Below are 67,929 nucleotides of genomic sequence, written 5' to 3'. Positions count from 1 at the left end.
CATGCTCCCAATTTACTCAGGAGATCTTATCTTTTTCTATTTTCCATCTAGATTAGATCCACGTATGTCTCTCTTAGGGTCCACTTTGTTGTCCTTTGTTGTCTATGTTCTCTGGGATTGTGAAATTTTAGGAATTTTTTGACTTTATGTCCAAAAACCACTTATGAGTTTGTACATATCATATTTGTCTTTCTGGGTCTGGGTGGCCTCACGCAATATGATTTTTTCTAGATCCACCCATTTGCCGCAAATTTTAAGATATCATTAATTTTTTTCCTCTGTGTAGTAATTCATTGTGAAATTGTACCACATTTTCCTTATCCATTTTTTGGTTAAAGGGCATTTAGGTTCTTTCCAGGTTCTGGCTATTTCAAATAGTACTGCTATGAACAAGTCCTTGTGGTACAATTGAGCATCCTTTAGGTATATATCCAAAAGTGGTATTGCTGGGTCTTGAGGTAGGTTGTTTCCTAATTTTGTCCTTTCTGTTCACCAAGTTCCTGTTCTGTACCTCTCTTAAGAGAGTACCCCACAAACAGGTCCTGAGGAAATCCTGACGACATGTGTGCAATCTAGAAAGACTCCTGGGACTTTTCAATGATTGCCAAGGGAGGTATTATGGGTGAAGGGAGAGACTTGGTGTGACTGAGGGAGATGCAGCAAGCCCAGAGAAACAGCCTTGGAGCTGAAACTGTGTATTTCACTCACCCAGGTAATTTATGCCGCTACACTGGACCCAGACCCACTGTGGAGAAGGTGAAAAGTTTCAGCCCTGGGAGTGTGAAATGGCTGATGGCTGCTGAGCCTCCCCCCACCCCCAGGCTCCTTCCTAATGGCCCCACACGCGCCAGATGAGTTTCAAGGAAAGTAAAATACTTTGTGTTAAAGAAAAATGATTTTCTGTTTTCCCCATCTCAGTGAGCATAACTGGGTATTTGTTTTCAGAACCACAGACAGGTAGCACCATAATAACTCCTGTTTTGAAGGTGAGGTTTGGAAAAGGCATACTCTTAGTGAAAATGGATTGGGCCGCTCTAATATCTTGCTTCATGATAAAGAAAACCTGACAAGATTCTGTTTCTCAGACTGTGGAGTCCACAGCACTTGTAGTTGAGACATAGCCCGTGTGAAACATTTCCATCAGGCCAATGTCCCTCTTTCCTTATATGTGACGACATCTGAGATTAATATGATGGATACGGGAAGAGAGGGGAGACCGTCACCATCATTCATGTTAGGTGGAATCAATTGAAAGTGAGCTCTGCAACATCCACAGAGCATCCGTCTGGGACTCCCTCTGCCCTCACCATCTACAGATCCCTCTGGAGCAGACACCAGATTCTCCCTCACAACTTCATGAGACAATCCTGATGGCAGACGTGCAGGGTTTTCCACACCAAGCAGTGTAGACACGCTAGACATTCCCAGGGCTTTCTGTGGTTTAACTAGTTAGTTCTGACGCTAACTACTCAGAGTGAGTGTCACAATCTACAAGTTAAGGGCTCACAAGATGGACTTTATCTTACCAAATGCCATTCTGGACCTTTGGTATTTCTGATTCAGTACCTAACATCAGGAGTTCCTAGACCCTCACCTCTCCAGCTTCAATAACTTGCCAGGATAGTCAACACAACTCAGGAAACACTGCTTATTCTTGCTGGGTTTCTCTAAAATCTGTCATAAAGGGAATGGGTGAAGAGCTAGGGAACTGGTACAGCAGGGAATATCCAGAAGGACTCCTCTGAGTGGACTTGAGGTCTATCACACTCCAACACAGTGGCATTTCACCAACTGGAAAACTCATCATGTCTCTGGTCCAAAGGGATTTTTGTGTGTTTTAAATTTATACAGGGTCTGAGTACTTGTATATGACATGCGTGTGGACACACATGTATGTAGAGGTCAGAGAGCAACTTGTTAACTTGTTGGTTCTATCTTTCCCGCTTTCCCTGAGTTTCAGGGACTGAACTCAGAAAGCACTCGAAGCTCCGAGTCACCTCCCAGCCCCCAGGCGTTCTTAGAACCGGAATGGCTGCACACATCTTCAATCCCAGCACCCAGGAGACGGGCTACGGCAGAGTAACTGCACATTCCAGAACAGTCTGGGCTACACAGTGAGTTCAGGCATGGTGTAAGCCGCAAAGTAGGACCTTGTCTCATCTCAAAAATTAAATATGACGTTTTTACAGGACTCAATCTCCAGCCCCTACTCCCAGGTTTGTCCACCCACTGAGCCCGGTTGGAGGGCTGCATGTGTAAACCCAATGGTCACAGGATCTCTCTGCCACTTAACCCCATTCTAAGGCCACCCAGAAGTGGCCATAGGTTCAGTAATGGGAAGGAATTGTCAGTGGAACCAATTCCTGAATGTTGGTGACAACCCAGAGGGCGTTACCCTGATTTCAGAAGCTCCAGGTCCTCCAGGAATCTCACTTCTCCCTTGGACAACCTGCCCCCCTTTTCTCTGGAGAGGTTCATTGAAAACTAAAGGCTTAATACATGGGAAGCAATGACCACAACCCTAGACTAGGGGAGACAATCAGGAAGTTGCAGTTACTAACAATAATTAGAATATAAAGGTATGCTGAACAAGCATAAGCTAACTTCACATCAGAATGCACAGCCTCAAATTCTGATTCCACAATATCAGAATAGCCTTAAATTATGATTCCACAATTCTCTAGCTATAATTTGTCATATTATATAACTTTACTAAGCCCCCGTTTTCTTGTCCGAGAAGTGGAATCATGATTAAAAGAATTGAAACGCAGCATGTCGACAACACACAAGCACCATGTTGAGCACACGCTGTGGGCTCAACCAAACCTAGACCATGACCTTCAGAGTTTACACTTCCACCACTACTGTGTTAGTCCATTCTATGCTACTGTAACAGAAAACCACACACCGGATCAATTCTAATGCACAGAAATCTGTTGGTCACAGATCTGGGGGCTGTCACATTCAAGAGCAGGGTGTTCCCTCTAGCAAGGACTCTCTTGCTGTGATATAGCTTGGCAGACGGCACTGCAATAGTGGAGGAGATCTGAGGGTAAAAGAGAGGCGAAGGGGTCCTAGATTGTCCTTTAAATAGGAATCTTCTCCCCCACTGTAGCCATTAGTCCATTCTTGGTGGAGACTCCTTCTAATACAGTCACAATGGCTATTAAGTTTCAGTATGAGCTCTGGAGGAGCACACGTTGAAAGCATACCGGACCATCACCATAGCCAGCCTCACCCCCTCTGGATTCTTACACTTCTGTGACTTCCCGATTTAACCACACCGTTGTCTCCTGTAGAGGTCATCTTGCTGCTTGATGAACGGGAATGGGCAATGCTGTTTGGATGAAGAAATAAATGAGCCGGAGAAGCGAACCAGTGTGAGTTTCCCTTTTTGTCCCCTCACTTCCTTGCACTGTGGCAAGCAATGGGATTTGTGTGACAAGGGCATTAGATTTTACTTCCATGTTGTCTGGCTGAGCAATTTCACAGCCAGAAATCCACTCCAGGAGAATAACCAGAAGTAGGTCAATATTTGTTATGAGAAAAACATATGAAGCACAGTGTTCTGTGTAACAAGGGATGGAGCTAGCCTGAATGCCTAGCAAGAGGGGATCACTCAGACGACCCTGATATCACTGCTTCCTGGGAACTTACTTACACTAACGTGGAATCTTTTTCTGTAACTTTTGAAAAATTTAAAAATAAAATTGACTTGTTTAATGTGAAGTAATTTGAAATTTGAGTCATTGGCCCCATTAAATATCATCAGCATATGCAATGTAAAAACATATATACAAAGTGAAATTAGGGCTGGAAAAAACATACGTGCCCATAAGTTTGCACCAAGTATTATGAAGCTGTCTTATTTCTGTGGAGTTTTCAGCACGTCAACATGATTTTATTAAAATTGCATTCACGCACACACAAAATGTTTGGACAAAAAGAAATTCCCATGGATTTTATAGTAATTACATTAAAAATACAGTTTCCTCTGAAAGTCAAGTTCACTTGATTTCTAGTCTAGAGAGAAGGGAAAGGAAGGAATTTGAAAGAATGATGTGGGCTTTTTAGTCCACAGCCACCAAATACCCCTGTGTGCAGGGACAGTGGTCAGGCCTGCCACTGATGTCCACAGGCCCAAAACAGAAACATAAGAAGAGCCCAGGTCTCAACTCTCTGTGCCCAGCTCTGTCCCACACCTCTGGCATCATAGACTGAACACCCGGCTCATGTGCCCAGATTTTACCCATCCCAGTCATTTGCCCTTGGCATCTCTCAGGCATCTCTCAAAGAGAAAGAATGGAGCAGAGAAGCCTACTGGGTCCTGGGAGTGGTTTGGGGCTTCTGGGGAGAGGAATCCTGATGTCACAGTGCCAAAAGCCTGTGGCTACCAGGCATCAGGCTGCTGGCTGTGGGTGGAATGATCCCCCACTCTGGGATCCTTTTGTCCCCCATGGAAGGGACCTGGTGAGAGAGGGACAGATTAGTGACAATAGCGGGGGGGGACAGGTGGAAACCACTTATATCACAAACGTTGATGCCTTTAATAAGCTTGACACTCTAGGTTTTCAATGGTTTGTTGTTGTTTGGGGAAGTTGCTTTTTGTTGATCAGCAGAACAGAGTCACCCCATATTTCAGGTACTCCTGAGAGCCAAATGCCATTCATACATCCACCTTGATTTTCACACACATCAAGAGAGGATCCAGATTTTTCCTCAAACCATCTGGGTTCTTAGTAGCCAGGCTGGGATTAGAACCTTGGTCTTCTGTCTCCTGATGCCTTTAGCTTGTGTCTCTGCCTGGTAATTTCTCCTAGCCCTCAGCCCACCTGTGCTTAATGCTCTGGTGATAGTCTATCATCATTGATAGTTGGTCTACAGTCATTTCTTTGGATGGGAAGTTGACATAAGATTCTGTATGTAAGAGTCTTGCTGTTTATGATGAGACTTTATTAAAATCCACTTCCCTTTTTGAGAGATGAGAAAATATTCAAAGGAATTAATTTAAGCATGAGTTAAGACTCAAATTACTTGCCTCTGTTTCGTTACCCATGGTTCCTGCCTGTTCAGTGGCAGGCTGTGATGTCATCTATGTGTTTCTCACTTTTTGTGGGGAGAGGACTACCTGGATTGCCCCAGGAACCCTAAGAGACCTCCTGGGACTGAAAACAAAGTATCCCAGGGCCCCCCGCTCATGACAGGCAACACCTCTCTCTGTGGGTAGCTGAGTACCAGGTCCTCCTTCCTGTGTTGAGACCGCAGTTATACTGACGGGAGGAGAAAGCCGTGGCATAGATCACAAAATAGGTCTTACCTGGTACCAGGGCGGCTGTCTTCGGCCCAGGGGACAGCCGGCTTGTTAGGCAGCTACCTTCTCGATTCACACAGCACTTTGTTTGGCCTTTCACTCCAACGACAGAGAGGGATTAGATTTGGGGGGAAAGTTAAGATTTTTTTTTTCTTGGCACCCACAAATAGTAAAACAGATCTTTCTCTTACTGAGTTCAGAAGGATGAGACCCACAGGTGTTCTCAGCCCAAGTAAAGAGAAACCACTGGGAAGGGAAGCAGTTTCCTTCGCCATGATTTGATTTCATTTAGCTCTAGGCCATAGCTTTACTTGCAAGGTGAAATTAAAGGAAATCTAGCTGGTGTGTTCCTAGCTCACTCTGCTACTTCTAAGGTCCCGCTCCCCAAAGAGAGCCTTCCCCGTTATCTCCTCTCAGGCAGCTGAGGAAATAGTTGCCTGGTCCCTCTTAGGTAATACACAGCGTTTTCCCAGGCAGGTGCCCTCCGTTGTCCTTTCTCCATCGCAGCAGAGCTGACTCCAGTGAACGCCTCGCATCTGTCCGACAAGGAGAGGCTCGGGGTTTCTCTCCCACAGAACAGGACTCAGTTCTGCAGGGAGTTCAAGCAGAGTAAAACCATCTCTACACGCTCATATTCCAGTTACTTGTCTAGTTACTGGGTTTCCCCTGGCGCCAGGCAGAGAGCTGGGGGCTGGCAAATCTCCCGAGAGAAGACGTGGTTTCTGCCCTGGGCGTTGATGGCATGAGCAGCGGCTGTGTCGGACGTTTCCGAGGACGGTGTACTGACTGCGCCTGCGCAGTTCCTCATTCATAGCTGCTTCTCCCCCAGCTAAGAGACGCTTTCACAATCCTGCTTGCTGGTTTACAGTCATCACAGTTTGGGTGCTTTCTAAACTTTAATTATAGAGAATCTAGGATTTGTTTTAAGTAAGAATAAATGCAAAAGTAAGGACTCAAGTGCTACCACGCTTTGGATGTAAGGCTGAAAGCTCTGGATTAAGAACTATCTCTTCTCAACACCATGTGTTTTTTCTGTTAACAAATGTGTTCAAGGAGGGAAAGGACTTTTTTAACGCACTTTTTGAGCCCAGCAGCTCCCATCTGTAATCTCACCATCTGAGAGACTGAAGAGAGAGTATTTCCTCGGATTTGAGGCCAGCCTGGGTTATATGGTGAATTCTATGACAGCCTGGGTTGCAGAGTAGACCATGCCCCTCATGCACGCATGAACGTGTGTGCATGTGTGCGCGCAAACACACAACACACACACACACACACACACACACACGCACGCACGCACGCACGCACTCACGCACGCACATGCATGCATGCTGCTTTTCTTCTTGTAGAAGCAGCTAGCGCCAAAGAGCCTGTGTGGCACTGGGAACTCCTATCTAACACATGTGTTCCTAGCAGGCCTTGTCCTTGGAGTAATTGGAAACTGTGTACAACAGAGGCGCACACACCAGTCCATCAGTGTTGCCGTGGACAACAGAGGCTCACACCAGTCCATCAATGTTGCCGTGGACAACAGAGGTGCACACACCAGTCCTTCAGTGTTGCCGTGGACAACAGAGGCACACATACCAGTCCTTCAGTGTTGCCGTGGACAACAGAGGCACACACACCAGTCCATCAGTGTTGCCGTGGACAACAGAGGCTCACACACCAGTCCATCAATGTTGCCGTGGACAACAGAGGGCACACACCAGTCCTTCAGTGTTGCCGTGGACAACAGAGGCACACATACCAGTCCTTCAGTGTTGCCGTGGACAACAGAGGCACACACACGAGTCCATCAGTGTTGCTGTGGACAACAGAGGCTCACACACAAGTCCATCAGTGTTGCCGTGGACAACAGAGGCACACACACCAGTCCATCAGTGTTGCTGTGGACAACAGAGGCACACACCAGTCCATCAGTGTTGCTGTGGACAACAGAGGCGCACACACCAGTCCATCAGTGTTGCCGTGGACAACAGAGGCACACACACCAGTCCATCAGTGTTGCTGTGGGCAACAGAGGCACACACCAGTCCATCAGTGTTGCCGTGGACAACAGAGGCTCACACACCAGTCCATCAGTGTTGCCGTGGACAACAGAGGCGCACACACAAGTCCTTCAGTGTTGCTGTGGACAACAGAGGCACACACATGTGTCCATCAGTGTTGCCGTGGACAACAGAGGCACACACCAGTCCATCAGTGTTGCCGTGGACAACAGAGGCGCACACACCAGTCCATCAGTGTTGCTGTGGACAACAGCAGGGCCAACACACCAGTCCATCAGTGTTGCTGTGGACAACAGAGGCGCACACACCAGTCCATCAGTGTTGCCGTGGACAACAGAGGCACACACACCAGTCCTTCAGTGTTGCCGTGGACAACAGAGGCACACACAAGTCCTTCAGTGTTGCCGTGGACAACAGAGGCGCACACACCAGTCCTTCAGTGTTGCCGTGGACAACAGAGGCGCACACACCAGTCCTTCAGTGTTGCCGTGGACAACAGAGGCACCCACCAGTCCATCAGTGTTGCCGTGGACAACAGAGGCACACACACCAGTCCTTCAGTGTTGCCGTCTTCTCCTAGGTCTCAATGTTGCTGAGTCACATAGCACAGCCCTGACGCTGGGGTTTCATTATTCCTCTCCGTCTCCATCTTGCCAATGAACCGATCCTCACGGCGTCAGCGCTCTTTCGACATTCACTGGGCTGTAAATAATCCACGCTGTGTGAGCTCCAGCGGCAGGGCTCTCTGTTTAGTCAGTGATGATTCACGGTCCAGAGAAGACAGCTCAAGATAGTTGACATCCCGTGGAGAGTAGAGAGGTGGACAGGGAACAGGGATCGTCTTTCTAGATGAATCTTTGGGCCCTTGAGCTGGGTTGTTTGTTCTAAGTTCTATTGAGCCAACCAAACAAAACTTTACTGAAGGGAATTCTGTCACAGGCACTCACACCATGAGTCAGGGGAGCCTTCCTTTCTCAGATGAGGCAGAGAAGTCTTCCTTTCTCAGATGAGTCAGGGGAGCCTTCCTTTCTCAGATGAGGCAGGCGAGCCTTCCTTTCTCAGATGAGGCAGGTGAGCCTCCTTAGGCCAGAGCCTGCTTCCTGCAGATTCCTCTGGCCACAGCCCTTTTGTTCAGCTTTGCCAAAACTAAGCCACGAGCTCCCTCTGCTGGGTGTGTGCTGATACAACCGACTCTAAACATTTGCATTCTTAGACAGGTAAGAAGTTACAATTGATAATTTTTCTACAGAAAGTCTGTGGAACAGGATGAAATGTACAAAGCAGAGACGTATTAGCTGTACGTTTCTGGTTTCCTGACGAGATTTTCTAAGCATGGCTGCTCATAGGTGACACTTTCACAGGACCAGAAACATCACCGGGAGATGCTTGCAAACGCCTCTCTCCACACCTCCTACAGCGTTTTTTCGTAGCTGAAGTCACAGTGTTTGCTATCTGCCTGGTTATCTCTTTCTCTATTGAACATCAACTGGAGAGGAGACCTCATCTGTAGTCTTCCCCGGGATGTTGCTCACGGCAGGTGCTCAGAAACCGTTGCTCAGCGAAAGAAGCAGGTCAGAGGTTATTCAGTGTCTTTTAAGACAGTGGTTCAACTAGAGATTGACAGAACACTGGTCACATAAAAACAATACAGGTTTAGTAGTAAGTAATAGAAATGAGAAAAGCAGGGCTGGAGATGGCTTGGCTGTTAAAACTCTTGCACACAAGCCCGAGGACCAGAGTTTGGATTCCCAGAAGCATAAATGTTGAGTGGATGGGATGTCTGCCATCCCAGCTCTGGGAGGCAGAGACACTATTAGGAGGCGTGGCCTTGTTAAGAGTAGGTGTGGCCTGTTGGAGGAAGTGTGTCACCATGGGGGCGGGCTCTGAGGTTTCTTTTGCTCAAGTTTCCCTCAGTGTGACAGACAGTTCACTTTCTGTTGCCTTCTGATCAAGATGTAGCCAGCACAAAGCAAATATCAATAGATACAAAAACACTGGAATAACCCCCTCTATCTTATTGGATCATCATGCCTTAAAATTACAATTCAAAAACAACACAAAATACAGAAAGCCTACAATCTCGTGGAAACAGAACAACACTCAACTGAATCACCACTGGGTAAAGGAAGAAATAAGAAAGAAATCAAAGATTTCCTATGATTCAATGAAAATGAAAATACGACCTATCCAAACTCGTGGGACACTACGAAAGCAGTGTTAAGAGAAAAGTTCATAACACTAAGTGCCTGCATAAAGAATTTGAAGAAACCTCACACTAGCGACTTAGTAGCACACACAAAAGCTCTAGATCAAAAAATAAAGTAAACTTATTCAGGAGGAGTAGGCAACAGGAAATAAACAAACTAAGGGCTGAAATCAATAAAACAGAAACAAAGAGAACAATATAAATAATTAATAAAACAAGGAGCTGGTTCATTGAGAAAATCAACAAGATAGACCAATGCTTATCCAAACTAACCAAAAGGCAAAGAGAGAATATCCAAAATCAGAAATTAAAAGGGGGACATAACAACAGACACTGAGGAAATTCAGAGAATCATTAGGTAATACTTCAAAAACCTGTACCCCACAAAATTGGAAAACCCAAAAGAAATGGACAATTTTCTGGATAGGTACAACTTACCAAAATTTATCAAGACGAGATAAATAAATAGACCTTTATGTAACCCCTAAGTAAATAGAAGCAGTCATTAAAAGTCTTTTAATCAAAAAAAGTCTAGTACCAGATGGTTTCAGTGCAGAAATCTACCAGAATTTCGAAGCAGAACTAATACCAATACTTCTCAAATTGTTCCACACAAGAGAAACAGAAGAAATATTACCAGACTCTTTCTATGAGGCTACAATCACACTGATACCCAAACCACACCCAGATGCAACAAAGAAAGAGAATTACAGACCAGTCTTCCTCATGAAAATTGATGCAAAAATACTCAATAAAATACTGGCAAACCAAATCCAAGAACACATCAAAAAAAAAAAAATCATGCACCATGGTCAAATATACTTCATCCCAGAGACACAGGAATGGTTCAACATACAAAAATCTGTCCATGTAATCCACCATATGAACAAACTGAAAGAAAAAAAAAACACATGGTCATCTCATTAGATTATGAAAAAGCATTCAACAAAATCCAATACCTTTTCATGATAAGGGTCTTGGAGAGATCAGGGATACAAGGAACATACCTAAACATGATAAAGGCAAAGTACAGCAAGCCAACGGCCAACATCAAACTAACTGAAGAGAAACTCAAAGCGGTTCCACTAAAATCAGGAACAAGACAAGGCTGTCCACTCTCTCCATATCTTTTTAATGTAGTACTCCAAGTTCTAGTTAGAGCAATAAGACAACAAAAGGAGATCAAGGGGATGCAAATAGGAAAGGAGGAAGTCAAACTTTTGCTATTTGCAGATGATATGATACATAAGTGACCCCAAAAGTTCTACCAGGGAACTCCTACAGCTGATAAATACCTTCAGTAATGTGGCAGGATACAAGATCAACTAAAAAAAATGAGCAGCTCTCCTATACACAAACGTCAAACAGGCTGAAAAAGAAATCAAGGAAACATACCCTTTACAATAGCCACAAATAACATAAGAATGAAACTGAAGAAGATATCAGAAAATGAAAAGATCTCCCATGCCCTTGGATAAGTAGGATCAACATAGTAAAAATGGCAATCTTACCAAAAGCAATCTACAGATTCAATGCAATGCCCATCAAAATCCCAGGAAAATTCTTCACAGACCTCAAAAATGGTACTCAACCTCATATAGAAAAACAAACAAACAAACAAACAAACAAACACCCAGGATAGCCAAAACAATTCTGTACAACAAAGGAACTTCTGGAGGCATCACCATCCCTGACTTCAAACCCTTGTCCCTAGTGCAGGACTTGGCTTTCTGGAGCCCCTTCGCTATGGAGGGATACCTTGCTCAGCCTAGGTTCGGCGGGGAGGGGCTTGGACTTGCCTCTTCTCAATCTGCCAAACTTTGTTGACTCCCCATGGGGAAGCTTTACCATTTCTGAGGAATGGCTGGAGAGTTGGGTCAGGGGGAAGGTATAAGGGAGAGAGAGGAGGGCAGGGAAGGGGAACTATGTTTGGTATGTAAAATGAAAAAAATTTTCTAAATAAAAATAATTTAAAAAGAAAGCATAACATAGGATTATTGTTTCTTGTGTTGAGGGACATGGCTACCATCATCTGTATCCCACCCAGTGATGTTGCTGTCCTCACAAGCAGCATCCCCCTGCTTCGCGTCCACCTCAGACACTTGGGGTTCTCACCCTCTCATTCGCGTCTACTCTTCCCACCCCACACACGTCGACCGGCCCTGTGTCCACATGTACACACTGATTCCGTTGTTCTGCCCCGGAAGTCACACGCTGTAAGCGTGGCAGTGTTTCCCACACACTGGGTGGCGCTGTTACTCCAGGAAAACGATACGTTCCCAGGTGAGACTCCGATCATGGGTTAGCATGATGTTGTAGGTATCGATTTTTTCCATTTAATTTCCATTTTGAAACTTTTTGTTTTGCTTTTTGAGATGTGGTTTTTCTCTGCTGCCTTAGCTGTCTTGGAATTCACTCTGTAGAAGATCAGACTGGCCTTGAACTCCCCAGAGATCTGCCTGCCTCTGCCTCCCGAGTTCCCGAGTGCTTGGATTAAAGATGTGTACCACCATTGCCTGACTTGGAACTTGTTTTTAGAATAAGAACACCACTGGATATTATCAATAAAAGATACAGTGGTATAGTTCTTTGATAAAATGCTTTTCCTTTGGCAGAAGAAACAGCAGATTCCTCTGGAAGATGGCTTCCTTGGCGGACTACAAGACGCAAGCCTGCAGTCAGACCAAGGGGACGCAAGCCTGTAGTCAGACCAAGCGCTCATCTTGGTATTCCTGCCACTCTGGGAAGGTATGAGGATACATAGTTTACAATAGTCACTGGCATCAGAATACAGTGGCAGAGAGCCATAGTCCATGTCCTTAAAGGTAGAACCTTCACTAACCTTAGACTCTACAGGGTCCCTCTTCACCTCCCGTGGAGGCCACTTGTCTCCTAGAAGAGCAGTCAAGCTAGCTAGTATCAAAGAGAACATTTCATTTCATTGTTTTTTGATAAAGAAAGGTAATTGCCTGAACTCTGATTGGAGTCAGGTGTTCTGGATAATTATCTAATTTTCTACAGAAAATAAGAACTGTGCTCTCTCTCTCTCTCCCTCCCTCCCTCCCTCCCTCCCTCCCTCCCTTCCTCCCTCTCTCTCCCCTCCCCCTCCCCCTCCCCCTCCTTCTCTTCCTGTGCTGGAAATGAGCACATTAGACAAGCACTCCATCACCAACTATATCCTTACCCCTTGTTTTGTTGGGACAGGGTTTTGCTATGTAGCCCAGGCTAGCCTTGGAATCTAGACCCTCCTTCCTAATCCTCCTGAGTGGTGGGAATGCTGTTGCCACCTTTGAAGTTTTGATGAAGTTCATTTATCTCTCTCCTCCTGACCCCCATGGTCCCAGAGACTCTTTAGATACGGGGCTCGTATCTGTCCTGATTAGGAAAGTGGGGTGATTGCTCTCAGGGAGAAATGAAAAAATAAATTTCCAGATCACAATAGGAAAGAAATCATTTATAAAATCGTCATTCACTAGATAGTATAATTTTGTTGGTATATACAAACCAAAAGTGAGCACAGCCTAGCTGTTGTATTTAACTATACAGATCTGAGGGGCAGAATAATGTATGAATGAATGAAGAAATGAATGAATGAAACCGCTTCAGAGGAAACAATTTAATATCTGTGCGATTTACAAGAAGATTAATAAGTGCTTAGAGCATTTATAATTGCTGGAGCATCCTGAAGTGAAACTTCCAAATCAGCTTCATGAAAAGCAAAGCTGTGGATGATTCCGGGCTGTGAAAATCTGGCTTTAATCGTTACCATCTTCCAGCAGAGAGACCGGGAGGTGCATCCTGCAGACGGGTGGACCCAGTCCCTGCAGTTCGCATCTGACTCACACAGGGATGCTCCAGGGAACAAAGGAACCAGGTTCATCCCTTGGAATCTGGATGGGAAGAGCAAGTTTGGATGCATATGAGTTAGAAACAGGCTCATGACAAAGGTTTAAAAAAACAGCAGAAGACGGTGAAGGCGAAACCAGCTCAGGCAGCAGGGCCAATGAGAGGTCAGAGAACAACATCACGTGGTGTACAGAGGCGTCCTGGGCAGGACCTAGCAGAGGGGTGGAGAGCTTTCCACCCCACGTGGAGAGGGATAAGAAAACGTGGAGTCAGTGTCTGTTTGTCCACAGTGAGGCCCAGGATCCTATGCAGAGCCGGCACGGAAGGTGGGCGGGAAGGACACCCCCACAAGAGAGGGAAACTTGTCTGGTAGCTGGAGAGGGAACTGAGTGGAGCTGCTTCCTTTACTATGAAAAATCACGAATCGTGCTGCTGTACAGACGGCGGAGAACCCTAGTGTGTGCTCAGCGTGGATGCTGCACTGGAGGGGTCTTTCCCTCACGCTGCCAGGGCCTGCGTGGGTGACAGTGGACTGTGGCTCAGTGACCTTGACTCCTGGCTGTGTGTCCCAGGTTCGAGCAGCAGCCCCCGAACTCCTAGGCCTGACTCAGGGGAAACATAAAACCCAGAGATGAACCTTCTGGTCCCCTCAAGTGATAAGGGCCTGAGCACACGGGAGACCAACCGAGGCCAGGCTGATGGAAAGACACAGCCAAGGGGCACAAGTTCAAGAGCCACTCCATCCCGCTCGCGTGCCCTAAGGGGTTCCTGTCATCTCTTCTTCCACAGGAAAACCACAGCAGTGGGTTAAAGAAACGTGGCCATGGAGACAGGGGACAGAAAAGAAGAATTTTACGTCTTTTCTCTGGAGCACAACATACCATTTTTGTGAAGGTATCTTCACAGGCCATGCGGATCTTCTCTGGAGTCAGTGGACTTTTGAACCTCAGTGGTCCAGAGATGCCTCTCTCCTGTCTTGCTGCGCTCACTGCATCATGGATGGCAAAAAACACCGAACAACCCAGGAACACCCCAGACTCTCCTAGACCCTTGAGAGAAATGAGCCAGGTAGGTTAGGACACAAAATGCTCCTCCCTCTCTGAATATAGTTTCATATGCATATATGTACACACATGTACATATACACACACACATATAACCTTTAGACTGATATATATATTATTTTTTTTAAAAAGTAATTTACCCACTGACCTTAGTATTTTTATACTCAGAATTCTAGCTTAAGAAAATGATTTCAAGCTGGGCAGTGGTGGCGCATGCCTTTAATCCCAGTACTCGGGAGGCAGAGGCAGGCGGATCTCTGTGAGTTCGAGACCAGCCTGGTCTATAAGAGCAAGTTCCAGGACAGGCTCCAAAGCCACAGAGAAACCCTGTCTCGAAAAACCAAAAAAAAAAAAAAAAGAAAAAGAAAATGATTTCAAATGGAGTAAGCACATATAGAAATGAAGTTGAGTTTTGCAATGTAAAAAGTAAAGTGGGATCTGATAGTCCATGTTAGGCATATTGGGAATATTGCACCATGTCGTTAAGTTACTTCATAATTTAAATGTTTAATAAAGTCTCCTTTTATAATCTCAGTAAAGAATGTTTACTATGGACTCCTTCTGTAGTGCCCTAAAGATCTCAAACAACAAGTAGACCAATGTCTCTCCGCCCTACAGACAGCAAGAAGCACAGACTCTGTCAGCAAGTACAGCTTACCTTAAGAGGAATACAGGGTGTTCGAGTGCTCAGACGGGGGCAGGAAAGAGACGTGCATCTCTGTGGGGATGTCGCAGATGGTGGGGATTTTGTACTGGTTTGGGCCACGGCTGTACAGAGCGCCCTGAGGGGAGTAACTCAGCTCCTCTATGGTGTAAAGTCCCATTCCTTGAACAAATGCACCTTCCACCTGGGAGGAGAGAAGGAATGTTTCCCACGAGGCGACTTCCCAGGAGCATGTCCACTGCCTGTGGCTTGCCTGATCTTGAGAACTGCAGTTCAAGGTGCCTTCCAGGGCGTCTCAGAGAGTGTCCCCAGAACCCCATCTACAGCCATGTCTGTATGTCCCATTCAGTGCTAGACTCCAAGTCAGGGGCCTTGGGTTTTAGTCTTAGCCATTGGAATGGTAACTCTGGGTGAGTCCGCACAGGTCTGTGCACACACGGTCATGTCTTCCTCCAATGAGGCAGACGGAACCCTTCATGGACCCCGTCTACCAGGGTAGGGTCCCCAGGGGACCGGCAGGGGATGTTTCCTCTTCAGACCTCACTACACTTTCTGCCCCCCAAACAGGAAACAAGAACAAACAGTTACACGTACCTGGCCTATGTCCAGGGCTGGGTTTATGCTGTGGCCAACATCCATCACAATGTCTGTTCTGATGGTCTACAAAAATAAATATTTAATGCAGGTAACACAGAGAGAAGAAGCTGAGAAATGCCTTCCTTCTTCCAGGTATGGGGTCAAGTCTTGCTTTGGACTGATCATGTTATTTTCATGATAAAGAAGCAACCAAATTTTCATTATGTGACCACGTTTGTTACCTAAAACCTTTGTTTTTAAGATAGGGTCTCATGTACCCCATGCTGGCTTTAAATGTAGCCCAGGATGTTCTGATTCTCCTGTGTCCACCTCCCCATTGATTAAAGCTATGCACCACCATTCGTGGCTTATGTGGTATTGAGGATTGAACCCAAGGTCTCTGACATCCTAGGCAAGTGCTCCACCTGCTAAGCTCCATTCCCACCCTCCATTCTGCATGGCTTAAAAAAAAAACAGATTTATCTATTTTTATTTTTTGTGGATGAGTGTTTGCCTCCATGCCTGTGAAGGGAATCTAGCCAGCTCCATCTTGGCGGGCATGGCTCCCACAGGCCTTGCCCTTCTCTCCCTCTCTCTCTGCCTTGCTAAAAACCATCAGATTACATTCCCAAAGATAGCCACCAAGGTCTAGTCCCTAATATGGCAGCTTCCTCCTCCTGAGGTTATCAATGTCCAGCTATCAAACTATTGAAGTCAAGCAATCAAAATTCCCCTTTGCTCACCTAATTTACACCTCATCCTTACACAGGGTTTCCCCTTCTCCCTTTATAAACCACCATTTTCCTCTGTGACATGTCCGTGTCCCTCTTTCCAGAGGCAGAATTTTGTCGTCCAAGACAAATACCTTTGCCTGGTCTCCCTTGTCCTCTGTCTCCTGTCTTTGTCTCTTATTCCCTGCCCTCTGTCCCTCTGGGGCAGATAAATCTCCACTGTGCTGAGAACTTGACCTTGGGGGTCCTGAGCCGATACTTTTCCTTTCATATTGCAGTATGTATGGCCAGTCTGTGCGGGCTTGGAGACCACTGAGGTCAGAGAGTGTCATATCACCAGAAACTGGAGTTCCAGATGGTTGTAGGCCATCAGGTGGGGACTAGGGACTGAACCTGGATCCTCTACAGGAGCATTGAGTGCTCTTAGGCACTGAACCATCTCTCCAGCCCCCACACAAATACTATTAGCCCCAAATTCAGCCCTATTTGTTTTCCAAGGAAATAAAAAGAATTCATTTGCTTTGGATTAGTTTCAAGATGGCTGATGCAAGAGACTAAATTTAATCTATCACAACAAACAGTGAAACATCAAACGCCAATATCTCTGTCCTTCAAAGGCCTCGTCGCAAAGCTCCGTGGCTACTCTCCAAGGTAATCTATGGAGCCTACCCAGCTCAGTAACATCACCGAGCCATGGCTCAGGACTGGTCAGCAGAAAAATGTTCAAACTGCTTTCCATTGCTTTAGAGCTTCCATTCTGTGGGTGGGGGAAAAGAGCAAATCTGCCCTTAGGACTTGCTTTCTGCTAAAAGTGCAGAAAAGAGCGGGCCCTGCCTGTGTGCTGGCAACAGCTCCGTCCCCTACAAGTCTGTAGATTCTTGGTGTGAATGATGGTTTCCACCTTGCTAACACACTCTGTTGATCAATGAGGAGCAAAGAAAATGCACAGTGGTGGCAGCGCATGCCTTTAATCTCAGCACTTGGGAGGCAGAGGCTCGTGAATCTCTCTGTGAGTTCAAGGCCAGCTTGGTCTATAAAGTGAGTTCTAGGATAGCGAGGCGTGCACAGAGAAACCTTGTCTTGGAAAAAAAGGGGGGGGGAGGGGAGGAAGAAAAAGAAAGAAAGAGAACACACAGGTTTTCAGGCTTTCTCATTTGGTCTGAGACTTCCAATTAACAATTTTCTGCAGAAAATTAGATAATGATCCAGAACACCTGACTCCAATCAAAGTTCAGGCAATTATTTTTCTTTATCAAAAACAATAAAATGAAAAATACTCTTTGATAATAGCTTGAATTTTCTTCTAGGAGACAAGTGGCCTCCATGGGAGATGAAGAGGGACCCTGTAGAGTCTAAGGTTAGTGAAGGTTCTACCTTTAAAGACATGGGCTATGGCTCTCTGCCACTGTGTTCTGACGGGACCGGGCTATGGTGGCCTGCTTCCAAGAGGTTGCTTAATGAATTCCTCCTTTTTGGTATTAACAACTTCTGTGTACCCCTCCCAGCAGTCTCCTGCTCAGCCAGCATTGTGACCACTAGGCTACAGCAGAGATAATGGCACAGCACTCTGAAACAAGATTAATCAGGGGGTGGTGGCACAAGCCTTTAGTCTCAGCACTCAGGAGGCAGAAGCAGGCGGATCTCTGAGTTTGAGGCCAGCCTGGTCTACAGAGTGAGTTCCAGGAAAGCAAGGACTAAACAGAGAAACTTTGTCTTGAAAATAAAAAGACAATAAAGGAAATAAGGAAGAAAGGAAGGAAGAAAAAGAAAGAGAAAGGACAGACGGACAAACTGTGGCTTCTGTTTCAGGTGCCCTCCACATGTTTGTATTTTCAACTTGCTTTGGGGTCAGTACATCTCGAGGAAATCAGCTGCTATGTCCTTGGGACACTAAGTGGACAAAGAGATCATTTAAGGAAAGGAGGCAGTTGGCTGACAGACACGGAGAACCACACCTCCCATCAACCACAGTGTGGTGGAGCTAAGAAGCAGAACCAGTGACTGTAGCCCTCACCAAAAGCCTGACCATAGCCTCATGAGCAATCCTAGCTGGTGTTACCTGGGTAAAACACATGGACCCAGATGCTTCGCCCCCGGTGGTGGTGTGAGCCAGTAGACATTTATTATTTTCAGTTTCTAATTGGGAGTAATTTGTTATATGGTAATAGGTAGCTAACATATAGATGTAGGTTCAAAATATGGGATATTTTTCTGGAAGGCAGTTTTACCAACATGAGAATGGCTGAGAAACAGGCCTCCAGGGAGGTCTTCTTATGGTGGAATATTAGTTTAAGATGTGATAAATTCATTTATTCATTTGTCCTGTAGAGTATTTGGTTAATGATACAAAGATGTGTTGCGTTTAGTGTGGGGTTTCACTGTAGCTTTGAAGCCTGTCCTGAAACTAGCTCTTGTAGACCAGCCTGGCCTGGAACTCACAGAGAACCTCCTGCCTCTGCTTCCCAATGCTGGGATTGAAGGTTTATGCTACCACCTCCTGGTGTGTTACATTCTTTTATGTAGCATTTATTTAAGTCTGAAAAGCTGTGTTGCTTTACCTGCCTAAAACACCTGATCGGTCTAATAAAGAGCTGATTGGCCAATAGCTAGTTAGGAGAAAGAAAGGTGGGGCTTGTGGGCAGAGAGAATAAGCAGGAGGATAACTCTAGGGAAGAGAGAGGAGTGAGAAGAAGAAGAGAGGAGGCTCCAGGGGACAGACAACCAGTCACATGGCCACACAGCCAGCCATGGAGTAAGAAAGAAAAACAAATATAAATACAGAATAAAGAGGTAAAATTTTGTTAAAGAGAAACAGGATAAATTTAAAAATTTTTAAATTTAAAAAGCTGATTAGAAGCAAGCTGAGCTAAGGCCAAGCATTCTTAGAAAGAGTAAGTCTCCATGTGTATTTGGGAGTTAGGTGGTGGGCCCAAAATGAAATTAAAAAAAAACCCCACAACTTCTGGTAGGCTATCACACACTGGCCTTTTGACAATCGGTGGTGCCTACCCTGAGCTACCAATGCTGCACATCTCTGAAGATTGTTCAAACACATGCCAGGACATATCTTGGGAGTTCATACTGATGCAAAAGCTATCTCTGTAGGAAGCAAGGGAAAGGACCCGTTTTGCTGCTTGAGAACACGCTGGGGTTAAAAGGATGATGAAGGATGAAAACCAGCAATGTCTGCAGCCCCAAATAAGACAGCTTCTATCTGGGGATGAGATAAACAAGAGGAACAGACAGAGGAGGGGCAGGACCCAGGGCTGGGGACGGCAGGTTCTGCCTGCTCTCCAGCCCTGTGCCCAAAGCCTTCGAGGAACACAGGTAAGGCACCTCTACCCTTCCGCACGTCCTATGCCTAATGCTGCTGATTGTAACAGATGGATTTGTAAGGATGGCTTCCCACAAGAAACCTCCAACAGGAGACCATGCAGGCCCCTCCACAGTAGGGAGCTAAATGATAGGTAAGGAAGGACTGCAGTCTACCTGGCAGGAAGAGACTTAAGTCTCTGCTGTGGGAGAGCTGCAAGCTGGTCATGGAGAGACCAGTAAAGGCAACATGGTCTAGTTAACCCCAAGCAAAGCACTTGTGATGCTGACCATAGTAATGCCGATCAATGCTAGCAGGAAACCAAGGCCCCTAGAAAGCATGTCTCAGAGATGGACAGAGGTGGGTGGGGCCTTCAACCACCCTAACTGAGTGGGTAGCACATGACTATCTGCCTGGCTGGGCTAGAGGGACATTTACAGTATGTGGGCCTTCCATTGGCTCAGTCTATGATGCTCCCAGAGAGCCATCTCATAGAATTACCCAGACTCCCTCCAGTCTGTACCATGACCTGATCAAAACCCCTGACAAGGAATCATCGGGGCTTTTTCCCTCCTGAAAACCCCTCCACTCTGAAGAGTCTCACTTTACTGTAACTCCCCACTGGGCTGTAATTTTATTTGCAAAGCTTGCTTCTGCTATGTCTTTAATTTCAGCTAGAGTGAGACAACAACCTCAAAGACACTGCCCCAGGTCTGTCTGTGGTAACCGGGAGTGTCTAGCAGTTCAAAGCTTCAGAAGCATGAGTGGGTCAATAAAGGTCCAATTACACTAAAATAAGCAAAGAACAAAACCCTGAACCAACACCAGGTTAATTATTACTGTTCTGATCTCCTAACAAGGCCAAGACATAAGAAAAACCTAAACAGGTACGTTCCCACCGACTTTTTATTTGATGGCAAAGGGATTCAGAAATTAGCATGAGAGAACATTCAGCGTAGTATGGGACAGCCACCCTAACCCAAGATTCAGGCTTGAAGTGATAGTCCTTTGCTTCTGTCCTAAGTTTCCCAAAGAGATACAGTCTGCATTACAATCCAGACAAATCTGATATTCTAGCAGGGAGGCTCAATGAGGCTATACATAATTTCAAAGATAAGGCTGACTATACTTTCAAAATATATGCTAAGAAGATATTAAATGAAAAATTATGCATAACAATCTAAGAACATAGACACAAAATTTTGGAAATATCAAAGCTGGAGATTGCTTCTTGGTAGGTTTGGAGCAGATTATCACTAACCTAGTAGCTTAGTGACATGACTACCCCAGTGCCATTTGATGTATCTCTGCTCATTTATTGTATAATGGCCAATGGATGCTTTCTTTACCATGAAAGGCTGAGTACAAGAAAGGAAGCCAAGTCCTTGAAGCTGGTGTGTGTGTCCAGGAGTGTGCATCTACACTCCACCCGTCCCCTAAAAGTATAAGATGACACTTAAGATATACAAGAAGAGGACCGGATTGACCACTGCCTCTCCTGAGCCGACCCTTGGTCCTTTTTAAAAAGCTGTGGACACCTGCGGTGCCCTTCAAGAACATCACCCTAAGACACTTCTCATACAAAGTCGGGGTTGCTAGTTGAGGAAAGGGTCTACATGGAAGCTGTCGTCGGGATGTTTTGAAGTTATTTCTTTCCTATTTCCAGTTGAAACTGAAAGAAAGAAACACCTAAGAAGAAGGATTATTGTTTTCCACAGAAGGTATTATAACGCTAAGGCAACAGATGAATTTTTGCATTTTTTTCTAGCAATACAGAGAGATCACCCTTAGGGCTAATGCATGGTGCTGCCACACACCCAGTTTCCTTCCAGTAGGCAGCATGTGTGGAATTTTTAGCATCTCACAAGTACAGTCAGTGCACATTCCCTGGTGGAACTGACCTTGTGGTTCCCAGTCAGGCAATCTATTTCCACCTCTGAACAGGCAGCTCCAAACACAAAATACTCAAAGAGATGGCCTTCCCCTGTCTCCCAGTTCATTTCCGCCTCATAGCCCCTGAAAGAAACAGAATTGTTGAGGAGCATTGTTAGGTGATCAACTCCTGCAATCTCAGACAATGATGATTAAGCCAGCAAAAACGGAGCGGTGCCCTCAGAGGAGGACCTGCGTCTAGGGACATGCCGGCACATAACACATGCCTAACACATGTGTCCAAGAAACACGTCTTCTATGGTTCTCAGATTGAGGGTTTAGCCTTCATCTTAAGGCAAACATGGTTTCAAAGGACCTTCTCTGCCTGCTTTCTCTCCCTCTGGCTCCAGGATTCAGTGTTGCCTGTGAGGAATCAGGTCCCCTGGCTCCCATGAGCTGGCTCTATGCTTGCTCCATCCCCCTCTCATCAGTAAGAACAGGTGAATGTCAAAGAGAAAGGAAGTCCAGGCCAGCAGCCTGCTGAGTCCTCCACTGTCTCCCCTCTGTCTCCAGCCTGGAGCTGGCCATGAGAAATGCTCCCAGTGTCTGTTCCTGATGGGCAGCTGGAGTCCCAGGCAGAGTGAGAACAGGAGCTAAGACCCTGCCCTGCCTCAGCGGTCACTCCCCGTGGAAACATTCAGCCACCAACTGTTTCCTAGAGGGTGGGATGCTCAGGGCTCCACAGCAACTCGGATCTCTGTTTGCTCACACAGGAGGCACTTATCCTATTTTTGGCTTTGCTTTCACCCACACTCTTGGGTCTTAACTCCAGGGATAAACTGCACTCTCAGCAAAAGCCACGGCTGTGGATTTCAAGCACAAGTTCACAGATAGCCACATCGCGGCTATCGTAGAATCCGAATCAGCACCAAGTTCATGCGTGTGAACTATTTTCCCCAGAGAGGGTTGTCTGGGAACTTGGATTAACAGCAGGCTAACTGAACGCAGTGAGTCAGGTTGGGGGCCAAAATCGCAAACAGAACTGAAATTCTTCCTCAAGCTCATACCGGAATTCTTCATGACATTGGACTGAGGGGAGAGTCTTACCTGAAATATCTGATAGCCGAGAGGCTGATGCTTTGGTCAAAAGCCGTCTGTGCCTGGGAGGGACCAGCAGAGCAAGATATAAGAAGGATTCCCGAGAGAATTGCTCAGGAGTTTGGTTTATCTTAATCATGTCTAAGTATGACAGTCACAAGGTTGGCCCGAGATGAACCGTTCCTGTCACCAGTCTCTGTCTACAGAAGCAATCATGGCTCACGGGGTGTAGTAGCAGCCCATGCACAATGCACATGGTTGTGATAAATGTCTGCCCTGATTTGTTATGTTCATCAACTGAACTATAATGTTCATCCACGTGCTGCTTATGAAGAGATCGTTCGTCACCTGGAAAGACTTAGGCTATCAACATGGCCAATTTTGGGACACAAAGATTGGATGTTTAATTTTATATCATGTGTGTATAACAGTTTCAGTCGAGCAGAGTGGTTTTCCTAAACTGTGCCATGACATCAACAGGTCTCCTGATTCTGCAAGGACATATGGTTGGCTACTCAACAGAAAACCAAAGGTCAGGTCAACAGACTCAAGAGAGATGGTGGCAGGTGCAGTGTAATGGAAGAAGGCGGGATCCATGACAGCATCCTTCACTGGATGGCAAAGGAGGATGTTCCTGAATTACATCTGGGGGCAACATTCTCCAGTCAGCCATGTTCAGCCTTTCTGGGGTCAGGCGACACTAGGCAGGGGGGAAACAATGACGCCCAGAACAGATGCAGAAGTTTCATAATCCATAATAATAATAGTTATTATTATTATAATTAGTAGTTTGTTTTTCACAGCAGGTTTATTCTGAGTAGCCCTGGCTGTCCTGGAACTCATTATGTAGACCTGGATGTCCTCAAACTCAGAGATCCGCCTGCCTTTGTCTCCCTACTGCTGGGATTAACGGTGTGTACCGCCACCACCCAGCTTACTCCATAATTATGAATTATGAAATCAGCCGTTATGAAATAGCAGGAGCTTTTGGGTGAGAGAAAGGTGACTGAACTGAGCCACCAGCGTTTAAGGCACACTGCTCATACTGGGCGAGCTCAGCCCTGGGGTCTTTCCAAGCAGAACCGTATGCAAACCTTTGCCAAACCTGTCCTTTGATACTGCAGAGCTGATCACATAGAGCAGTCAGCATGACAGCTGCACCAAGGGTTTCTAATGTATGCTCCACGTCATCTAACGCTTAACAATCCGCCATTGTGAAAACTTAGCTGGTCTATGAGAGGGTGTGTGTCTTCTCCTCCAACAAGACTGCCAGTGAGTGCACCAGGAAGCAGGCGACCATTTCCAGTGCACTGGTCCAGTCTGTGACTTGTATAGAATACGCCCTACGTGTTTTCACATTCTTCTGTGTACGGGTGTTTTCCCTGAAGGCGTGACTGTGTGTGCACTGCCTGCAGAGGCTGGAAAAGGGCATCAGATCCCTCGGAACTGGAGTTACAGACAGTGTGAGCTGACATGTAGGTGATGAGAACTGAACCCAAGTCCATCAGGACAGCAACATGTCCTCTTAACCTGTGAGCCTCTGGTTTGCTATCTCTGAATGAGGGTCTATCTGAGCTTTGCAGAATCATTCCAGCATTGCTTTTCTATGTAGGAACAGGGAATCCGAAGGAGGAGAACACACAGCAGTTATCCAGGGAGCACCCAGGTTCCACGGGACGAATCATGCATGAGTGCAGCTTAGGGCATGAGCTTTAGCATGGACACCATCTTTCTGTATAATAGAAACACACCTGGGCGCACCCCTCCTCCCACCGCATGGGATCTCCATGTGCCACACTCAGTGGGTCCTTTGCTCGTCATTATGCAAGGACAAAGCCTTTGAATTACCCTCTCCATGAACATAATGCACACTTGTTTCTCCCCCCCTCTCCTCTCGCCTGTTAGTGTCCATGATAAACACAGAGAACCGGTGAGTCTCACCCAATCCTTCCACGTTCCCTGAGGATTCTTGCTGATGATGGGTTCAAGGCGTTTTAGAAGAGTCTGGCAGGCATCCTGTAAGTGATTTTAAGTTACAGTTCTAGTAATTTCGTGAAGACGTCAATGTCAAAACAACATGGTATGTCATCCTACAGAGTCACCTCAACGGTACAGAGGAACAAGGAGACATAGGGTATCCGTGCAGTAGAGGGTGGCATGAAAGCCTTCATGCGGGGATGTTTGCAGGTGTGAGCGGATCAGACATGTGCTGGTATAAAAGACAGTCTCCTCACATCCTACACTAGGTCCACACTTAACAGAAGGACCACTGAATGCAGAACATTAATCTTCTGGGCAGGTTTGTTCAGGGTTCAAGAAGCCAGAGCAAAAGGCGGTGAGCTGGGATGGAGAGGGCATCGCCCAAAGGCCTGGCAAGAGGTAGGAATATCTGAACACGGATGGGGGAAGACACTGGGGGTCTGGGGCGGGATTAAGAGGACTGGCGACCCGTGGAGCAGCAGGCACAGAACTGCTGGGTGCTGCGTCCCTGCTGGGTCTGTGTGCCTGCCCTGCCCTGCACTGAGCAGACTTGGGAGAAGAGCGTCTTTTCTGATCTCCAGCCATGGATCTGACCCTGAAGGGCTCGTGAATGATGCTACTTTAGGAGGCTTTACCTTAACTGCCAACCCATTGAGATCGGCCACCACAGACCCTCCAGAGGCATTGGTGTTGGGGACGGTTTCTGTGCTTGTCCCACGCAGGTGGACACTGGACATCGGCATCCTTAGTTCATGGCTGACCACCTAGTTTTTGAAGAAAGTTTCTTTTCAGATGCATTGATTAGTTATAGCCCTGTGTTCATATGTCGTTTACACAGAATGTATCTTGCGCCCTGTGAAGAAGCAGAACCATGAGCTTCTTCAAGTATGAAAACCTCTGTCTTTAAAATCCTGGTGGCTAGCTCGTCTGGACTCCAGGTTCTAAACACATTTTCTTTTCTGCTGATTTTCTCATGTGAAACAATGTCAGGAAAACACTCCGGGCTAGTGCAGGGGAGAAGCTTCATCCCCGTCTCTGTGTTAATAAAAATCAGCGCTGTCAAGCTGATCTCATCACCACCCAGCAAAATCCTAGCTGAGAGGATATCCCTTTAGCAGGAGCTGTCTGGTTCTCTATGCAGGTCTGAACACACTGCAGGAGAAATGCAGAAATGAACACTCTTCAGGAGGGACACGGGCCTCAGGATTATAGGCAGGCACAGGCCTGGTAATTGTAAATAATTCGCAATGATGGGAAACAGTAAACAGTGGTCCTCCTGTGTAAGGCTGGGTGCAAAAAAATCTGACAACAAACAACATTCCACCAGCAAGATCTTAGCAATTTTTATAGTAGGAAAATCAGCTGGGCCGTGGTGGCACAAGCCATTAATCCCAGCACATGGATGTCAGAGTTAGGAAGATCTCAGTGAGTTCAAGGCCAGGCAGGTCTACAAAGTGAGTTCTAGGATAGTCAGGACTGATACACAAGAAACCCAATCTTGGGGGGAAAAAATCTGACAAAATAGAAGGACCCTAACAGAGAATTGCTAATAATGCTGGCTAGAGATATCAAGTCTGATTTATATTATTGATTGCTCAGTTCCCTTAATATAAAAAGGTCAAGAGGCATTACAATCCCTCTAAATTTACACATATTTTCACCACCCAGCAAAAACTCAGAAAAGGACAGTTCAGTTGTCAATCATCAGAATGGAAGCAGAAAGCAAGCACACAGCCATCTTCAGCAATAAAACGAATCCATCTTTTGACACACACTTTTTATGGCATTCAGTAATGATGTGTATTACTCTGTATGCTATGAGTAAAATTGGTGAATTAAAAAAAGACTGCCTTGGCCTGTTGCTAGGGCAGAACTTAGATAGATGGGGAAAACTAAACTGAATGCTGGGAGAAAGAAGGACGAGTTAGGAAGAAGCCATGTAGCCCTGCCGGACACAGATGCCTAGAACTTTACCAGATAAGCCACAGCCTTGTGGCAATACACAGATTAATGGAGATGGGTTAAATTAAGGTGTAAGAGATAGCCAATAAGAAGTTATAGCTAATAGACCAAGCAGTGATTTAAATAATATATTTTCTATGTGATTATTTCTGGGCTGGGCAGCTGGGAGCCAACAAGCGGCCTCCTTACAACACAGTAATAAAACTGACTTATTTACCTCATTTCTGCTAACAGCTTCATGCTTAAACTGTCAAAGCTACAGTGTCCTACCCTTTTATTTGGGGACAGAGATGTATGCTCACAGTCTTTCATGAACACATCTGTACGGACATACTCAAGAGAATCCAGTGTTTGTACTCTTACCTGAATCATTTTAGTGTGGACGCCCTGCCCCATCTCAATGCCACCATGAGTGACGAGTACTGAGCCATCGAGGTAAATATGAACCAGGGCAGCGGCCTGGGGAGGGACGAAAAGGACGAATCAGAAGAGGCGCTGACCCCTGTCAGGACTTGTAGCTGTAACTAAAACACTGTCCACCCCTCTCCCCAGTCCCTGCCCCCCAAATATATATCCCAACAGAACCAGGGCAACGGCAGGGCCAATGCTGCCTGGTGATCCCCCCAAAATGCTAATCCAAATGAGATCCACAGAGAAACGTTTATTGTTTGCAAAGTGACCCAGAACCACCCTACACCAGTGGTTCTCAACCTTCCTAGTGCTGCAACACTTTAACATAGGTTTTTATGTTGTAGTGACCCCACACCACAAAATTTTCTCATTGCTACTTCATAACTGCAATTTTGCTGTTGCTAGGAATCATAATGTAAATATCTGATATGCAGGACATCTGATTTGTGACCCTCAGAGGCGTCGCGACCCACAGGCTGAGAACCACTGACCTGAGCCATCTTGGCACAGAGCTGCAGACCTCTGGAGTGATCACCTGGCTGCACAGCTCCTCCAATGGTGCAGAAGCAACCGCGCAGCCCACAGAATATAAAGCTCGTCTACTCAGAAGCAGCTAGACTAAGTGACCTCGTTTACAACTGACGAGCATGCGGCTTCTGCCAAGTCTTATTGGGCTTGAATTGTCCACTGTGGATTCTAATTCACTGTGTGACGGTGATTGTTTATCTAGAAGCTAACAGGATAAAGATGGGGAGAGGAAGGGATCCTCTTACTCTCTGCTCATGGTCTTCTGGCTCCCACCACACACAACACAAGGGCCAATGAGAGCCCATTGCACAGCTCCACCCATTCCTGGTTCTCCCTCTGTGGGACCCATACAAACAGAGGAGGAACAACCAGTGACGTATGGGCTCGGCTGCATCTCTGTGTGCATGAACAACATACACACATGCATGTAATAAATTAGATAAGGAGTCCCCATCACTGCTATACAGCCAGCTAGAACACAGTGGTCCTTCCCCAGTGAGCACACACAAGTCCTATTCAAAACCAGAGGCAGAAACAGTAAGTGGGGTTTAGTAGCTCAGCAAAGACTGATTTAGTGAGCTAAAGGAACCTGAACAGCAATTCAAAGGCTTTCCTCTTTAAAGGTATAAGGAGAGCGGGGGTGGGGGGTGAGGGGTGGTGCTTGTCTTTAACCCTAGCACTCAGGAGGTAGAGACAGTGGATGTCTGTGAGTTCAAGACCAGCCTGGTCTACAAAAGCTAGTTCCAGGACAGGCTCCAAAGCTACAGAGAATCTCTGTCTTGGAAACCCAAAGAAGAAAGAAAGACAGAAAGAAAGAAAGAAAGGAAGAGAGAAAGAAAGAAAGAAAGAAAGAAAGAAAAGAAAGAAAGGAAAGAAAAGAAAAGAAAGTTACTAGGAGAAGCAACTCCCAAAATTGTATTTAAAGAGTTAAATAATTGACTTTTCCTGGTATAGCTGACCCTTACCAAGCAAGAAGTAAGGACCCAGTGCCCCACAATGTCCCATTTCTGTTTCATGTCTAGAAACACCAAGTCACAGTGGGAGAGGAGAAGTCTCTTACTGGACACATGAACAGGACCCTGAGCAGGTATCTCAGCTGCTTAGCATCAGCCTGCAGTAAATCATGGGTGCTCCATTTCCCTCCAAGAATGTTCCTACCCACGGTGGGGGCATAAGCAGAAGAGCCATTGTGTCCCAGAGTAATGCAGCCTAGGCTACACACAGCCTGGGTGGGGCTTGACATCTGGTCCCTGCCGTCACATGGTTGATCCAGTGTGGAGGACATTTCCTCAGCTCCTCTGTTTCCCCAGGTCTCTGCCAGGTGACATTCCCACCTGGGTTCCAAGAACTGACCTGTCCCATAGCCACTGTGAAAAGACCCACAGGAAACTTCAGGGGAATCATGGCCAGCCCCCTCTTCTTCCAGGAATTATCGGCATTGAATTTCTCTACAGCTGTTTTCCTAATCGCGTAGGAAGACTTGGCCATGCATTCTCTCCAGCACTCCAGGAGGGGCTTGGCATTGATCTCTTGCTTGTAGGGGGTACAGTCGATTGGCTTGTACATGTTTATGGTTCGAACCTGTAACAGGAAGAGATGGAAAAGTGAGGGGAAGCTCAGAAGACATAGTTTGTTCACCCCCTGTCCCCTTCCTCCACTTCTGCCCGTCCTGAAAGGGCCAACTCATGTGCTACCCAGTTGACACTAAAGCCCTTCTCAGGCACAACATCCTCCTTATTCCCCACTCAGAACCACACCAACTATGCTAGACTCTCTTGTCTCTATGCCATTCTTGTCCAAGTTTATAGGATGAAGCCCCTGGTCTCTATTCCCATGTATCTCTGTATGGTCCAGGTACATCCCTGACTCTCAGTGCTTGTATTTGTGGGTATCTGTTAAAAGGTGCCCAGGATATGCAACCTGGGTTAGGTAGATGCTATGGTGAGATAAGACCACTTATTCCCAAAGCCAATCCACAGGGATATTTGTCTAAATTGAACTGACGGCTAGGAGGAAGGACAGATGAGATTACTCTGTAAATTCTTGGAGAGTTCCATGCATGCGCACTGCACATTTTAGCTGTTTCCATTCCCGATGTCCTCTCTAGCCCTCACCCATCCCACTGAAACCTTTCTCCTTCCCAGCCTCCCCTGCCTGTGCATGCATTGTATGAACAACTCTACACAATGTCTCGTGCAGACATAGGTGGGAGGTCATTTTCTACAGTATGGGCAACCTACTAGTGGTTACACCACTGAAGAAAGCGACATGCCCTGTCGAGAGCGACCACTAACAGCGACTATTCCCTCAAGGCAGGTGGAAGCTGCATGATCTGCTTCCACTACCCATGATGAAAATGCGGACTGGCTCAGTCTTGGATAGGTTTTACACAGGAAACCACAAACGAACATATTCTGATATCCCCAGAAGTCTAACACCCTGAGTGATGGTGACTGTCTTCCCAGAACCAGCAACTAAGACCCTCACCTGAGAGCAAAAGAAACCAAGTGCCTTCTATTCCTAGTTGAGAAACCCTCCCAGTTATGGTCAGCTCCCTCCACAGCAGATAGAGGCCATTATAAGCACACACTCCCCAGAAACCCATCTAGAAACTGCCCAGATCCCTGTAAGAGGAAAAGTGGAACTTAATGTAATATGCCATTGACCCTAGCTGCAGACATTTTCATATAGAAATACACAATGATAATACAAATCCAACTAATGGAAACTTATCACTAACCAGGTGAAGATCCAATTTACACTCTTAAAATTAGTGTTTGCAAGTTTTTATAAGGTGGAGCATGGATAAGACAAGATCACTAAATTGGTTACTGGCCGTATTAACTAGTTGACTGGGCAATCTCGGGCCAATAATTTACTTCATAGATCACCTATCGAATTCTTCAACGTGATCAACCCCAAACCTTCCCAGCTCAGATAGTCAGCATCTTTTATACACCAGACTAGAGTGGGGTTACCTGCTCGGGGGGCAGGCTACATTTGACTGCCACTTCCGTGATACAGACTTCAGTGATCAGCCCTGCCTGAGGAAAGCCGAACCCACGCAAACCCATGTTGGATGGAAGGTTAGTTTTGCAGACTCTGCCCCGGCAGCGTAGGTTGGGGAACTTGTAAGCATTTTCCATCTTCAGAAGTCCCATTTCTATCACCTGAAGAAACCAAGAATGGACGTGAGAAGACATTGGCCTTCTATATATGTCCTATCATGCAGACACAGCCCAATGAAACCAGGCTGGCAACAGCTCCCTCTTCACGTCTCAGCAAAAACACCGAAGGACATGACACCCCAGATCAATACAATTTGCTGTAATATAATTTTTAAAGGATTTCAATTCTTCTTAATTAATACCTTTGATTTTCACACTTTAGAGCAAATGCATTTTTTTTTCAAGTTCCAGCTATTTCCAGAAGCCTGGGATATGTCTGCATCCCCTAAGCACTGGGCCTATAGACTGAGACAGTCTAGAAATTTTAAAAGGAGTTCTGGTATCTGTTTTAATGCACAGATACTCAACCAGAGGAAATCCTTCCTTCTACCAAATGTGGATACTTAGCAATGTCTGAACATAGATTTGGCTGCTCAGATTGGGAGTTGGCATGACAGGGACATCTACAGGTCAAGGATGCTGGTGACATCTCATAGTGCACAGAGTTACACAGTTGGAAATATCCACAGAGCCAAAGCTGAGAAAGCTCAGTCCAGTGCTCACAGCTAAGAGTGGGCAGCATGGAGAGGAAGCAGAGACACAAATTACAGTAACTCAATGCTACTGTGTAGCGAGAGTCTCCATTCTCTCATAAAGTGTTACTTAAAGAGTAAATGGTTCCTGAGTTGAGTCATTTTCTGTGACAAACTTTGGAGATTGAAAACTACTTTTAATATGCTTACTCATAATGACTCATCCAGAGAGCTCCCTCCATTGCAATAATGCTCTATGTCCAGGGCCACGATTCGGCCATCCTTCATGAATCCCACCTATGGGCAGGGGACAGAGAAATGCCTGTTGATACTGGCTCAGGAGATTGAGTCTACAGAAAGTTTGCTTAGTCATGCTTTGGAAAGCTTCACAAATTCAGATTGGACATCTGTTTCTTTGATGTGGAGCAGGGCTAGTGACCCAGGGGAAACACCGTGTGGCAGTTAATCATCAGCTCAACAGATCTAGAATCACCTCTGAGATGAGTTTCTGGACATCTCTGGAGGGATCATCTTGACTGGGTTAACTGAAGTGGGAAGACCAACCCTGACAATGGGTGGCGCCATCCCCTTGGCTTAGGTCCTAGACAGCTACAGAGGAGACCAGGAGCTGAGCACAACTCTCAGAATTCCCTTTCTCCTGACTGTACTGCAGTGTGAACACCCTTCATGCTCTGCTTCTGCCCTCTCCACACCCTCTCAATGACGGGCAGTTCCCTCCAACTAGAAATCGAAATAAATCCTTACTCCTTTAAGATGTTTGAATGGTGTTTTGTCATGGCCATGGGAAATGCAGAGAGTATACAGGGGAACCTCTCTGCCTAGCTTTGAAATGGAAATAAATCAGGGGATGTGCAGAGGTGGGGCAGATGATCAACACAGCACAAGAGCTCTTGAGATAGAGCATCCTTGTTACCACGTAAATATCACCTCATTCCCGGTCCTCACACCGCTCTCTACCACTGACCATCACTGCCATGGTCATGGCCTCTGTAACAACAGCCCAGTCCTTTTAATGAAGGTGCATTTAGGTGAAGGGTATTTCTGTTTCCACGTCCTGTTTTCCTTTCTCCCCCAAACTTACACAAACCAGATCACCAGCTTCCTGCCAGAATGCTCACAGCTTTTTGATTTTTTTTCTTTTAGAGATCTCTAGCCTGTGTTCTGTGGCCTTCTTTGTCACGTGGTGCTAAGGTTTTCAACAAGCACTGTTTTATTGTATACAGTATACTCGGGAGCTCATCTGGTCCATATCCTACAACCACTTCTCGACTCTACCGCTTCCTGCCTGCATTCATCCTGCCTCCTGAGCCACATCCTGCTCCATCCTCTCACTCTCAGACCATCCTGCCTGCAGCATCACGAGCCTCCTGTGAGGACTCAAACCAGTTACGGCTGCAACTCATCAACCATCAACTCAGTCTCACTGTTCGGTGTGAGGTCAAGTTTAAAGTGGTTATTCTGAGGCTCTGAGTCTCCCCCAGGCTGGCATCTGGGCACACATGACTCCATTTCCTAGCCAGGGAGGTGGCAAAGTCAGTCTCAAAGACAGAATCGAAGTCCCACACTTACAGGGCTGGCTCCTGGTGTATCAGCCCCATGAGTGTGGCTTTGCCCACTGCCTTGTGTAATGGCTCCATGGAGGACTCAGAGACCCTGTACAGGGATCCAATAGAGCCCTTGGGGACGATGGCAACATTGTGACTACATGTGTACCTTGGCAGTCAGAAACTACAGGTGGCCACTGCACTTGAAATATTGTTAATGTCACTATAGAACATAATCTTAGTTTAATTGTATTTTCTTAACTTAAGTGTGAAGTTAAATAGTTGAATGCACCTGGTGGTTACAGCATTAAAGAGTGCAGTCTAAAGGGATAAAGTTGCCATTAGAGAAACAGGTCCCTGAATGACTAGAGCAGGTCCTCCCACCCCAAATCTATGCAGGCTACAAGGCTGTTACTCTAAATTAGAAATGACATAATAAAGGCTTAAGATGCTGACAGATTTTGGTTATTTGTTAAAGCTATCAAACAACTTTAAAATGTAAAAGAGTCTTTTAAAAGGCAATAGATAATTAATTTCTATGATAAAATCTTTTCTAGGAATTTCTGGGTAATGGTTTTTCAAGATACGCTTGATATATTAAAAAATGAGGAACAATTTGCAAATAATTGCAATTTCACGTAGCACTATTGTTATAGGAATTATTCTATTTTTGCCTTTTCTATGTGAAAAGAATGGTTATCAGATCTCCATTCACAGACATACACAGTCAGAGGTTTTCCAATTATTCACTCTGCAGTGCACAGTTCTAGCCGGTTCTCTCTCTCTCTCTCTCTCTCTCTCTCTCTCTCTCTCTCTCTCTCTCTCTCTCTCTCTCTCTCCCTCTCTCTCTCTCTCTCTCTCTCTCTCTCTCTCTCACACACACACACACACACACACACACACATCTCTGAGGAAATCTCATTGAACTGGATGGTAATTCAGCTGGAGCACAAGAAGTAGTGAAACAGATGATCGTTCTGTCCTGGCTGGTTTTTATGTCACCTTGACACAAGCTAGAGTCACCTGAGAGGAGGGAACAGCAATTGAGAAAATGTCTCTATAAGATTGGGCTGTAGTCAAGGATGTAGGGCACTTTCTTAATTAGTGGTTTATGGGGGATCAATCAAGCCCATTGGGGTGATGCCAGCCTGGGCTGGTGGTCCTGGGTGCTATAAGAAAACAGGTAGAACAAGCCACAGGGAACAAACCGTTCCTTCATGGCCTCTGCATCAGCTCCTGCCTCCAGGATCCTGCCCTGACTGAGTTTCTGCCCTAAGTGCTTTCAATGGTGGACTGTAACATGGAACTGCGGGTAAATTAACCCTTTCCTCCCTGAGGTGCTGGGTCATGGCGTTTCATCACGGCAGTAGACACCCTGACGAGGGGACATCTGTTGATACGTGTTTTCTCCCCAGCAGAGCAGACACACACTGCCATCTGCATTTACAGAATACTTTATCTGCAGCACAACTCCTTCCCTGCTCCTCCTCCTGCTCACTTTATACTTTCCAAGGTAAGGGTGGTGGCCTCCAGTTATTAACATGTCTTCTCCTCTTTCCAGAATGCAGCGGACTGCGCGACCATGTCTGCCACAGAAAATAAAGAAGCGTGAAACAAGCGAGCAAGAGAGCTAGCAATTATTCCTCAATGATAGTACGCCTTCCAGGTGTGTTGACTTCAAAGGCAATTTTCTGCTCTGGGAAATCCTACACCACTTTGGGCGTGGTCTCGTGTGCTATCCATGCAGATGTAGGGGCATGCACGCCTCTTGGCTGCTGGATTCAGTTCCAGTTCCTAGAGTACACAGAGAACTACAGATCGCTACTCTTTCTGTGAGTTTATTCCCACATAAATAAATCTCCATTTGGGGCTATTGTGGAACTCTTTTGTATGCTAATAATTTCCTATGGTGAGGTTTTGAGGGATACAAATAAATGTAAACTTAACCCAGAATATGTCTATTTAATCAAGGGAGAGGAGAGAGAGAGAGAGAGAGAGAGAGAGAGAGAGAGAGAGAGAGAGAGAGAGAGAGAGAGAGAGAGAGAGAGAGAGAGAGAGAGACCGAGGGGAGGGGAGGAAAGAGGGAGGTTGATTGACCTGGGGAGACTAAGCAGTTATATAGCTGATCAATAAGCATACAGCTCAGACTCTTTATGCTCAAGACAAGTAACCCCATCCACTCAGGGCCTGTTCCTGTTGACTTTCCAAGTACTGTAATACTTCATTTATTTGCTCGTTTATTATTTATTTTGGTTCTTTGAGACAAGATTTCTCCGTGTATCCTTGGTTGTCCTGGAACTCATTCTGTGGACCAGGCTGGCCTTGAACTCAGAGATCCTCCTTCCTCTGCCTCCCAAGTGCTGGGACTAAAGGTGTGCACCACCACCAGCCAGCCCAAGTATTGTAATATTTTTACAATGGCTTTCATCGTATTTTTCAGTAATCGATATACTTGTTTTGGTTCTTAAATAAGGCAAAGACGTTTCCTAAGCTGGCATCTGGTAACGGGTTTCCCCACTTACTTGCTGGCGGCAAAGGCGGTGATGGCAGCCATGATGCTGGTTTTGCCGACCTTTCCTCCAAACGCCCCACCAACACGCCTTACATGACACATGACCTTGTTGGCTGACAGCTTCAAGGTAGAAGCGACTACATCCTGGGGACAGTAATGGTTTTCTTTAATCCCATCTTCAGCAAGGCATACATGGCCATCACTGTCATACCCACAAGCTTAACAGGAAGTCTGTCCCCAAGTGCCTGGACCATTACACAGATGGATTTCATAATATTGAACACGATACACAAGCCATGATGTTTATGTAGTTATCATCAATAACAGAAGGAAAACGTCCAATAGCCGCACCATCATCCACACCCATGCTCACAGTTAGCTCATTTGGCTAGAACGACATTGCCCAAACCACTGTTACTATTAACTAGTTCTTTCTACAGCAGTGAAATACTTCTGTGCCTACTAGACCTCCGACCAGCGTATCTGTCCCACCCTCATCCCTCAGGGAGGTTTTCTGAATCAGTAAGCTGCTGTGGTCTTCTAAGCCTCTCTATTCGCCCGTCTCTACGTTTCCTGTCCTTACTGGGAAACTGAGAATACCGCCCAGCTGGACTTCCCAGGAAGTCTTGATCATCCTAATACTTATAGAGCATTTTGTCTAAACTACGGGATTTTACTTGAGGGGGATCCCAAGATAAATGGCCCAGTGTCACTCAGGAAATGGAGCAGGAGAGCTGTGGACAGCAGCCATCCGGCACCTCTTGGTGTTCTACCTGCCCAGTGCCCTGTACACCCCCACACTCCTCCTCCCCTGGCTCCTTGGTGCCTCCACTGCTTCCAGGTCCCTTCACTTTGCCTCCTTTTACCTCGACGCTTAGACCAGTGCAGCCTGACATCATCTCCTCCCCTGCACGAGAGCTGCCTGGGACATGGGACAAAAGCACCCAGTGTTTTCAGAAGAGACTGTGGTTGAATGGCTGAGTGGTGTTTGAACCGCGGAACTGCCAGGGATAGCCTCACTTCCGCCATCTAACAAGACTCACTCCCATTACAGAGGCAAATTAAGGCTTCTTCTTTGTGGGATTTCTGGGTGATTCTGACCCCGGCCCACTCTCCTTTCTCTCATTTCTTCCACTCAGGTTATTTTTGATTTATTGTGTTTAGTGCCTTGCCCCATCTTTTCCAATACTGTCTCCTAACTGCTTCTTCTAAATCAGGTCTCATCACTTGACAGGACAGGCCTTTCTCATTTCCCCTCTGTTTCTCAACAGCCAAGAGGACATCAAAAGATGCTTGCTGTTGCTGATTTTAAAGCTATGGATCCACAGACAAAGTCTTCTCTCTTCTCTCCATTTTAATAAAGCCCCTTTTATATGTTAGGAAGCTATATGGCTGTTTATATCCAATTTAATATGGCTATTAGTACTCAATATGTTGTCCTGCCTGTAATTGTTCCCGGTCCATATTGCTGGGAGAACTCATTTAGCCGCGCCCCCTCCTTAGGACCCCGTGTTACCTGTATGTATTTGGGATACTGTGTGGACATATAGACGTCAATCTCTCCATCCTCTCCCTTGGGAACAACAAGCATGCTCTGGGTTTCCATATAGAAATGCTCCTGGCCTCCTATATGTATTTCACCTGTCACAGGAAATACTAAGACGTCAGAAGCTGGCAGAAAAGCAGGCAATCTCTCCCACCCACTCCCATGATGTCCGGACAGAAACTCCACTGAGTGAGCTCTAGACAGAGAAGCCTCACCATGAAGGTGACGAATCCCAGTGTTCAGCTTCCAAGGCGAAAGCAGAGCTATAGAGGGAATCTTGGGCCTCTCTGTGTGTAGCCAGAGCCCTAAGGAAAGACCTCTGAGTGTCTAGAGCCAAAATTCTGTGACAGGAGACTTCTAGGTCCCAGACGAGAGGACTATTGTGCTCCTCCCCATTCCTCCCCCTAAATGTATCTAGTCCCCTGAACCCTACGTGTAAGCTGATCTAAGAAGTATGACAGTTAATTGTCCAAAATCGAGTCACCGTGTCATACACAACAGAAATGGCAGCCAGGGGCCATTGGAGAGAACACGGCCTGTGTGTCTGCATTCCAAAACTGTCTCCCAAGCTCAACCCAAAGTGAAGAGGACCTAATGTAATATTACACATAATTGTTATCTACCAAATATTGACACACGCCAGTCAGAGTGTGCCCATGTTCTGCCGGCGATGCTGCCAACGTCACTGGGCTTCTGTAAACGGAACTTGGATACTCTTTTCTCCACCAACAAACCTGACCTTTCCCTTTGTTCTCTAGATAATAGGGTAACCCTTCTCGGCATCAATCTCCAATATCGAAACCTCTATTTTTTTGTATATTATCCCCAAATAAATCCATTCATCTCTCTCTCTCTCTCTCTCTCTCTCTCTCTCTCTCTCTCTCTCTCTCTCTCTCTCTCTCATTACAAACTGACAGAAGTCCCTAAAGCTAGAGGGCAAAGCAGCATGAGTAGGAACTTCAGGTTACAATAAAGGACCCCCAATAGCAGTGGCTCTCAGAGTTACTGCTGTCTTGCACCTCATGTGAGCCAGTACTGGCTCTAGAGAAGCCAGAAATCCCCAAACACCCAGAGGCGAAGTACGAACCCCACTCCCACTCCCACTACAGAGGCAAATGAAACATCTTTGCAGGGTTTCTGGGTGATTCTGACCCTCGGCCCACTCTCTTTTCTCTCAGTTCTTCCACTCAGGTTATTTTTTGACTTAGCGGGTTTCGTGCCTTGCCCGGTCTTTTCCAATGCTGTCTCCTAACTGTTTTTTGTATAGTGGGTCCTATCACTTCACTGGACAGGCCTTTCTCGTTTTCCCTCTGTTTCCCACAGTTAGAGGGCATCAAAAGATGTCTGCTGGTTACATAACTAATTTTGGAGCTATGGAAAAACAAACAGCCTCATGAACACAAAAGGACCCTAAGGAGAGGAGACTAGGAAGACAGAATCCCTTTACCCAGGAAGCAACAGATGCCAAGAAGAACCTGGAGCCCCAGCTCTCCCTGCAGAGGTCAAGAGGGGAGCCCAGGGTGTTATGAGTACTCCCCAGCTCCTTGCTGGGCCATGTCAATGATTCCAACAAGATATGGTGGTAACCCCTTTAATACCAGCACTTGGGAGACAGAGGCAGACAGATCTCTATGAGTTCAAGTCCAGCCTCGTCTGCATAGTGAGGTCCATGACAGACAGGAAAAAACATGTCTCCAAAAACTCAAATAATAATAATAATAATAATAATAATAATAATAATAATAATAATAATAAAAATGGCAACAACAATAATAAAATATGCCAATCTGAAAATATAATTAATAGACTACAAAAAATGGAGTAAACCATGTGGCCAAGAACAGGGGTCTGGGGCTTGTGTCACTGAAACCAAGTATTTGAGAGGTAATGGTTGAGCATTTTCTAAACTTGGCAGATAATAGAAACCCACCGAATTAAGATGCTGAGTGACCCCCAAACTGGATAAATCCAAAGCAATCGTCAGCATGACACAGCAGGGTTCAATTTCAGAAAAACTAAACTAATCCAGGGAAAGGTCGGTGCCTGCTCTGCGAGAAGAAAGCACTTCTAAGAACACTCTGTTATTTCTCCTTTGTAACCATGGTGACATTGGAGCTGGGACAAAACTTTCGACTGTAGTCAACCCAGAATTCTGTATTTGATGAACTATCTTCCAACAAGGAGGGGAAGTCACAGTAACAGAGCAGACTGGCGATGGGCGAGAAGATGCCCTGCTTCTGGGTCCCTCATGTGACTTGTGGGTCCCACCAGAGACACAGGGAAAGGTCTCTGAATGGGGACTGGCTCTCTGGGAGCAGCACCCCTGAGGCTGTGGGATGGTTTCTAGAAGCCAAGGGAAGCCCTAAACTAGACATGACCAGAAAGTTTCCCCGTGGCTCACTGCTAAAGCAAGCTTTACCTTCAAGAATTTGGTCAGCCATTTTGAAGGCTTCATCCACATCCCCACACTGCAGCTTCCTTTCCGGCCCAAAGAAGGACTTGTGCCGCACGGCTTCCTGCAACAGGAATGGGGAGAAAAGCGAGGCTTCCTGCGTTAGAAAGCCTGGGAGTCCAAGCCCTGTGGAGAATGGTCGGGTCTGGGTCGCATTCCTCTTGTGGAAGGAATCCTGGCATTCCCCCACTGGCCCTGGGACGCTAAGCTGAAAGCCAAGCTTCAGAGATTCTCCGAGAAGCAAATGCAAATGTGCCCAGTGAGTCCGAGGATGCAGCCTGCTCAGAAAACACCTAATCCTAGGGGATCCAGTATAGAACGATTGTGTTCCAGGCTGACACAGACTGAGACAGAGCTATCCATCCCTGGTCATTGCCCCCACTTCCTAGTGTTTGACTCAGGGCCACTCTGAGCATCATCCGTGGCAGGCACACACACAGCCCTCGGTGACATGAGACATAGAAAGGGCTCCATGGCGTAACTACCTATAAATGCTGGCTAAACCACCAATGACTGGAGTCACTGGCTCTGTCTGGTAAATTCATGCTCCTCCTGGAGGGTCATGAGCTTTTCCTTTGCACAGGACAGTGGGGCACCTGGGGCCACCAGCCCCGGACTGACAGCTCACATAAGGCTTGCCAGGGTACAAGTCCATTTATGCACTGGTTTCCCTGGTACCCAGTTGAGAAGTTTGGTGCAGATATCATCACCAGTGTTGGGTTCTTTGTTTAGCTTGGGAGTCCATACTGCTGCAGTACAGGATGACTGACATATCATCTCCTGTGACCATGATGTATTATAGGTTACTGCTCATCTATGAAATGCCAGGCTGCCAGCAGATGGGGGCTGTGCAAATTCCGGATCCCTCTGGCCTCCAGAAACTGTATAGACCCCAGCCCACCCCTTACACATGCTCTGCTATGACTGGGCCATTTCCTGTACTGCAAACACAGGAGGGTTTGTTTACAGCACCGTAGGGCTACGGATTTTGGAGATGTGTTTGCTCCGTGTCCCTGGGTGGACCCAGCATTTCTTCATCTGGAGGCGATAATAGTTGTTTGACCTCAAAGGATTGTTGTAAGCGCTTAGCAAGGTAACAATGAGTCCAACTTCGCACCACGCCAAACACTCGTGATCGATTGCTGATGGCGGTTACAGAAAGAGTCTGGGAAGTGCACGTTTTCTTTTCTACACTTCTTCAGGGACTTTCAGTAGAGACTCTCTCTTCAGAGAACGAGAAAGCGTAAGCGGCGTGAAACCTGAGTTCCTGGCTCAGAAGCAACTGTTTGCAGACACTTCTGCTAGAAAGATTTTTTATGCTGAGAACAACTCCTATGCTTTTTAAAACACTTTATTGAAATTCCGGATATGCCAGTATTTTTTAAAGGCGACTTTTCCAAATCCTATTTTTAAAAGTTAATATTTTTCAATACCACTTGCTGCTGACTTTTTGTGTAACTTGGAGAGAGTTTCCCAAATACTCCTTATCAGGAAGTGGCCATAGGACAACCGTGTGCTCATAGTTGGGCAGATCACCTTCACGTGGACTGGCAGCTGAGTGACCCAAGGAAGCTTGACCTCTGATCCAAATGACAGCTGATTCTCCTGCAATGTCAATGTTTGGTGTTCTCTGCGAGCCCCCAGGGATCTGTGCGGGGGGTGGGGTGGGTGGGGGGGATGGGGCGGGGGTGAGATAGGAAGGGGAAGGTGTTGGGTGGCACTTTTATTTTGCTGTGAAGCCAAAAGGGCAAGAGTGGATATTTAGCCGCCAGTAAAGATTCCAAACAAAACTTTGATGAATCATTCATTTCTCAAATACTTTTTAAAAAAATTATTATAGCTCAAAAGCAAAGTTTTCAGGGAGAGAATATCCATCCAAAGTAAGCAAGGACAGCACGCAACAAGAGAAGGAAAGAACCTGAACCCCAGAAGGGGGAAAATGAGGTGTTCACTTGAAACTGGACAGGAAAACAATATCATTTATTTAATTTTGTCCTCTTGACATGGCTTTATTTTAATTTGAAAACACCAAGGAAACACACTCAAGGCCGAGTGGAAACCCTGATCTTGGCCAATACTCTCCTCGTTTTCAGGTAAGATGAGTCATACAATACACCCGTGACACAGAAAGGCCTCTGCTGTCAGGGAAGTCACCCCAACAGATCTGTTCCCTGACGTTTACGGTGGCTCTCTCTCCCATTCTGAGAGTCGCAAAGCCTGGCTGGTGTGGGTCCACACTTCACAACGCAGGTAACCATGTGCATGTTGCTTGCGTAGCTAACATGTATGCAACGGCCATGTTTGAGAACTAAGGACATGAATACAGGTGAACACTATCATTTTAGGGGGCGAGTCTTACAACCTCTATGGCTTTTCAACTTCTGTATGAAAATTAGAATATCAGTACAACACCCCAGTCTTTTTTAGTTGCTAAAATCCTGTATGCATCATGGGATCCATGTCTCGTGGATCCTTAAGATTTAAATTAAAGAATATTGAAGTAGTGTCTACAGTGTGCTGCAGGAAAATCTTTTCAGTTCCCACTGTGTGCCTGCCGAGCATTAGAGACTCTAAATTGGAATTATAGGACTGCTTGTTCTGCCCCAGCCGCCCCAGACACCCACTGGGTGTTCTCCCCCTCCTCCTCCCCCTCCCCAAGATATCTTTATATAGGTCTCTACACCCTAGACAGCTCATTCACTTTTTAAAAAAATCTGCCCTACCCCATCTCCATTGTGACCACAACTCTTCCATTCATCTGGCCAGGCATTAATCCAGAGACAGACATGGGACCTAAGTGGCCAAATGACTGGATCTCAGGATGCTGGGGCAATAGCGTATGCACCTCTCATCATAAACATGAACCGAGAGCCCAAGAGTCCTCGCTGCCCTCTCTGAGCACATGAAGAAGGCTCTGCTGGGAGTGGCAGAGAGGAGGCTAAAGAACCAGGTTGCTGGGGGAATTGCTAACACTCACACTTTGAGTCAGTGGAATCCCTGAGCTCTGGACGCCTAGTGCATGGGATTTCCCGATCCCTACACTGAAGCCCTGGAACGGACCGACCGCTCACACCCATGCTCTGGCCCCTGATCTGCCTCCACCAGCTTGATCTCATACCTCAATCGTCAGGATCAGTGGCTCCAGGTCTTGGTAGACGACATTAACTCTCTCCGCTGCTCGTTTGGCCTGGGTCTCAGACTCAGCGATCACGGCACAGACCAGATGGCCCACGCAATGCACCTGAGGCACAGAAAGGAGGCACACGCAGTTGGGCTCCTCCCATTGGCTGTGGTCCTCGCTCCCACTCTTAGAGAGGCAAAACTCTGCTTGGGTGGGGCAGACTGTGGGGCCGACTCTGAGGACAGCTACCATGTGCAGCCTTGTTAACATGTAAAGGCCATGATTCACATGGCCTCTAATGGGGTGCACAGGCCTGCTTTGGGGAGCTTCACACTCAATTTCACACTCGTGAGGGCCTAGCTGTCTTTAAGGGAGAGCCAGAGGTGGGGCTGTTTGAAATTAGGAAGTTCTTTTGGGTAGACAGAGGACTGAGATGTCTCAGCTATACGAAGAATCTCCGTCCCGTCTTTGCTGCGTTGCAGTAGCCTGAGATCCAGTCATCAGAGTTAATCATTTGACGCCTTCACCTGGCCTGTGTTGGAACAGCTCCCCTCGGCTTCACCCCATCTGGGAAGCAGTACATGAAAAAGACACATAAATGGAGCATGAGCTCTCACTCCAGGAATTATGGTAGGCAGGGGGTTATCTACAACATGTAAATGAACTTATCACAAGGAAAGGGGGCTGAGCCCATTAGGCCTTCCCTGGAGGGGAAGTGATGTAAGGGCAGGGTCTGCACGTCTTTGCTGAGCTCATTATAAAACGCCATGGGAGATGAACAGAAGGATGAATGAACTGTGGATTCCTTCCTCTAGAATCTTACTTCAGAGAGGGAGAGAGAACTTTCAGATCAAGAAACAAGGAATGACTTCACACAGGGGACACTAACTTAATGCAAAACTCACACCCTGGACGCATTGTGACCAGGAGGTGTGCAAATCACGTGAACGGTGCTGTGCTCACCTGTTCTTTCTCTGCAACAGAAAGCTACGACTTTATAATAGAAAATACCAATGTGTCTATTTCTTTTTTTTTTTTTAAGACAGGCTCTCATGTCCCAGGCTAACGTAGCTGAGGATGGCCCTGAACTTCTGATCCTCTGCCTCAGCCACCATCCAAGCGATTGGATGGACAGGCTTAGACAAACAACCCAGTTTTTATGGTGCTGGGGAGGGATCCCAGGGCCCCTGTACACTAGGTAAGCATTCCAACAGCTGAGTTATGTACACCCGCAGGCCTGAAAGTTGTTCACATAACCAATTGGCTTCACTCAAGTAGGAAATGAATACACTGGAATTCATAGCTATTAGAATATTTTTGGTTCACAACTACTGTTCAAAGAATACTAAACTCTTTAAAGTATGGAAAATTATACACTATCTCTATGAAAGTATGAGGTGCCACTAACTGGGAAAATTGTTCAAACAGAAAGCAAAAAGGCGATACCTCATCTGTGGCCAGGATTGTCTCTGTGTCAAAGGTATTCGCATCCTGAAGATGATCTGCAGTAATGATGTCCACCACGCCCGGCAGGCTGAGTGCCTCTGACAGGTCCATGGACCTTGGGAAACAGAGCAGACAGCTCCTCAGAGCAGACACGTGGGCCAGAGACACGGAGATTGTGGAGGTTGGGAAATGAGGACCATTGGAGAGGTAACTACTCTGACAGTTCTCTGCCAGACACAGGACGAAGTTGGGACACAGTCAAGTGACTCTGTGCAGGACATTGTGAGGAATCCGACATCTCAAGCCCATGTCCTCTCTACTTTGGGGGTCACCAAGCCTCCGTTCACCCCCTCCATTCCACTACATTCCATTAACAGAGCAGAGTCAGACATGGAGGAGAATCTCCCCAGCTGTGGGGTGAGGACACTTACACGATCTTAGCATGTGCTCTGGAACTGGTTACGAAGGTCAGGAAAAGCTCCCGGTCTACTGCAGGCATGTCGTCACAGTAGATGGCCTCACCGGTGGCATGCTTAATCCCGGAGAGGTGCATGATGGGACGCCCAATCGGGTCTTGAGGAATCTGCTTTGGGTCCACCCTCTGTTGAATAGAGGACCGACATCTAGCTTTATGTTTCCATAGAGACTGCAGGGATGATCACAGAGTGTGTCTCCCATGAGAGAGTAGCGGTGTACATGTATGCTGAAGTCAGAATACTCCCGAGTGTGAAAACTGCCACTCTCTTCACTATTCCAAACAGCCTATTAGAACAATTTAATAGTCAGATTGGAATGTGCAAATGTGACACATTTTTATTTTCTTAGCTTTTGAAATTGAGATCCCAGATATCTCTAACGGAAACTCTACTGGTCTAAGCACATGGGTTTCAATCCCTTCTTTATATGACACCAAATCGGCATACTGTGATTCAGGCTGGAGCGGGGATCTGAAGTGGCCCCAATATCCACCGGCTCCACCCATCCAACTCACTGCCCTGCTTCCTGACAGCGCCCCCTCCCTCTCCTCAGAGACCTGAGCTGGGGCAGAAAGACAAACAGATGATACAGCATCATCAGGTATGTCTGCTCAAGTGCTGCAGAGGGAGAAATCAGTTTCTCTGAAAAAATCTCCCCTAAAGTACAGAAAAATCACATTATATTAGGCTCTCAGCTTCTACACTATTTGAGTGAAAAATTACCCACATCTCTTTTTTGTTTTTATAATGTTCTTTTAGAAATTTTCTGTTTCCATCCTGCGGAGCAGAATTCTAGGTAATTTATAGGCTCGGACACTGAGAGAATGTGTTCCCAGGGATCTAAAAGGCTCCTGGACTTTTCTATTATTAATGTTAACACCTTTTACTGTAAATAATGGAACATTTCACAACCGTGAAGAAAATCTTCTGAAATTTTATGGCGTTCAGGTGCCAAAAGACTGAGGAAATGTTCAAGCCCATGACAGCCAGATGTGAACGCTGATTTATCAAAGTAGAAGCCAGCTGGAGTGGACAGCGGGCGAGCGAGCTTGGCTACCTCCTTCTGATTGTTACGTGGCTAGACACAGTGGGTGAAGGTGGATAGCCCCCCAGTCAGGTGATCTCCTGAGGTCACCAGGGACAGTCTGGATGCAGAATGTCTCCCAAAGGCTTGGTTCTACCGGGGCGGGCTGGGGTGGAGGTGTTAGGCCATTAGGGGAGCACGTCCCATTTCTTTCTTACTTGCCAGTATGAAGGTCACAGTTGGCTCTGCCATGCATCCCTCCCCTGTCATCTACTCCTCAGGGCAGAGCTTAAAAGAGGGGTCCACTCGTCAAGGACCCTGATGCCCAACAACCCTCCTCTGTCAATGATGACCTGTGTCTGTGAGGGTCTGAAAGCGAACTTTCATAGCAAGAACGTGATTGGGAGAAGTGTTTCTTGTGAGAGCTGAAATAGCTCTAGAAACTCGGATGCTCATGTGTGCGTGAGTGTGTGTGTGTGTGTGAGAAAGAGAGAGAGAGAGAGAGAGAGAGAGAGAGAGAGAGAGAGAGAGAGAGAGAGAGAGAGAGAGAGAGAGAGAGAGAGAGAGAGAGACTGAGACCAGCCGGGAAAAGGAAACAAAATTTATCCGATTTATCTGTATGGGAGACACACTGCACCCCAAACTTTGATTCAGAACACAGCTGTACAAATGCATTCAGTATCAACCGCTCAGGAGACTCAGTTTTCTTGGATCACCTGAACAACCATCATTGACTTTGGTTCCTCCCTGAAAAGCAATCCGTGACCAAAGTGCTCTAAGGGTCTCTCCATAAGTCACAGACTGTGAGTGTGTTCTTCACAGAACACTAGGGAAAAGGCAGCTGTTCTTAACTTTCACAATGTTCTCTCCCCAACCAGTTTGGCATCTTTAAATTTTTGAACATATTGAACTGCAATCCTCCAGGGATCCTCAGCAACTTCAGAGTTCACTGTGGTGTGATTTGAATTTTTATAACAAAATCTGTCAACAGGTTGGGTGTACTGATGTTTTAAAATCTCTTCTCATTCCTTGCTTAACAAACTCTAGGTCCAGGTTCCTGACAATTATTTCAAGAAAGCACACATTAATCTTATCCAGTTTACCAGCAGAATAGCTCCATGTTATATTTTTATGGTGTTATGACAGGACCTTCCATTTGAAAGCTATGGGAAAGCCAGCCATGGCACACAGCTTTAATACCAGTGCTCATGAGGCAGAGGCAGGTGAATCTCTGAGTTCCAGGCCAGCCTGGTCTACAGAGTGAGTTCCAGGACAGCCAGGGCTACCCAGGGAAACCGCGTCTGGAAAAACAAGCAAGCAAACAAACAAACAACAAACAACCCAAGCTACGGGGGTCCTACACTTTCAGGAAACCATGTCTGGAAAAACAAACCAAACCCACCAAAGCTGCAGGTCGCACACTCTCATAGTGCAGCCTGCAGCAGGAAACCTGGGAAATGCTCGCTGTGCTCTGCTTGATTTCACAATAAGATGAACCTGCGGAAACCCACGTGGACAGGAAGGACTCAGGAAGAAGGTTCCCAGTACAGGGAAAACACAAACTAGCATCTGTTGCAATATCTTGTGGTGTGGTTCCATGGCCCCTGGGGGCGGGGGTGTGTTCTTGTCCTCTGATCTACCAAAACATTTCACCGGCCAACTCAGAACTGGGCTTTGATGAATCGCTACAAAGTCAGGGTAGGAAGTTTAGAGCAATGGCCAGCTTGTTTATGTCCATGGCCTGAAGCCATAGTATAATAATAATAATAATAATAATAATAATAATAATAATAATAAAAATAAAACAGGCTTTAAGATAAAACCAGGCCTCTTTCCAGATTTTTGGGTTGCTTTGTTTTGTTTTGTGGGGTTTTTTTTGTTTGTTTGTTTGCTTGGTTTGTTGGTTGGTTTTTTGTGTGTGATTTCTATTTGCTTTGGGTTCCTTTTCTTTTTCCTCTATTGAGGTACTTGGTATCAAACTCAGGGCCCTGTCCATAGTCAACCACTGAGCTACACTCCCAACCTAGTTAGGAAGTGTTAATAAATACTGGAGAAGGCAACGTGTCCCCAACAGGTAAAGGCCCTGCAGTCCTCTCTTTGATTTGCTTGTTTGGTTGCTTGTTTGGTTGTTTTTTGTTCTTTGAGTCAGGGTTTCTCTGTGTAGCACTGGCTGTCCTGGAACTCGCTCTGTAGACCAGGCTGGACTCAAACTCACAGAGATTCAACTGCCTCTGCATCTTGAGTGGTGGGATTAAAGGCGTGTACCACCACAGCTCTTATTGTCTTTGATTTTTAAACACACACACACACACGCACGCACGCACGCACACACGCACGCACTAACCTGGTGGGTTAATATTCTCCAGTGAGGTGCTGAATGAAGATCTTCTAATGCACTCTCATGCCTGACTTCCAGGCTGGGATAGTGAGCTGGGTCCTGCAGAGGAAAAGAACAGTGGGAATTTAAATCTACCAGAATGTTCTAGGGGAGAACGCTGGTGCAGCTCCCAGCAAACATCTCTACCCTGGAGTCTGGAATTGATTAAGTGTTCACCCTTTCAGAGCCCTGGAAATCTAAATGCCCTCCTGACCACAGGAGGACCCTGCAGGTACATATCGTCCTCTGTGATGTGACAGACCACAAGAAATCAGAATATCACTCACTGCCACCGTCTCTGCTCCTTTAGATTATTTTCCGCTCATCACTATTTTCTCAACCTTGTCTAGATAACAGACTTGCTCTCCTAAGTGGCAGGAGGGGGGTATGCACCAATACAACAACAAAAAGAAAATAAAACAGAAAAGACAAAACTCAAAGCAGGAAAAGTCAGAACCAACGCCCATTATAGCAAATGTCCCCAAAGCTGCTTAGTGACATCTGCAGGCACAGAGAAGGGCAGAGGGGCACAGCTGCCATCTCCCCACAGAAAGGAACTTCTGAGAACAGACAGCAGGTCAGGTGCTATTTTATAGAAGCCATTAAATGATATACTTCACGATTATTTTATAATTTAATAATGATTTAACTTTTATAGTTAAAATTTTTAATAGAAAATAAAGCCAGCAGCAGCTAGATTTTCAAAGAGAGGAAGCTAAATGGGGCAGACGTTGTCAAATATATCAGTGGATTCACCAAGAACCGTATTGTTTGCTGCTCATCAGGAGTGAGTGTCTACAGCTGCTTTACTTTCTCACTTTTAGAGACCTGGTGGAAATACGTCATTTAGAGACGATTTCAAGCTCGTCATCGCGAACATCTGATATGGCTTATTGGTTCTTATTTATCCTCATCTATACTGAGAAGACAGCCTTTCGAGATCTCCATGAGAAGACTTCCTGTCCTCTATTGATTTATTTATGTATTAGCTTTTAGGAATTCTTTGAGAGCTCTGTATAATGTCTTTTGATCCAACTGGCCCCCTCTCCCACATCTTCCCTCCGACTTAAAGTTACTGTCTGATTTCTATACAAGGCAAGGAATCATGGCATCTCATCTAATTGGGTTGATTGTGGCAGGAGGCTAATGTGGACCATTAGGTCCAAGTTCCTTTCACCCCGAAAATAATTTTCAGAGAACTTTTTCCAGGCATGCTTTCCCTGGGCAACAATTGCAAAGCCCTGCCCTCAGGGAAAGCAGGAGAAGAATGCCTCTGGATCACCAGCATTGCCAAGAACTGTCACTCTAACCAGCATCCTCTGAATCGCTGGGACCACGCCGAGCCTCCTCCCTCCGCTGAATCACTTCCCAATATGGGGGTGGCTGCCATCGACTTATGAGGGTTAACCCAGACAAAGAATCACACACAATAAGGTAAGCTTCAGCAAGTGGGAAGAAAATGCATTCACCTCATTAACAAGTTTTCTCAGCATTATGCCGACAGATGAGAAGTCCTAATAACTGAGAGGTGTTAAGCAAACCCCTGTGCAGGTCTGTGCCTTCCTTGTAATCCCTCTTCAGACATACAGCCATCCATGAGACCACCCAGTGAAAGCCACCAGGAGGATGGGGTTCTAGTTTCTCATCCTCTCCGGTCCACGGATCCTCAGCAGGGTCCGCTGCCCCTGCTTTGGGCATCACAGTGCACACAATGGCTCCACTTACCATTCTCCTTAGACTCTGGCACACCTCCAGGTAGAACTTGAAGAGAAAGCTGATAATGAGGGTCCTCTTGAACTCCACCTTCCCCCCGGGAGCAGAGCCTGGCAGGGTGACTTCATTCAGAACCAGCCTGCACGCTGTGTGGAGCATCTCTTCATCCCAGGGCCTGTGAGAGGCACGGGAGGAGACTCAGACTGCCAGGGCTCATGATCTCACAGGCTGGGCTAATGGATAAGGCCCAGGGCTGCAGTCTTTACGGGGAGCAGGAGAGCAGGGTCTGCAGCCAGGAAAGCTGAGTTTAGGATGCTCAGCAACCCTCCAAGCATCTGGCTGGGTCTCACCATATCCTCACCCATCAGAAGTCCTGAGCCCAGGAGTTACTCCCTGCCTCATCTACTCCTAGGACATTTCTGTTCACCAGCTCCCGGGTAGCACTGTGTGTGTGTTCACATATGTAACCTGCTCAGCCACTCATGAGGTAGGTTTGGTTTTCTGTAACAGGTCACGAAACAGACGCTCCATGGTGTGAAAAAGACTGACTGCGTTAAATTAAGAAGTAAAGGAGACTGAGCTAAGATGTGCACCAGGCAGTCTGAGCCACTGAAGGCTTAAAACACACGTGCTGAATCATTACTCTCTCTTAATTCATCTAGAAAGTTCTGAAGAAAGATTACCTATTGTTACCTACAGATAAAACAGCTCAGGTAAGCAAAAAAGAAGGTTAGCAACCAGTTAGCACACGCTCTATTTTTAATCAGAAAAAGATCTTCAGATTCCCCCTAGAAAAGAATGTAAATTCATATGAGAAGAAATGAGCATCTGACCCCCTTTCTGTCCCTGTCTCTTTCTTACATACACATATACACACACTCATGTACACACACCAGACACGTGCACATGCATCCATGCTCACACACTATGTACACAGATTACAGAATGCTCCTTTCTAAATTTGCTAAGAAGCAACAAGGACGATGATATCTTGTTTGAGTTTCCAGCCATCAAACCGGGAGATCCCAAGCATTTTGTCTTCTTTCTGTTGCAGCTTCCCACAGGGCAGGTGGCTCGGGTACCTGGAAGCTAAGGACACAGCGTCTCACCTTCCGATGAGTTTCTGGCAGGAGTTCTTAGCACTGATGGTGGTGGGACCAACAGCACCATAAACAATGGAGAGCTCCTTAATGAGGTCACCGCCCTCTCTAAAGAGGACCCTCATTCCAGAGTTGACGATCGCTAGTGCATTCTGCTGGCGCTGGGCTTGTTGGAAGGCTGACACAAACTCCCACTGAGAGAAAGAGCCACAGACAGAACTCCGCTGAGAGACAACTCCAAGCCAAAGGTATTTGATTTCAGCACACTTTCTGGCCTCTGTCCTATGTTCCCTAAGTTCAGACGCTGGAATTTTAAACCACAGTACTTCAGTTCTTGGGGTCAAAATAAAAGAGAGGCCCTAATAAATCGGGGCCCTAATCCCAGTTGACTGGTGTCCATGAAGAGACAAATTGGACAAGGACATGAAAAGGACCACAAAATGGTAAAAGAAAGGCAACTATGGTCAAGGTCCGAGGTCTTACAAGACGTCACCAACAGATACCTCGATATCAGAGTTCTAGCCCCAGACGTCCCAGGAACTAAAGCTCCATTATTTGAGCCACTCAGTGTGCTTCTGTGGGACGGCAGTCGGCCTAAACCATCACATCTCCTGTGGCAGGCTTGATTCTCCCACTCTACAAATGAGGAGTCATGGACTTGGGGTGATTCGTTAATTAGTTCCAGTCTTGAAACCAGAACTCAAGCCTCAGGGTATCCAACTCCAAACGCGTGATTTCCCCCTGAAAGGTCCCCTGCAAATGTCTTTTCAGCTTCATTCAGGCCCCAGGATCTAGGCAGAGCTGTCTCTCTTAGGGAAGACGTCAGAAAGGGCCAAGGACGCCTTTGGAAAAGCAACTTTAGAGTTTGGGGCAGAGGAAGAAGGAAGACGGACTCCTAGTTCTAGAAGTGGCAGGGGCTACACAGCAAGGGGACAGTGACTGTGTCCAAGCCCCAACCCCCCCCCCCACACACACACCAGTAGCCTCTTTCACTACCTAGGGTGAACTTCATCCCCTCTGCAAACACACGTCTGTGTCCTGAGCCTGCTCAAGCTACAGCCGGTGGGGCCACTTGAAGTGGAGAGGAAGGACTATCCTCACCTTCCTGGAACACGGGATGCTCACTGAGAGCAACACTTCCTGAGGTCTAAGATCCGCATCAGGACTCATGCGGAGAAACTGCTCGCTTACGGGGATCTGTCGATCTCCATCTGTGGAGAAATGACACCTCCTCTGGAATCTTCAGTCTCTTGAACAAACTTCCCAAACTTGGGAAATGATTCTATGGACTGTTGTGGGTGGCAGTGTGTGTGTGTGTGTGTGTGTGTGTGTGTGTGTGTGTGTGTGTTGTCTCTCTGTGTGTGTGATATCTCTCTCTCTCTCTCTCTCTCTCTCTCTCTCTCTGTGTGTGTGTGTGTGTGTGTGTGTGTGTGTGTGATGTCTGTGTGTGTGTGTGATGTCTCTGTGTGTGTGTGTGATGTCTCTCTGTGTGTGTGATATCTGTGTGTGTGTGTGTGTGTGTGTCTGTCTGTATGTGTGGGTGTGTGATGTCTGACAGAATCTTAAAATGTTTCCTCTAGCCTAGCCCTCCTCCCTGGGAGACAGTTTTCAGACAGACTGAGCGACTTCTCAGACTCAGAATGGTAAAGGAAATTATAGATGTTATAGAGAATAGTCATGTTCCACACAGGACTTCCTGCTTCCTCAGAGGGAGAGCAACAAACCAAGCTTAGTAACTCCCCGAGCAGAAACTGCTGTTACCTTTGGACCGTAAGTTGAGGGTACAGTTCCCCACAGCCAGGAGGGGATTCAGATCGGAGTCCAGATGTCTGCTCACGATGTGGCCCCCTAGAGACTATAGAAAGTGGTCACTGTCACTTCTGTTACACAGTTATGAAGCACAAGCACTAAAATAAAAGTTAAGTGATACATCGGAGAGCTGTTCTTTTGGTTTCTTTTAAAGAACGGGAAGGAGTCACCAGTTACAGTCACCAAAGACACGAGTGCCAGAGTAGACTTGCTGAATACATACAGCCATGTTCCTGATCTGGGACCCGGCCAGAGTTCTGAGGTGCTTCAGGAGGGCACGGTACGTCTGTGTCTTCTCTTCGGGAAGCTTCCGGACCACATCAGCCAGAATGTCCTTCACCTGATCCAGGCTGAGGCCAGCACCGAGGGTCAGCCCTGAAATAAAGTCTCCCGTGAGTGATGCCGTGTGGTAGGTGATGACCTCAAAGAGTTAGACCAGAGCTACAGGCGTGGGAATCTTGATATTGGATCCACGCTGCTGCGTCTATCGGTCGTGGTGGTGATGGTGACGGTGATGCCGGTGGCGTGGGGATGGCGGTGATGCGTAGATTGATGGTGGAGTCGGTGGTGGAGAGTGTGAAGGTGACTGAGTATCACATATTATACTGATAGTAATAAAAAAAACCTCCACATATGTAAACACAACCACGAGATATTAATAGGTTCACTTCAGAGATCACAAAACTAAGACTCGGCTCAGTCACGACCCCAAGATCTTAGATACACTATGTCATCGCCAAGAATTGGATTTCAGGGACTTCATCCCAAGCCCCCATCCTGAGGACTGCTGGGTCTCACTGCCATTTAACCACAGTCCCTTTGTGAGAATGAAACAGGCCAGACTGCAGAGGCCTAACCCCCACGCATTTCCTTCTGCCTCGCTCTGGAGAGCAGCCAGCATGTCTCATTCAGCTGCTGCTTCTGTTCTCCTCCATGGCCCAGATCCTCCTCGAATCCTTGTTAGTTTCCCTGATACTGCAGTTGGAAGAAAAGTCCCTCAGTGACAGTCTGACTTCTCAGACTGTGTCAACTGGAACTTCAGAGAATTCTGCCTGGACTCCCTCCAGACCTTCCCAGCTCTGTCTGAAGAGAAACTGGGAAGTCTCACTAGAAACAGCTCTCCGCTGTCCATCACTGGACTCGGCGGCAGACCAGGGGAGTGCACTTCCGGGGAAACACAGAGGGTAAGAACTCACCATCACCGGCCTGGCTCACAACACACATCTCTTCAATTCTGTCAGGAGAAATTACGACGGGGTGGAAGACACCTTTAAACTTTACTTCAGGCCCTGAGGGATTGTGGAAGAGATACAGGATTAGAATAAAAGGATTTTAACTTCTCTCTTAAAAATGAATTATGATTAACCTAGTGTCTTGGGACATATAAAATATAAAAATAGTTTGCTTTTATTGGGATGTTGATTGCAAACCATAAGCAGAGCCAGTGGCCACTAAAACTCGGGAACTCTTTAGAATGATTAGCCCTAAAACTTGTGCTATATGACACACTCAGATGTCACTGGGAGAAGATCCCGGGGCCCTGCAGAGAGATGGGCAGCCACCCTAGGCCTATGTGGAAAAGGAGAAGGCTCTGACACTGCCTTTTAAGTAAATCACATTATAGTCACAGAGACAGCACCCAGAGAAGAAAGACAGAGAAGTTTCAGGATGAGAGCTGGTGTGGTCCCCAGATAGAAATCCAGAACATTGGCACCCCTGATACTGGCCTACCATGGGGCCAGCCTGTGCTCTATGAAGTCCAGGCTAGCCCTGCTGCTGGGTTGGCATGGGACCAGCAAGCCAGCCTCTGCTCCAGTGAAGCACAGGGCAGGCAGTTTCTCATGCTGGAACATCTCTTGAACAACACTGGGTTTCCTGTCTGAGCTCCTGACAACACACCCACGTGATTCTTGTTTCCCTCATAAGACATCCCAGGGGGTTCACATACCCACAGAGGTGTTCCCCATCACGATGGGGGCCTGGGGATACTTGAATTTAACCTCCACGAGTTCCTTCAGAGTCACTGGGGAAATTCACGTCATTCTCTCGCCGCTGAACACCCTGGTCTGGGGTGACTGTTTCTCAGCCAATGTCTGTGAACAAGGCAGCAGGGATATGAGAGCTTGTGACCAAATTCCCTCCTCTTCTCATTCGATTTTTATTGAAACAGAGAAAAGAAACATATATCATCTAAAAACTAAATTCTGGGACATAAAGTAGAGCCCCACCAGGGGTCAGAGTTCAAAGTTAAAGACGGGCAGTGTTTAGACCTGGAAACTGAAGCTCCCATTGGCTCTTGGGAAACTCACAGTAACTCATTTTGATGCTCACTAACATAAAAATGTGCTCGTTTTGGCCAAATCCTTCTACACAACATGAACTTCTGCATAGACAGAAGGAGTAACACGTCTACACTGAAGCCCATTGACTGTGCCTCATGACTTTGACAGACGTCATCAGCTGTGTCTCAAGCCCACCCCACACCCCCGTGGCAGCTCCACCCTCCCCTCTCCACCTCCTGCTGGGCTCACACTCTGGACTCTGGGGTGAGGATGACGGGTGAGCATTGTATATTTGCCCATCAGTTTGTTCTTATACAATTTTATTAATTCCTTGAGAATTTCATATATGAACACATGTGCTTTTATGATCTTCCCTACCATTCCTCCACCTAACTCCTCCAACCTAAGTATCCACCCTCCCAGCTGAAGTCTCTTTTCTCCCCAAACCCTACTGAGTACAATGTGTGATGTCCATAGACTCACGGACACGGGGACATCCACTGGGTCAAGGACAACCTAGAAGTGGTCACATCCTTGAAGGAAACTGACCCTCCCTCCTCAGCCACCTTTATTTGTGTCAGATAAGGGTGGGGGCTCGCGAGGCTCTCTTATCTCCATGCTGAATGCTGACTGGATTGAGCTTGTGTAGGCAATGAGTTCATGTGGCAATGACCCTGTATTTCTAGACGACATTAATTCCACCCTCTTTTCTCAAAGTTCCCTGAGTCGTGGAGGGAGTGGGTGTAATGTAGATGTCCCATTCATGCTGAGCTGAACACCTTACAAATTCTCTGCCCTTGGACAAGCTGTGAAGTCTGCATTAACCCCTGTCTGCTGCAGTGACGTGTCTCTGATGAGGTCAGAGAGCTGTGCCCTCAGCTTTTCACAAGACTCCCCCTGACAAGTCACCAGGAAAGTGAGCAGCTGCCTTCCTTACCATTAGCTCTGGAGGAAATATCAGCTCCTGGGTTGGATCCAGAGGCAGAAACTCCTCTTCTGAGAAGAGTTCTGGACTTGTCTTTAAAAAGAGAAAATGACAGAAGTTATAGTAGTGTCCCCTATTCTCAGGGGACATTTCTCCCTGTGGTACCCAAAACCAGAGGCAGGTTGAACTTCAGAAGGTTCATAAACACACTCCAGTTTTCCTATTCATTCTTACTGCAAATCTTAGCAACACACTCTAGTACTAAACATATTTTTCCCTGAAAAATAAAGTACCCTAAAACTACTCTTTGGCATATATGAACATACAGGCTTGGTGCCATTATTAAGTAAAGCAATGGCTATTTGAACACAAGTCCTGCAATGCTGTGCCAGTCAATCTGGTAACCATGGCAACTGCTCAGTTACAGGTGCGCAGGTAAGGTGTACAGCATGGATACATTGGACAAAGGGGGTGGGGTTCACCTTCCAAGGGACCCAGGGGTGTGCACAGTGAGAGAATCCATGAAATTCATAATGGAATGTATTTTGAAACCTACATTATTTCTAGAATTTCCCACTTAATATTTTCAGAATATGGTTAAGTACAGGTAACTCAGATTACAGGACGAGAATCTGTAGTCAAGAGGTGACTACTATATTATTGTCTGGCTCCTCTACTTTAAGTTTTTAGTGCAACGAGACCGGAAAAAGACGCTCAGACAGTCCAGGGATGGTGGCGCGTGCCTATAATCATGAACTTGGGAGACAGAGGCAGGAACAGCAGGCCAGGCTTAGTTCTATGATCATCTGAGGACAGAATGGGCCCCACAGGACCTCACTCCCCCCAGAAGAAGGCAGACAGACAGACAAACAGAGGACAACCAGGAGCTGGTTGGTCATGGTCCCAGCTGCCAGCCAAGGATTCTGCTGCAGACCTGACCTCTAATAACTCTGCAGGTGTCAGCATGCCTCTGTGCTCCTCAGCTCCCTACATGTTCCCTTCGAGTCTGGGGACAGCGGAGGAGACAGGCAGGAGCAGGCAGACATTGAGGACCTAAGGGAGGCCTAGAGCCCAGCCTCTCCTGCCATTGTTCTTCCGTCTCCATCTCCACTCTGCTTCTTGCCACTAAAGATGCCCTTTAGCAACCGAGAGACCCTGGGGATCAGTGCTTTTCTGCCCTACAGACAGCAGCATCTGAGCAGGACGGATTTGAGCAATGAGGGACCATGTGGATGCAACAGGTTTATAAACAGATTATTTATCTTGCAGTTGGTTTAATAATTGCATCTATTTGTGGGCAGAGTGACATTACACACACGTGCATGAGATGTTAATGTTTAGCATTTGGTATCTCAGACGTGAATTGGTTCTTTGTGTGGAGAATGTTAAATATTCTACTAGTTATTCTGAAATAAACAACCCGTTGTCAAACACGGTCACTCCGTTATGCTACAGAGCAGTTAGAAGGCATCCTCTCAGCCGGCTGCACCGTGGACCTGCTCACCCTCCTATCTCCACCCCCAATCTCCTCCTGGGCTGAATCTTTAGACTGTATGGAGACAGTGGGCATGGGAGAGGGAACATGTTGACATAGACGAAATTGTCAACCCCAGCAGCCACTGATTCTTCCAAAGACTTGGTCCTCGGCTGCTCATGTCTGGAACACCTTTATGACAGCGTCCCTATTCACGGACCTCATCGCCTTCCTGAAATTCCGTCAATCCATTGACTCCTCGATCCCCATTACAGCACACCCCATTTTCTTTACTTTGACAGCAGCCAGAAGCCTATGGGGGAAAACAAAACAAGCCAATGAAAATTCCCTGGGGGGTTCTACTGTTAACTGGGGGCTTACAGCTGCAGAAACAATACTGTAAGGTGTTGTAAAAGAAAACCATTTACCCTTCAACACATTGAGGGTAACGCTAATGAAAACAAATTTACACAATTCTGAATACCAGTGATTATTTAATAAAGTTTATAAAGATCTTACTACATAATCCTGTCATACAGCAATAAACATTAATCATGTCAATGATTTATACTAACAATATTGTAAATACCACTAATAATAGTAACAAGAATTGACAGTTTGTTCTGATCCTATCTATGAGGTTTTGATTCCATAGTTGACCTTGCAGGAGTAACCTTCTGGTGGGTAGGGGAGGACCAACCATGACGGAACGTGTATTAAAATTCCACAAGAGCTTTTTACTTTATATAATAGTTTAAAAGCAAAGAAAAAAGTCACATCTTTCATAGGTTTTGTAGTTCTATTAATATTAATGATTGAGTAGCTCACAATTTGACTACCCAGGCAATAATATTAAAGCCTCCTGCCCAAGATAAAATGACACACAGAATTGTAGACCTTGGGCTAAGAAGTGGTCCTGTGTTAGTAAAAATGACTGTTGCCTTAACACACCAGGGAGCTCCTACACTGCTTTGTTTTCTTTCATGAAGAACGCATTCAGCCATGCATTTCTTTCTACTCACTTTACAGAAAGTCTTGCATGCATCGATTATGGGCCTGTATCCAGTGCAGCGGCACAGATTTCCTGAAGGAGACAGAGCAGGTCTGGTTACTCAAGGGCCCCGGACAGAGGCATGGAACGCCAGGTGAATGTTGGCGTGAAGGACCCCATCTTAGAAGACAGCTCTGTTTGACGCCTTAATTTTGAAATCTTGTGTTTGAGATTTCATTTTTACATCAGCATCCTGGGATATCTAGCCAAGAGTCCTGGAGTATATTTTCACATCTGTACTTACTCTCTGTAGACACATCTCACACCCTCTTCTTAGGACAGATGCTCAAAGGACACAGTGATTTTAAGACAAAAACTTGTTCTGTAGTTGCAATCAAGAGCTCAATTCAAAACAATAGCCACTTTGTTGAGACGCTACTGACCCTCCTGTGTCTAATCAACTGATCAGTGATTGGTGTATCTGAGATAAGTATCCCCCAGTCTGCACTGTGAGCAGACCTAACACTCTGTTTCCTCACGCCATTTATTTATTTAATCATTCAACCAGGAGGAAGGCATTTAACCAAAGACTGACCCTCATGACAACTGTTTACATAGCATAGTATGGATAGCTGGGGAACCAAGTTGCGTTTCTTGGATTTATTTCTTTTGCATAATAAACTTTGCAACCTTTGCTTATTCCTCATTTTCTCCTTCTCCACCCTCAGGTAATCGCTATTCAATCACCATTCGTATCCCTGCTGCTACTGTTCTACTCCAGGTTGTCCGTATGGTACAGTGTTTGTTCTCCTGGGCCTGGCTTGTTTCACTTGGCATCCTGTGCTATGGTCCATGCGTGTTGTTACTAGTGAAGGGTTTTCTTCTTTTTTAAAGACAAAAGAAAGATTCCTCTCAGAATTAATACTTACCACGGCAGCTATCAGTTTTGACAGAGGCAGAGCAAGGAGAGGAAGGAGAGAGACAGAGAGAGGGAAGTTTCAGTTGACCAAAGCTGTTCTGTAACAGTAAAGAAAAGGTGGGGAAAGTGGGTGGATTCTGAACCTGGAGGCAATTACACACACAAGTGACTGCAATAGATGATTTGGTCAGTGTTTCTCTCACAGTGGGTCTGTGTCCTTACTCCAACCCCAATATGATGTCACATTATATTTGTGTGTGTGCATGCGTGTGTGTGTGTTCTATGTACACATCTGTCGGTGTGTGTACCATGTGTGTGATTACATGCGGAGGCTGGAGATTGACAGTTGGTGTCTTACTCAGTTTCTCTACACCTTTTATGAGACAGAGTCTGGAACCTGGAAGCTGGCTGGCCAATAGGTTCTAGGGGTCCTCCGGTGTCTGATGCACCCTCCTGCCCCAGGACAGTGGTTATCCACCATCCGTCCCAGGCTTTTACATGGGTGATAGTGACCAAAACTCAGAAGCTCAAGCCAGACACTGACTGAGCACATTTCCCCAGCTCCTGAGGCCTCATTTCAGAAACAGCACAAGATCGAGTTTTCCTCTGAGAGATTTCCTCAAATCTTCATCATTTATACATATATAAATACATATATACACTCTTGTCTTAAGCTACTAAAATTTGAAAATACATCATCAGTGTTTATAACACCAACAGCCTTAAAGCAAAATGCAACCTCCTGGAAATCAGGCAGGATCCAGTTTAGGTGCTGGGAAACTCCTTTCTACCTGTGTTTGCTCTGAGTGTCCCTGAAATATTTTGTAGAGGAAGCAAACAAGCAAGCTTAGACTCATGTTTCCTGGACAGGAAAATAAGAGGTAAGAGACAAAGAGGAACAGAGCCAGGGAGCATTTCAGCAGACAGACATAGAATTTGAGAAGCTATTAATGCTTAAAATGTGTTCAGAACATTAGCAGTGAATGTACACATGTACACATGCACACACACATGAGATGATGATGATGAAGATCGATGATACATGATAGATAGATAGATGATAGATAGATAGATAGATAGATGATAGATAGATGATAGATAGATAGATAGATAGATAGTAGATAGATAGATAGATAGATAGAGAGATAGATGGTAGATAGATAGATAGAGAGATAGATGATAGATAGATAGATGATAGATAGATAGATAGAGATAGATAGATGATAGATAGAGATAGATAGATAGATAGATAGATAGATAGATAGATAGATAGACAATGAATGGATGGATGGACAGACGGACAGATAGATGGACACAGAGAGAGAGAGAGTCATTAAAGTAAGCATCCCTAGTAGATTTCATCCTGACTTCCAGCTGTACACAAAGACACTCTCTGATCCTTGCTCTGTGGTGGTGAGGGCATCTATCACATGACTTAGAAGCTACTTTTGCTAAAGAATCTTTTGCTGACTCTCCCCTTGGGCCCACAGGCAGTGATGGTAACCAAACCCAGCATGACACCTGCCACCTATACTGTCTTCTCCATCTGTCTCCTTTGCCAAACACCCCAGTGAGATTCCAGGTGGACTCTGCATGGTGGGCTGAAATTTCTCAGAGTGTTCATCCAAAGCCCCTATTCCTCTCTACCAAGTCCAGATGGTTTGCAGATTGACATCAAGAAATCAATGCTTCTGCTTACAGAGACCATTTCTAATAAACCACCTTTTCTAAATCTCAGCTTCTCCTTCTACGATGATGATAATAATGATAACTATCTTATAAGCATATTTAAATGAATTTACAATTAGCATTTAATTCAGCACGTGACATATTGGAGGTACCCAACTATTTCTGTCATCACCATGTAAAAATGAAAGCATACTTACCACCAAGGGCGTCTGTCAGCTGATCTAGAGTGGGCTCTGGATGGTTCCTGAGCAGGGCATACATGGACATCACCATCCCGGGGGTGCAGAATCCACACTGTGTGCCATGACACTTGGCAATCCTCTCCTGGAAGCAAAGGTTAGAAATGCAGACCTTGCACTCTCTTCCAGGCCTACAGAGTCAGAGCGGCGTCCCCAGGACATTCTTGAGCTCACTGAATTTGGAGAGGAGGCCCCCAAAAGCAAACATCTCAGGTGGCTTCCCTTGGGCCAGTCTGATGGTTGAGCCCCATAAACTACTTGGCTGGACTTCAGACAGTGGTTCTGAGGCTTTGCATGGCCAGAGAGTTTGTGATTTCCACCCCAGCAGCACGCCAGATCAACTGACTGTTAGGTCAGGCTGAGGGAACATTGCATGTCTGTGAAAGACTCCTCACTGTGCAGGGAGAGTGTGAGCCCCTGCAGCAGAGGAACCCTTGGAAGAAATGAACGAATCCTGTTCAAGTTGGAAAACATGGAAAAAGTGTGATAATGCTAACACTTGGGAATGAACGTGGGCACACCTACACCTCTCTCTCTCTCTCTCTCTCTCTCTCTCTCTCTCTCTCTCTCTCTCTCTCTCTCTCTCGTGTTTACATCTTCCTCTGACAAGTCCAAGCTCACACAGCATTTGGGAAGGAGCAGGGAGTCTGATACTTTTAATTCAGCTTTTAAATAAAGTTATTTTTCAATTTCCAACAACAACAATAACAAAAATTGTATGTGTCAATGCACATGGCTAGTGTTTCCTTCTGGCTTTGGGAGGTACAAGATGGATAGCTCCCTCTAATTGGAACACAGAGGACACAAAGCTGGTCAGGCCAGCATCTGCCTAGGAAGGGTAATTTTCTAGTCTTCCAGAGCACATTCCTGAGAAGTCAGCTCCTTATCCATCCCTGCAACCCAGCTTTATCCTCAGCTCCAGAGACTTTTACTGTCATCCGTGACCAAGCAGCGGGGCCCAGACATCCCACTCTCAGGCTCGGGGGCTCAGAGTCCCTTTAGGGAGCGGCGCAGCCTCACCTGAACAGGATGGAGTCTGGTGGTGGTGCTGCCTATGCCTTCCACTGTGGTGACGGCTGCGCCATGCAGCGAGCAGATGGGGGTCAGGCAGGCATTGACGGGATGATGCCTTCAGATGCAAAGAGAAGCACACGTGACAAACTACACGACATCCCATGACAAGGGGACCTAGCGCCCCGTGGGCACCTCCCGTAGGCAGGCAGGAGTGACCTCCCAGGCCCTGAGTCTGTGTTTCAATCTCAGCACATAGGCATTTTACAGAAACGGTTCTAGAATCAGAGTGAGGAATTCAGGGTCACAGCTGGAGAGCCGGTGGCAGAATGGAAATTAGACCTCATGATTCCAATCCCTGGAAGCTTCCACCAACCTAATTACTTCCCTCTCAAGTCGGGGCTGACACTCTCTAATTGCAAGTGACTGGCTATGAACTAAAGCCGCTTTCGTCCTGCGTGGGTCGAGCTGGGTGAAGGCTGCGTGGGCAGTGAAGTGAGTTTGCTGTCGCTCTTCAGTAGAAGAGGTAGCGTCAGGTGAAGAGCTGCTCCACCCCACAGGACCACTGCTGAAAATACCCGACTGGAAACAACCCTAAGATGTTCTCACTCACTAACCACAGCTACAGATGGGCAACGGGTACCATGTTCAAAGCCCAGGATAATCAGCAAAGATTTGAACCTAACAATGAGAAACACCACTTTATCAGATAAAATTATAAATATTTTTCAAATGTCCTAATGTCTATTATTAATAAAGGCTTCAGAAATGGGATTCCCTCCACTCCTGAGAGGTAAATACTCTCAGAGTTCTTCTGGGAGACAGTTCACTGGATGACATAAAAATAACTTTAAAATACACGTGTTCTTTAATTGTGCAAGTACACCTTGTAGATGCATCGTAAGCAAATGGTCGTGGACATAATCATTTTGGATAAGGAGGTGTATTGATGAATCCTTAATAATAATCCCCTACTTGGTATTTGCTTTGATGCTTCAAATTGATGTAACACAGTCATTGAACTGAACTTATTATTTGAAAGGTAATCATGAAAACTTAGAAAAATTTGGACATTTAAAGAATATACGAAGTTTGCTTCTATATGATAAAAACAAATAACTGAAAATATATCACCTACTGATAAATAAACATGAATCCTGGGTGACTGACTTTGTGGTAGGTGGAGCTGCAGGTGTTCGGACTCACAGGTGAACAGAGTCATATCAGGGGACCGCGAATGAGTGAATGGAGGGGACAGAGATTCATGGAGGGAAAGAGGATCAACTCATGTGGGCAGTCAGGGAGGAGTGAGAATATTAATCCGTCCACTAAATCTGGATGACCTGAAGGAGTTGAACATGAACAGCAGATGATGCCGGATGTGTGGCTCAAAGTGGAGGAGAGCACGGAGCTGAACGAGACTCCCCAGCCTCCGAAGAAAAGGAGCTCGTGATGGGCAGAGCTGAGAGAACGCGCTAAGCTTTCACTGACTATAAAGACAAAATCCCCCTTTAGGGGCTAAGGATAACATGGCGACCCAAGATCTCCTGAAGCATCGGTAAGAGAGGAGCCCAAAGAGAACTTCCGGTTCCCTAAAGAGCTGGCAGCCAGGCTGGGAGGCAGGGAGAGGTGTCCCAGCCAAGGCAGGCCCAGCATAGCCCTGGCTGCTGCTCAGACCCTAGACCTCATCTGGAACGTGGGGAATGTGGGAGGTGGTTTGACAGATGCATGATGGGAATATCCCAGAAGACGGGAGAGACGGGAACAGATGAAGATGTGGAACAATAATGCGCTGGAGATAAATACAGAGCGAGAACAAAGCAACAGGTGGCTGTGAGCAGGAGAGCGAGGCCGCCTGATCCTTTCCTGATGGAGAGGTCTCTGGCTTACAATGGAGAACGCACGTGTGGACCACGGAGACGTTCGGAGGCCCCCACTACGCATGCGCGACCACTAAGCAGTTACCAGGCTCCCACTACGCATGCGCGAGCACGGCTGTCTCCTCCACGGTCCTCTCTCGCTGGCCTTCCTTCCCAGATGGCAGAGTTGGCGCCTTTCAGCTCTGCTGAGGTCATGTCCCCACCCTTCCCGTATTCCTATTTATCCCTGGGTCCCCAGTGCCCGCACAGGTCTTCCCGCACGGTGATGTGCCCTGCACGGTCGCCAAGAGAGGAGGAAATAAAGCTGAGACCGCAGAGGTGGCTCAGAGCTGGGCTCTGCCGCAGGTACCTGATGGTCCTGGTGCTGGGGTTGAACCGCGAGATCATCACCGTGCAGGCGCCACAGCCGCCCCCTCCGCAGCCGTACTTCGTGCCTGGGAGTCGGACTGGAAGAGGCTGAGTTAAAGATCACGGTTTCTATGGCTTTATGTCCAGAATAGCCAGGACTTAGCACAAAACACCATCATAGACATGCATAGGAAAGTTCCATGTCGACTCACCAAAGGCCGCTGCTTAAGTCTGATCATTTCCTGCTTCCTTTTGTGTGTTAGGGATTGCACCCATCCTTTGTATGGAGCTGGAGCTCAGTCTGCCAAAAACAGGGCCAGACTGAAGAGGAGGCTGCGCACGGCAGTGCTCTGAGAATGTGCGTGTGGGGGCACACTGGATACCTGCCCTCATCATCGTGTGGGTCTCTGATGTTGTATGATGTTAAAATGTTATGTTATAAATGCTCTATGAAATATCCGTGTCACACTAGAAACACAGTGAGTCATTCACCTGCATCTTGTCAGCGGAGACTTCTAACTGCTCTCTCAAATATCTTCTTGATGTGAGATTCTGTATGCTGTGAACATCAATGGTTAATAAAGGAATTTTTCTGGGCCTATAACAGAGCTAGGCAGGGAAAACTAAACTGAATGCTTGGAGAAAGGAGGCAGAGTCAGAGAGAAGCCATGGAGCATTCAGAGACCAATGCCAGAACTTTACCAGATAAGCCACAGCTATGTGGTGATACACAGATTAATGGAGATGGGTTAAATTAAAATGTAAGAGTTAACCAATAAAAAGTTAGAGCTAATGGGCCAAGCAGTGTTTTAAATAATATAATTTCTCTGTGATTATTTTGGGGCTGAGCAATTGGGAACACTCACACGCAAACACAGACCCTCAGGCTCACAGACTTACAAACACACGCGCTCACAGCACACAGCAAAGGATACGGGGCTTCCTCAGGTACGGTAACAGCATCATCTCAGGGTCGACATGTTTTTCTATCACCTGTGCGAGAGAAACACAATGATACACACCAGAGCAAGGGCTGGTGTGAGTTATGTTCACACTGCCTAGGACCCTGCCAGCCTGCGGGAAAAGCACCCAGGGTGTGCAAGCATTAACATCACAGTGAATGTGCAAATGTCCAACCCTGCCTGTCCCTTGAGATGTCAGACTCAACAGCTGCTGCCTCACTGAACTAAACCCCAGCATCACCTGTACTCTGGCTCCTGACCACGTCTCCAGCCCCAACAGTTTATTCTCTGAGCATGGAAACATTCTCCTGCCCCAGGGCCTTTGCCCCTGGATTTCTCTGCCTGGAATGTTCTTTCCCCACACGGATGCTTGGCTACTTCCTCCCACACACTGCTCTAAAAGACCAAAGCATCCCCTTCACCCACCCCATCAGATCCTGCCCATCTCAGTGTTCTTACGCCAGTGCCTGCCACCGCCCGACACATCACTCTCTCCATTTCTTTATATGACGTCAGCTGTTACCCCAGGGCGTGTTAACTCCACACCGGCAGGGGCCTCATCATTTCTGTGGTTTGCTGTATCCCATAAACCCAAACACAGGTTGGCATGCGTTAGGCTGATAACAAAACCACGGATTGAATATTCATGATCACTCCTTGTGCAGTAAGAAGCATGGTCCCCGTTAATAAAGGAGTGACCTCCATGAGGCTACCTTGGTGAGCCGCAGGCATGTAAGGGACCCCTGCTTGTTTAGTGTGGACAGAAGACTCCCGTGCTTATTCTGCTATGCAAAAGAAAACACAAAGGAGCAAGGCAACCCTTTCACCCCATTAGCCTAGCTCCCCCTCACGCTGGTCACTTGGGGTCCTAATGGAGCCCATGAAGGATCCATCTTATCCCATGTGAGGACCATAAAGCGGGGGAGGAATGACAAATTTTTTCGTAGGGCGTTTAAATTTGAGAGATCCTGTGCTTCAAGAAAACACTTTACAAACCCACAACTGTCTGAATCAACTCACGGCCTCAGAACAGTCTCATGAAAGTCTGGTGCTAAACCTTCCTTGGCTTCCTAAGGGTCAGCCAGTGCCAGCTAGGGAAGCGGCTCCGTTTGCCCATAGCCAAATTCAGGGACCACAGGTGATCCCAATAGAGGAACATTGGCACGTGGACAGACAGCAGGGCTCTGCCCACCCCCTCAGTGCGCCGTCAGTGTCTACGGAGAACATTCCGAGTAAGCCAGGTCACTGCCAGACCTCGGCTTTAAATGATGCTCAGGGACTTTGCTGTCTGCAAGCAACAGGCTTTGCTTGGAACAGTCGTAAAGGTCCTAGGAGTCAAAGTACACACAAGGAAAACAAAACAAACTGCCTCAGTCAGCGGGATCCCTAGAGCCTGGCTCTGGCAAGCTGTACTGTGCCAGGAACTTGCTTTGACTTCACAAGTTAAGGCTTCCTCTGAGAAATAACGGAGAAGCCTGAATCAGGGCATCACTGTGGTCCTGTCAAAGTGGGTATCGCTCCCCTGGACAAGCTGAGAATCGGGGCTGGAAGATGCTGTTAGCCGGGGCTTTGAGGGTCGGAAGGGCTGGATTTGCAGTGCCTGATGGATAAGAACGAACTTTTTCCCTGCTCTTTGGGAAGGGGTTGGGCTAGGGTATCCTGTTATGGCCATGGAAAGGGGATGTGGGGAAGGAAGAGGCCCTGGGATTCAGGCAATTCTGAAACTTGCCCTTAGACCCTTAGTCTTTTGTGTGCAGGTCGGTGAGGCAAATTTATCTGCGCCAAGGTCTCAGGGAAAGCAGGGCTCAGGATGAGAAAGGACCAGGCACCCGTGAAGGAGGCTGCCCTGCGTGGGCAGCCCCGGGGCTCTCACCTTCCTGTCATTCACGAAGAAGAGCAGCTCCGTGGGCTCCATGACTCCAGATGTTCCCAGCAGGTCCTGGGCAGCACCAGTCACCAGAGAGGATAAGTTGCCTGAGACGAGGGGAGGGGCTTGCCCGCCCAGAAAGTTCTGGAAGAGCTAGTGCTGCCCAGTTCCTAACAGGAAAACTTTCCTGGCACCTATGGAGCGTGCCAAGCAGGTGACACACGGAAATCTTGCGGCATCTTTTCAATTTCACGTCATATCAGCGCTGCAAACTCAAGCGGTTCCTTGCCACGGCTTTGGTAACTGGTGCCAAGACTTGTTTATTGGAAGTGGCTTCCAATTCATTTAAGTATTTTCTGCTTGTTTAGGGGGAGGTTAGGTTGGCTGTAGTGCTGAGTCACATTCCAAGAGTGCAGTGCCCTTAACAGCAAATAACCATATTTATTTACCTGGGATATTTTTATCTTCATACTTAAAACCAACGCTCAAAAGATAACTTTTTGGCTCTCTATATTATAAAACTTGGGAAATTTCAAGTGACATCAAACTAATTTTCAACCTTTGTTCCACTTAGTATACCTTCCTAGATGATATTGTTAGTGCAAATGCAGTCCCCATCCCCTGGCCCCAAAACAGGGTTTCTTTCTCTGTATAGCCTAGCTGTCTGAGAACTCTCTTCGTAGACCAGGCTGGCCTCAAACTCACAGATCTCTTCCTGCCTCTGCCTCCTGAGTGCTGGTGTTAAAGGTGTGTACCACTATGCTAGGTTACACATTTTTATTGTGAAACTTGCCAAGTTTGTACATAGAAGAGAATAAGCCAGAACTCCAGGGGCTTTAGTGGGAAGTGGTTAGCACCTCCTGGCTTCCTGGGTGTTGGTAAGCAAATTTCAGATGCACTTTTTTGCTTAAAAGTGTCAGTAGACAC

The 67,929-nt window shown here is 46.6% G+C and overlaps 1 protein-coding gene and 1 long non-coding RNA gene across 2 annotated transcripts; one reads left to right on the top strand and one right to left on the bottom strand.

Moving 5' to 3' along the window:
* Positions 1–13,130: 13,130 nt before the first annotated feature.
* Positions 13,131–67,105, bottom strand: LOC119803860 (aldehyde oxidase 1-like). The gene is given in 35 exon segments (XM_038315299.1): positions 13,131–13,419; positions 14,257–14,428; positions 15,103–15,287; positions 15,698–15,763; positions 21,625–21,739; positions 22,703–22,755; positions 24,635–24,709; positions 25,309–25,437; positions 26,999–27,094; positions 28,928–29,155; positions 30,553–30,744; positions 31,485–31,571; positions 34,338–34,425; positions 35,362–35,495; positions 36,868–36,992; positions 39,317–39,413; positions 42,468–42,590; positions 43,917–44,031; positions 44,348–44,517; positions 47,761–47,853; positions 49,519–49,681; positions 50,616–50,800; positions 51,708–51,817; positions 52,368–52,461; positions 52,639–52,790; positions 53,612–53,704; positions 54,364–54,508; positions 55,635–55,715; positions 57,317–57,409; positions 58,119–58,180; positions 60,893–61,019; positions 61,955–62,063; positions 64,175–64,271; positions 65,109–65,166; positions 67,009–67,105. Coding segments are annotated over 35 exon segments (4,005 nt in total). The 5' UTR covers positions 67,051–67,105; the 3' UTR covers positions 13,131–13,368.
* On the top strand, positions 17,220–21,298 carry LOC119803861. The gene is made up of 3 exons (XR_005283756.1): positions 17,220–17,419; positions 17,718–17,767; positions 19,516–21,298. It is a non-coding gene; the product is annotated as an uncharacterized LOC119803861 (long non-coding RNA).
* Positions 67,106–67,929: the final 824 nt, after the last annotated feature.

The sequence above is a fragment of the Arvicola amphibius genome, chromosome 18 (assembly GCF_903992535.2).
Source record: "Arvicola amphibius chromosome 18, mArvAmp1.2, whole genome shotgun sequence".
Classification (NCBI taxonomy): Eukaryota; Metazoa; Chordata; class Mammalia; order Rodentia; family Cricetidae; genus Arvicola; species Arvicola amphibius.
Note: the sequence above shows the minus strand (reverse complement) of the source record. Positions and strands in the feature narration are given on the sequence as shown.